The sequence below is a fragment of the Oncorhynchus keta genome, chromosome 19 (genome assembly GCF_023373465.1).
Source record: "Oncorhynchus keta strain PuntledgeMale-10-30-2019 chromosome 19, Oket_V2, whole genome shotgun sequence".
Classification (NCBI taxonomy): domain Eukaryota; kingdom Metazoa; phylum Chordata; class Actinopteri; order Salmoniformes; family Salmonidae; genus Oncorhynchus; species Oncorhynchus keta.
In genome coordinates, this window is record NC_068439.1 from 72140814 (window position 1) to 72212114 (window position 71301).

The 71301-nt window shown below is 42.1% G+C and overlaps 3 protein-coding genes across 18 annotated transcripts; 1 reads left to right on the plus strand and 2 right to left on the minus strand.

Moving 5' to 3' along the window:
• Positions 1 to 134: 134 nt before the first annotated feature.
• Positions 135 to 10849, minus strand: LOC118372427 (NACHT, LRR and PYD domains-containing protein 3-like). 7 transcript variants are annotated; one of them, XM_035758304.2, is made up of 16 exons: positions 10704 to 10849; positions 10171 to 10275; positions 9455 to 9511; positions 9090 to 9255; positions 8923 to 8952; positions 6867 to 8616; positions 6428 to 6601; positions 6102 to 6275; positions 4836 to 5009; positions 4579 to 4752; positions 4217 to 4396; positions 3857 to 4030; positions 2216 to 2389; positions 1948 to 2121; positions 1121 to 1294; positions 135 to 521 (listed from the first exon to the last, which is right to left on the minus strand). In XM_035758304.2, exons 2-16 carry the CDS (start codon positions 10201 to 10203, stop codon positions 488 to 490), a joined length of 3642 nt encoding a protein of 1213 aa, XP_035614197.2. In that variant the 5' UTR covers positions 10204 to 10275; positions 10704 to 10849; the 3' UTR covers positions 135 to 487. The 7 variants fall into 7 exon arrangements, with proteins under 7 accessions (XP_035614197.2, XP_035614198.2, XP_052327201.1 ...); XM_035758305.2 differs by having other exon boundaries at positions 10171 to 10218; positions 10704 to 10817; XM_052471241.1 differs by having other exon boundaries at positions 9090 to 9272; positions 10171 to 10218; positions 10704 to 10802.
• A 6748-nt stretch (positions 10850 to 17597) lies between these two features.
• Positions 17598 to 41305, minus strand: mia3 (MIA SH3 domain ER export factor 3). 3 transcript variants are annotated; one of them, XM_035758312.2, is made up of 27 exons: positions 40962 to 41305; positions 39862 to 39995; positions 39674 to 39760; positions 36887 to 39557; positions 36090 to 36380; positions 35864 to 35997; positions 32525 to 32656; positions 31676 to 31697; positions 31461 to 31549; positions 31279 to 31356; positions 31036 to 31146; positions 30667 to 30738; positions 30454 to 30558; positions 30212 to 30334; positions 29957 to 30038; positions 29588 to 29640; positions 29373 to 29463; positions 29146 to 29284; positions 28738 to 28936; positions 28468 to 28535; positions 28296 to 28384; positions 25883 to 25996; positions 25018 to 25089; positions 23926 to 23972; positions 23685 to 23741; positions 22421 to 22772; positions 17598 to 22248 (listed from the first exon to the last, which is right to left on the minus strand). In XM_035758312.2, the coding sequence occupies exons 1-27, from the start codon at positions 41080 to 41082 to the stop codon at positions 21962 to 21964; spliced, it is 5820 nt and encodes a 1939-aa protein (XP_035614205.1). In that variant the 5' UTR covers positions 41083 to 41305; the 3' UTR covers positions 17598 to 21961. The 3 variants fall into 3 exon arrangements, with proteins under 3 accessions (XP_035614205.1, XP_035614204.1, XP_035614206.1); XM_035758311.2 differs by having other exon boundaries at positions 23685 to 23744; XM_035758313.2 differs by lacking the exon at positions 23685 to 23741 and having other exon boundaries at positions 40962 to 41304.
• On the plus strand, positions 39990 to 57267 carry LOC118372429 (TATA box-binding protein-associated factor RNA polymerase I subunit A-like). Of its 8 annotated transcripts, XM_052471246.1 has the most exons (8): positions 44419 to 45458; positions 45537 to 47576; positions 48053 to 48171; positions 48407 to 48558; positions 48985 to 49057; positions 52598 to 52717; positions 52893 to 53050; positions 53307 to 57267. In XM_052471246.1, exons 4-8 carry the CDS (start codon positions 48453 to 48455, stop codon positions 53702 to 53704), a joined length of 855 nt encoding a protein of 284 aa, XP_052327206.1. In that variant the 5' UTR covers positions 44419 to 45458; positions 45537 to 47576; positions 48053 to 48171; positions 48407 to 48452; the 3' UTR covers positions 53705 to 57267. The 8 variants fall into 8 exon arrangements, with proteins under 8 accessions (XP_052327208.1, XP_052327207.1, XP_052327206.1 ...); XM_052471248.1 differs by adding an exon at positions 39990 to 40135 and having other exon boundaries at positions 45334 to 45458; positions 45537 to 48558; XM_052471247.1 differs by adding an exon at positions 44244 to 44412 and having other exon boundaries at positions 45334 to 45458; positions 45537 to 48558.
• Positions 57268 to 71301: the final 14034 nt, after the last annotated feature.

Consider the following 71301-nt stretch of genomic DNA (forward strand, 5'->3'; position numbering starts at 1 on the left):
AAGGTGTCTGGTTCAAATATTATGGGTGTCTGTCCTGTTATAGCACCAATAATTACCAGCTAATAGTGTAAAACATTTTATATCCTGTGTTTGATGACAGCTGTAAAATAATAATTCCACAACTGACAAAGGCAAATTATAATCTGTTAATGCTTCTTTATTGAAATATTGATTGAACATGCATAACTGGAAAACAAATAATAACAACGTACCATAGTGGTGTGCCTGAATCCAATTCCCAGCCTCGAGACTCATAGCATACATTGAAAAATGAACAGCTGTAGAAAAATCACCCACATAATAAAATATCTACATGGAAAAATGCATCCGCTCAGTACACTGCATCTTTGGATACAGGCAGTCATTCATTATGTCATAAAACATCTACAGATATGTACAAACATCTACAAATATTTATCAGTACAAATATATATCTGCTCTGTACATTGTGTTTTTGGACACAGAATTCATCCATTATGTCCTTCGATCATTTCTCTCTCCCCACAGGATAAGGCCATGCACTGTTGATAGATTGATAAACATAGACAATCATTCAGGTCAAAGATACCCATATTTGATTAATGTCCCAAAAGAATGCAACTATTGATCAACATTAATATCAAAATACCTGGGTTAAAATAACTATTTGAAATCTTTCAAATACTTTGTGTTTGATGTTGCCTGCCAATAGTGCCAGGTGGGAAGGGTTTGCACTCGACTATTCTATTGGTTCTATTGATAAATGAAAGTACAAATCAAGCCCAGCTAATGTATTTAAAATTACTTCAAAATAGTATTTGAACTCAGATCTGATATAGATTTTCTGGACCCAGTTTTTCCAAAAACATTTAATCCAGATCAAAATAATCCTGTGTTGTATTAAATTCTGATCCCCCTCCAGATGTGGTCCCTTTTTTATTTTGGAATGTCGTACTAAGACTAAATGAAAAATCCCATTATATGCTACAAAAATATGTTATATGACATTAAGTCTAAATATTGTCTTCCTGTGTGTTTCCAAAATCGAATGGGGAAACCGGATTGAGACAGCACAGGATCATTGTGATCTGGATTAAATGTTTTTGAAAAACTGGGCCCTGAACATTTCAAAAGCACTAACCTCAGTGTCTCCAGTTTAAAGGTTGGGTCCTCCATTACAGCAGAGAGCAGTCTCAATCCAGAGTACCCAGGGTTATTGTTGTCCAGATTAATTTCTCTCAGGTGTGACGGGTTGGACAACAGAGCTGAAGCCAGAGAAGAACATCCCCCATCTGTGACTCTACAGCGTGACATTCTGCAGAGAAAGTGAGAGAGGGAGGAGAAAGACCGAGAGAGCAAGGAGGGAGAAAACATGAAAAAACTGTCTGTAAACCCTAGTTACATTGGTCAGATAAGCAGACTCAAAACAGCAATTCTATAATCAAGTATTATTACGTAAAGGAATGTTAATTGACTTGACAGCAAGAGATGAATATTACATGTACAATAGAATAGAATGTACTGTATGTGTGTTCTCGCCACCAGAGGGAGAAAAGGCTTAGATAAAACACCCAGGTTTCCTCACACACACACATTGTGTGTTAGTGTTAGGTGCACACGCTTGTGTATCTTACAGATGTTGCCATCACCAGGGTTGCGGTAAATTCCAGGCAACTCAGAAAGTAAACCAAATCCCAAATGTTCCTAATTGAAAAACATTGTAAGAAAAGTATGATAGACATTCCTATGTACTTCCTGAATTGACCCCAACCCTGGCCTACACCGAACCCAGCTCAGAAATCAGTGTGATTGAATGTCTCAGCCTAACATTATCTTCCAAAGTGTAGTCATTCTGATGTACTGTTTTTGTTGTGGTGCTAATTTATGTGATTCAAGTCAATGATATCATAGAATTGGAATTAGACATAGTCTGAGGGTATATGTTAATTATATTTCTATGGAGCTTACCGGAGTGTCTTCACTTTACAGTGAGGACTCCCCAATCCAACACAGAGCAGTTCCACTCCTGAATTCTTCAGCTCGTTGCCACTCAGATCCAGCTCTCTCAGACTACAGCCTTTTGAGCTGAGAGCTGAGGCCAGGGCACCACAACATCTCGCAGTGAGATTGCAGTCCTTCAAGCTGAAGGAAATACAATTTTTGATTGGAATGTGTTAAAAATCGCTTTATAGTTAAAATAACATATACCTTCTAATATAATGGTCACAATACGTACTGCAATGTCTCCAGATTACAATGTAGATTCTCCAGTACAGCAGAGAGCAGGTTTACTCCTGAATCTCCTAGACTATTCCGACTCATGTCCAGCTCTCTCAGGAATGAGGGATTTGTCTTGAGTGCTGAAGACAAGAAGAAAATCCCGTTCGCTGTGACACCACAATCTGACAGCCTACAGAGAGAAGCATAAGACATATTTATCAATGCATCATAATCATCCAATAAGTAGTAGTGTATCATTTGTAGATTCAATACGATCATCCAATATACTGTACATTGCAATATAACATTTATTGATTAATATACATTGTTAAATAATATGAATCATCTGTCACCTTCAAGATTGTCTAACTTCTCCATTATCTAACTCAAGTTTAATCAATCAAAATGATTAAATTTGTGATACTTAATTTTAGGACACGTACACTACATGACCAAAAGTATATGGAAACCTGCTCGTTGAACATCTAATTTCAAATTCATGGGCATTAATATGGAGTTGGTCCTGCTACAACAGTCTCCACTCTTCTGGGAAGGCTTTCCATTAGATGTTGGAACATAGCTGCGGGGACTACTTGCTTCCATTCAGTCACAAGAGCATTAGTGAGGTCGGGCATTGATGTTGGTCGATTAGGCCTGGCTTGCATTCAGCGTTCCAATTCATCTTAAAGGTGTTCGATACGGTTGAGGTCAAGGCTCTGCGCAAGCCAGTCAAGTTCTTTCACACCAACCTCAACAAACCATTTCTGTATGGACCTCACTTTGTGCACGGGGTCACTGTCATGCTGAAACAGGAAAGGGCCTTCCCCAAACTGTTGCCACAAAGTTGGAAGCACATAATCATCTAGAATGTCATTGTAAGCTGTAGCATTATGAGGGCCCTTGCCCAACCATGAAAAACAGCCCCAGACCATTATTCCTCCTCCACCAAACTTTACAGTTGACACTATGCTTTGGAGCAGGTAGCGTTTCTCCTGGCATCTGCCAAACCCTGATTTGTCCATCTGACTTCCAGATGGTGAAGCGTGATTCATCACTCCAGAGAATGCATTTCCATTAGGCCAGAGTCCAATGTCGGTGAGCTTTACACCACTCCAGCAGAGGCTTGGCATTGCGCATGGTGATCTTAAGCTTGTGTGCGCCTGCTCGGCCATGTAAACCCATTTCATGAAGCTTATAACTAACAGTTATTGTGCTGCAGTTGCTTCCAGACGCCGTTTGGGACTTGGTAGTGAGTGTTGCAACCGAGGAAAAACTATTTTTACATGCTAAGTACTTCAGCGGACTCGTTCTGTGAGCTTGTGTGGCCTACCAATTCGTGGCTGATCCGTTGTTGCTCCTAGACGTTGTCACTTCACAATAACAGCACTTACAGTTGACTGGGGCAGCTCAAGCAGGGCAGAAATTTGATGAATTGACTTGTCAGAAAGTTGGCATCCTATGACGGTGCAAGTCATTGAGCGCTTCAGTAAGGCCATTCTACCGCCAATGTTTGTCTACGGAGATTGCATGGCTGTATGCTCGATTTTACACACCTGTCAGCAACAGGTGTGGCTGAAATAGCCTAATCCACTTATTTAAATGGGTGTCCACATACACTATATATACAAAAGTATCATGTATAATTTAGCTCTCTTACCTCAGTGTTGCAAGATTACAGTAGGTATTCCCCAGTCCAACAGAGAACAGCTTCACCCCCACATCGTGGAGTTTGTTGTTCCCCAGGTCTAGCTCTCTCAAACTTGAAGTGCTGGAGCTGAGAGCTGAAGCCAGCGCTTCACAGCATTTCTCAGTGAGGTTGCAATCATTCAACCTAGGGAGATATAGAGCAGATCATTTATTGTTTATTTGACCAAACCTCACAACACACACACCCAGAAGGGTGGAAACAGAACAGCGTCAGCCGCAGAGCAGTGCTGCCGAACCAAATACAGTCTGCCGGTTCAGTCCCGACTTATTGCCCTGCTTAAACCAACCACCATGAGGACACAGTATTTACCTCAGTGTTTCCAGTGTACAGCGTTTATCCTCCAGTACAGAAGAGAGTAGTTTTACTCCTAAGTTACCAGGTTGGTTCTCACTTAGGTCCAGCTCTCTCAGGGGTGATGGTCTTGGCCTCAGGGCTAAAGCCATAGCCAGAGCAGCACAGCCTTCCACTGTGAATGTGCATTTTTTAAGCCTTTGGAGAGAAGTGAACATTTTTTAAGATTGGTAACATGAGGTGCACATTATTTCATATGCATTGTTATATAGTCTAGTTAATGTAAAATATGACCATTGTGTTGAATTGAAAATGTCAATAACATAAAATATTATCTATGAAAACATTTCTAAAAGTGCTCAAAATAATGAGTTGTTTACAGCAGTTTCTCAAGTTTGCACTGTGGATTCTTCAAAACAACTGTCAGCCGTTCTAATTCTGAGTCTCCTAAGTTATTCCCGCTCAGGTCCAGCTCTCTCAGGTGAGAGGGGTTTGACGTCACAGCTGAAGCCAGAGAAGCACAGCCTTCTTCTGTGATACTACAGTTTGACAGCCTACAGAAAGAAGGAATAACGCCATCACTCTTCACTCAGAAATATGGGATAGTGTGTAAAGAAAAGACTATTCAATTATTCACCTCAGCGTCTCAAGTTTACAGTGTGTATCCACCAGTACTGCAGAGAGCTTTTCCACTCCTGAGCCTCCAGGGCCATTCCTGCTTAGATCCAGCTCTCTCAGGTGTGAGGGGTTCAACGTCAGGGCTGAAGCCAGAGATGAACAGCCGTCTTCTGAGACTCCACAGCCTGACATCCTGTGATGTTAGTTAATGTAAAAACATTCAACTCTTTGCCTCAAAAGATGATTCACATTTAGAAAATATTCAGTGTCATTGTGAATAGAAGTAAAGCATTGTAGTTTTACAAAAATCATTCATGTTAATTATGGAACATTTGGCTCGAAATGGGTCACCTAAATGGCCAGAAATATTACCCAGAAATTCTATTTTTGGGGAGGAAGGGGCACACATAGCCACAACCATATGTTAGCTAGGGCTGTGATGATACCAGTATCGCAATATTTCTTCTATGGCAAAAAATCAAACATGAAGCAGACCAAACTGTCTGGTCCTTAAAAAACCTGCTGAATAGCTTGGAAAATAAATACATGTGACTCTGGATGACAACATAATGTGGTTTGTTTCCAACAATTAGAGCTGTTTTCCTAAATAAGTTACATCTGCTTTGTATTTTGTTTCCTTGCCAAGATACTGTCGTAATACTGGTATCACCCCGGCCCTAATGCTAGCCTATAACTGGTTTCATGAGTTTAAAGAAATCAATGATTGTTATATATGTTTATATGAACCACACAGGCAACACTCATGCCATAATTTGAGGAAAACAATTAGCAAGTAAACTTCAGATTTGATGAGGTAAAAATTCCCGGTTTACTTTAAGTGAATGCTGCTGCTTGTGTTTAGACAGGTGCATGCTGAACATGTCTTAATCCTGTATTAAGGTGTACTGTGGAAGGTGTACTGTCCTTAATGTTGCACATCAAATGGTCTTCTGTTTGTTTTCTCCACATGACAGAGAAGCATGTCTGTTCTACATGTCATATATCTATTTGGACTTTCTGAATACATTTTTATCAAATTAGTCAAATCTACTACAAAACACACAATGTTGAATGTGTGACAGTCTAAAAAGCATATTGACTTTCAAATGTCTGTTGATAAGGTCTCCATAAGGAAGGGAAAGTAATGGTAACGTGGTAAAAAGGTGAAACTAAGCTAGGATTCTTACTCAGGTGTGCCTTCGCCGGGTCAATGGGAATCTACCTCCACAGTAACCTTTTTCTAATGCAATTGTTTTTGCTTAATTCCACTGATCAGAATACTCACCTCAGTTTCTGCAGTTTACATTGTGGATCTTTGAGTACAGTAGAGAGCATTTTTACACCGGAGTCTCCTAGATTATTTCCACTCAGGTCCAGTTCTCTTGGGTGTGATGGGTTTAACCTCAGTGCTAAAGCCAGAGAATCACAGCCTTCCTCTGTGATATTACACTGAGACAGTCTGAAGAGAGACATTCTACAATTAAATGGCATACACTTACTATAGGGATGTGCACTAAATGGTAGTACAAATCAAATCACAACTCATTGTTGGCCGTAAATACAGTTATCTAGCATTTAAAATCTAATTTCACGCTCAGAAGATTGTCTTACTTCAGTGTATCTAGTTTATTGAGTGGATTCCCCAGTCCAGCACAGAGTGTTTTCACTCCTGAGTCCTGCAGGTCATTGTTTCCTAGGTCCAGCTGTCTCAGACTAGAGAACTTTGAGCTGAGAGCTGAGGCCAGTGCTTCACAGCATCTCCAGGTAAGTTTACATCCATTGAGTCTGGGAAAATATATTGTCAAATGTAATGAGTTATCAGACGACATCTTCTGTCTCCAAAACTTCCTTCACAGAGCGAAAAATACTGCACAAATGAACCATGGCATTTTAGAACGGGTAACATGGTGGTTACTTATAGAAATTAATTATCTTCTCTTGAATAGATCAGTAGTATGATTTTGTCCAGGGACTACGAAATTCAATTACCATCAAGTAATAGAATATTGATTTGCTAACTTTCAGTACATCGATTTGACCAAATACTCACAGAGCGGTTCTAGAAGCTTTGACCACTGGCAGCAGCCTCAGAAGACACTCATCCGATCTGATGTAATTCTTCAGGTCAAACACTTCCAGCTCGTCCGTGGAAGTCAGCAACACAAAGACCAGAGCGGACCACTGTGCAGATGAGAGTCTGGCAAACAAGGAACTTCCAGACCTTATGTAGCTTTGGATTTCCTCCTGTAAGGAATGGTCATTCAGCTCATTCAGACAGTGGAACAGATTGATGCAACACTCTGGAGAGGGCTTTTCCTTGATCTTCATCTTAATATACATGGCTGTTTTCTCATTGGTCTGTGAGCTGCCTGTTTTTTCTATCAGTAAACCTTGTAAGATGTCTTGATTGCTCTTCAGCGAGAGGCCGAGAAGGAAGCGGAGGAAAAGGTCTAGGTGCCCATTCTCACTTTGAACGGCCTTATCTACTGCACTTAAGTAGATGTCTTTGCCTTTGGAGCAGTGTTGTTCTTCTAGCATTGGATTTTCATTGCTGGTTTTGAATGAGATGAAAACATACACAGCAGCAAGAAACTCCTGGATGCTCAGATGCACAAATTGGTACGTCTTGCTCTCGTACAGTCCAAACTCTGTGTTGAACATCTCTGAACAAACCCTTGAAAAAATGGACCCCTCTCTGACATCAATGCCACACTCTGTCAGATCCTCTTCAAAGAAGGTCCTATGGTCTTTTTCCAGTTGCTGATAGGCCAGTTTTCCCAGTGACATGATGCTCGCTTTATACCAGAGTGGATCTTGCTCATTTTCTCCAGGGTACTTACGTTTCCTTAGCATTCTCTGGATGTTCAGGAAGTGCGTGTACATTTGGGTCAGGGTTTTGGGGATCTCTCCACTTTCCATTTTGTTCATTCTCTCCAGGACAGTGGCTAAAATCCAGCAGAACAAAGGTATGTGACACATGATGTAGAGGCTCCGTATTGACTTAATGTGTTTGATGATTCTGTTGGCCAGTTTCTGATCACTGAATCTCCTTCTGAAAAACTCTTCCTTCTGTTGGTCATTGAACCCTCGTACCTCTGTCACTCTGTCAACAAACTCAGGGGGGATGCGATTGGCTGCGGCTGATTGGGAGGTTATCCAGATGCGAGCAGATGGGAGCAGATTCCCCTTGATGAGGTTAGTCAGCAGCACATGCAATGAAGTTGACTCTGTGATGTCACTCAAGATCTTGTTGTTCTGGAAGTCTAGAGGAAGTCGACACTCATCTAGACCATCGAAGATAAATAACACTTTGTGTTCATTGTTGTTGAGGATTCCTGCTTCTTTTGTCTGAAGAAAAGGATGAAGAATGTCCATCAAACTTTTATTCTCCCTCATCAAATTTAGATCCCGAAAAAGAAGTGGAAAGATGAATTTTATATCCTGATTTGCTTTTCCTTCAACCCAGTCCAAAACAAACTTTTGCAAAGAGACCGACTTTCCAATGCCAGCGATTCCTTTTGTCAGCACAGTTCTGATCGGTTTGTCTTTCCCAACTATGGATCTGAAGATGTCGTTGGATAGGATTGGAGTTTCTTGTAAAGGTGTTTTTTCAAATGGTCTTACCTCATGCTCATTATTGACCTCTCCACTTTCCCCCTCTGTTATATAAACCGCTGTGTAGATGTCATTAAGCAGTTTGGAGTTTCCATGCTGAGCTAAACCCTCCTGAATAGTACTGATCTTACTGTTAATCTTCAGATAGTCTTTTAGTTTTTGATGGCAGTCTTCAACATGTATATCTGAAAGAAACAAAATGACAGAAAAATACATCAAAACATGAAGACAATAGATTTGATTGTTTTTTTAATTTTACCTTTATTTAACCAGGCAAGTCAGTTAAGAACAAATTCTTATTTTCAACAGAAACAGAAATCTATGCTCAGTAGCTTGTGTGTGCCCTTTTATTCAAAGGGCTGTGACATCCACCAAAAATATAGAAAGATTCACACTTAGTGTCAGATTTGCAAGTAAAGTCAAAAGTAATTACTGTATTTAAAAAATAAATAAAAAACATTACTTAGATGGTCTGTAGAGGGTGTTATTACCTTCAGAATTAGGAAAAGTATCTTCATCATCTGGAACGAGAGAGAGAGAGAGGCGAAGGGAGAGAGCGACAAAAAGATCTGGGATGTGTGTAAAATGTCCCAACACCAGGTAGTAAGCTGTACTTTATGTATTCAATTTAATGAGTCAGAAGTTTGAGGTAACTTACCACCACCCTTCGAGCCCACACTGATGTAATAATTAACGTCTCTTATTTGGCTGCCAGAGATTGTGGGTGATATGACATTGCTGCCATCCTGAGCGGTGTTGGTGGACTGGAAAGAAGTTCCTTGTGTAGGTATGGAGAGATCTGGCCTCTTCGCAGGGCCAGCCTCCTTAAAAAAAAAACGTTCTGAGAGAGAGGAGTCAGACAGGGAAAATAGAGAGATGCATCTATATATAGGAGCAAAACAAATTCCAGACTTGTTTCCATTTTAACCAGTCCTGTCCTCTGTATAACACAACGTTTATTTAACTAGTAGCTTATTCTACAGTTATGGCCTGTATAAGGGTTGAACAATTCTGGTTAATTACCTTTGGAATCCATAGATACAATCTCAGCTGGGCTGGAATGGACAGACAAGGACTAACCTGGAAAACAGAGAAAAAGCAAGAAAGAGATGTAAATATTTTGGCTATTAGCTTAGGTGAATATTCATTTAATGTTCCAAATGCAGGTTGACGTTTATGCTTAGCCAACACTTCAAGATGGCGGACTGAACACAACTATGTAGACCCCCTCATGATAAAAACGAAATATTCAATATCGGTAAATTAGACTAAATATTAGCGCTACACAATCTGGTGGGTAATAACCTTCAATCTGGATAACAACACAAAACAAATCATGAGACTAGAGAAATCCATCGATAAAATATTACGAAAAAAAGCAACGCCCAAACATAACGGAGAGTAAAAGGGGAACATATTTCAAAACGAAAACGTGACTCTTCTACAGACACAGACGATTTAATCTTTTCACCACCGTGAAGTTCGAACCCGATCTGTAAAAATCAATAAATGACAAACTGCGCATACTTGAACTAGTCAGTAAGGATATAGAAGAGTTGAAGGCAAGTCTCAAGATGAGTGACGAAACAGCTGCGACATTGGAGAAAGACAAACAAGCTAACAGGGACAGTCAATAAGATTAAAACTTAAATTAATGAACTTAAAATGGAGAACATCGTTCTGAAAGAAGCCTTACTTGACATACAGACTAGATCCATGAGAGAAAAACTGGTACTTACAGACCGAGGTAATGAAAGTTTCAGGTTGGACATTCGTCTGTAGTTTTCCTTACGTCCACCAACAGCAGTTAGGGATGCCAACAAAGTGACAAATCAACATTACTCCTAAAACGTTCAAAACTGGTTGTAGCTAACCCGATGGCAAAGACACACATTGCACACACTTGTTTTGTCTATTTACATCTTGCACTTTTTAAAATGATATATTTACATTTTTGAATATCAATAGCTCACTGGTCATGTGACCTACTGACTTGAAAACAAGGTTCAGAATTATTCTGTGGGCCTACACATTGCACACCAATGTTTGTCCATTTTCATCTCTCGATTTTACATGACTTTTTCAAACTTTAAAATTTCAATAGCTCCTTGGTCATGTTACCTACTGACTTCAAACAAGGTTCAGAATGTCCACTCATTGGGCCTACACATAAGACATTTTTCCAACATCATGACACTTATTTGGAGTCTGTGGCTCAAGTGGTTTGAAAGCGCGAATATCCTTTGAATATAAAATGTTAAACTGTCTTTACCACAGTTACAGCTATCCAAGAGAAAGAAGAAGTTCCTGAATGTGTAGTTTGACAGTTCCTCCTTACAGCGCTTCAGATCCCACGCGAAGCTATCGCCAAAATCGAACTCGAACGTGGTACACTGCTTCGGACAGATAAACAACCTTGTATATGATGAATCACTATAATTGTTTGATAAAATAATAATTGCTTGCCATAATGTAATTTTGATAATGGTGAGAGGTAAAAATCCTTTTTATGGAAAATAAGATAAACATGATTTTTTTTAAAAATATATATATATATTTATATAATAAAAATCGAGGTGAGGGCGATTGTTAGTTGAGAATTATCTGTTAATTGAATGATTAGAATATTCCGTCCTGAATCAAATAATTGTATGGAATTGATTAGAATGTATAAAATCATAATCAATACATGTGTAGTCCTAGTCAGAATTAGGGTAAAACAATGTCTTCATGGTATTTTAAACACAGACTGTCTGAGCTTGGTGCCGACCTGACTAGCGATTTGGGAGAGAACGGTGAGTACGTCTCAAGGACAAGGTCACTCGTCTCTGTGGGCTGGGTAGTGAGACAGTGTGTGCGTAGCAGGACATTGTGTGCGTCTGTTTGTGTGTACAGTGGGACAAAAAAGTATTTAGTCAGCCACCAATTGTGCAAGTTCTCCCACTTAAAAAGATGAGAGGCCTGTAATTTTCATTATCGGTACACTTCAACTATGACAGACAAAATTATAAAAGAAATCCAGAAAATCACATTGTAGGATTTTTAATGAATTTATTTGCAAATTATGGTGGAAAATAAGTCACTTTTTTTCATTTAATCAATTTTGACTATTTTGTGTATGTCCATTGCATGACATTCAAATAAAAATCAAATTACAGGTTGTAAAGCTACAAAATAGGAAAAACGCCAAGGGGGATGAATACATTTGCAAGGCACTGTAGGATCAGCCATGTATCATATGCAGAGGCCATAAGACACGTTGGTAGAACTACAGTGAGGACTGATGGAGTTTACATGGATGTACCTGTAGTAAGTGGATCTACTGTCTGGGCTGGTGCTTCTGATGGTCCTGGCATGGTTTAGAGGCCTGTTCAGAAATCTTGTGTACTCATGAATGTGTGGTGTCAAAGGACACTTGGTAAGATTATCAATACGACTCGGGTTGTGGAAAGCAGAAATACCAGGTTGAAGGTTATTGTGAAGACGGCAAGAGAGATATTGGGGGTAACAGATGTTACTGTTGAAATGGTTGTTAACATGCTGAGCAATTCTAAGGGTGGAGTGTTTCAGCATGATATAGATAAGGTTTAATGGGGTTAGGGAGGGTTTTTTGGGAGTGGGGAGGGTGTGGTAGAAGTTAAGGATTTATTTAGTTTAGAATTTTATTTTCATGGTCGTACAAAATTGGGCAGATCACGATTGAACCTACATTCCAGCACAGTAGTTGGCGGCATGCACTTTAAACGTTTGTTTGAAGACCATCGTGATATCATAGAAGAAACACAACAGATAGGACAATGAGACATATTTCACCGGAGTGGACAAGGTTTTGTAGACTTTACCATATCCCAAAGTTTAAAAAAAATTGCATTGTTTAGAAAGAGTGCAAAGGCAAATTGAGATATTGTACATGCGCTATTTACAAAGTAGGCATCCCCTATGGAAATATGTGCTAAAATGCACCAATAGGATCTCGCTAGCTCGTGCTTGGCTCTGCCCACCTCCTGGATTGTTCTGCCCAGCATGGTTAATTTGTTCCCATTTGAAAATGACAGGCTGTGGTCTATCTTGGTTTAGTTATACAAATCTTCACTTCTTTAACTTGGCAAGTCAGTTAAGAACAAGTTCTTATTTACAATGGCGGCCTACACCTGCTGGGCCAATTGTGCGCCGCCCTATGGGATCCCAATCACGGCCGGTTGTGATACAGCCTGGATTTGAACCAGGGTGTCTGTAGTGACGCTTCTAGCACTGAGATGCAGTGCCTTAAATTTCTCTCCATCCCGCATGGAGCAGCGGTCTAAGTGAGAACGCAGAAGGGCTTGGCTAGTGTATATAAAAGCTTCAGTACAGCAACTACCTGGATAAATTCTATTATTATCAAATTATTCAGCCAGGTCTCTGAGATAACCAGGTCTGGGCTAGTGTCATGCACCCAGACATCCATAATGTCCAGTTTAGACGTCAGCCTTCGCACATTTATATGCAAGTTTTACCTACCTTACCTTTGTCTGTACACTATGCCTTGAATCGATGCTATCGTGCACAGAAACCTGCTGATTTTACTCTCTGTTCCGAACGTGCTTGACGGCCAGTTCGTATAGACTTTAGCTGTACCCTTATCCTACTTCTCCTCTGGTGATGTAGAGGTTAATCCAGGTCCTGCAGTGCCTAGCTCCACTCCCACACCCCAGGTGCTCTCATTTGTTGACTTCTGTAACCGTAAAAGCCTTGGTTTCATGTTAACATTAGAAGTCTACTTCCTAAGTTTGTTTTACTCACTGCTTTAGCACACTCTTCCAACCCGGATGTCTTAGCTGTGTCTGAATCCTGGCTTAGGAAAACCACCAAAAACCCTGAAATCTCCATCCCTAACTAACTATAACACTTTCCGCCAAGATAGAACTGCCAAAGGGGGCAGTGTTACAATCTACTGCAAAGATAGCCTGCAGAGTTCTGTATTACTATCCAAGTCTGTACCCAAAGAATTCGAGCTTCTACTGCTAAAAATTCACCTTTCCAGAAACAAGTCTCTCACGGTTGTCGCATGCTATAGACCACCCTCTGCCCCCGACACCATATGTGAGTTGATTGCCCCCCCATCTATCTTCAGAGCTCGTGCTGCTAGGTGACCTAAAATGGGACATGCTTAACACCCCGGCCATCCTACAATCTAAGATCGATGCCCTCAATCTCACACAAATTATCAATGAATTTACCAGGTACAAGCCCAAATCCGTAAACACAGGCACCCTCATAGATATCATCCTAACTAACTCGCCTTCCAAATACACCTCTGCTGTTTTCAATCAAGATCTCAGCGATCACTGCCTCATTGCCTGCATCCTTAATGGGTCTGCGACCAAACAACCACCCCTCATCACTGTCAAACGCTCCCTAAAAAACCTTCTGCGAGCAGGCCTTTCTAATGGACCTGGCCGGGGTATCCTGGAATTACATTGACCTCATCCCGTCAGTAGAGGATGCCTGGTTATTCTTTAAAAGTGCCTTCCTCACCGTCTTAAATAAGCATGCCCCATTCAAAATATGTAGAACTAGGAATAAATATAGTCCTTGGTCCAGTCTAGACCTGTCTGCCCTTGACCAGCACAAAAACATCCTGTGGCGTTCTGCATTAGCATCGATCAGCCCCCGTAATATGCAACTTTTCAGGGAAGTTAGGAACAAATATACACAGGCAGTTAGCTTTCCTACGGCTAGCTTTTTCAAACAGAAATTTGCATCCTGTAGTACAAACTCAAAATATTCTGGGGCACTGTAAAGTTAATGGAGAATAAGAGCACCTCCCAGCAGCCCACTGCTCTGAGGCTAGGAAACACTGTTACCACCAATAAATCCACCATAATTGAGAATTTCTTTTTTTGTTGTTGAATTTTTACCCCTTTTTCGTGGTATCCAATTATTAGTAGCTACTATCTTGTCTCATCGCTACAACTCCGTACGGGCTCGGGAGAGACGAAGGTTGAAAGTCATGCGCCCTCCGATACACAACCCAACCAAGCCGCACTGCTTCTTAACACAGCGTGCATCCAACCCGGGAGCCAGCCACACCAATGTGTCGGAGGAAACACAGTGCACCTGGCAACCTTGGTTAGCGCGCACTGCGCCCGGTCCACCACAGGAGTCGCTGGTGCGCGATGAGACAAGGATATTCCTACCGGTCAAGCCCTCCCTAACCCGGACGATGCTAGGCCAATTGTGCATCGCCCCACGGACCTCGCAGTCGTGGCCGGTTACGACAGAGCCTGGGCGCGAACCCATGGTTGAGAATTTCAATAAGCATTTCTCTACGGCTGGCCATGCTTTCCACCTGGCTACCCCTACCCCGGTCAACTGCCTGGAACCCTCCACAGAAAACCGCCAAAGCCCCCACTATTTCTCCTTCACCCAAATCCAGATAGCTGATGTTCTGAAAGAGCTGTAAAATCTGGACCCCTACAAATGAGCCGGGCTAGACAATCTGGACCCTCTCTTTCTAAAATTATCTGCCAAAATTGTTGCAACCCCTATTACTAGCCTGTTCAACCTCTCTTTTGTATTGTCTGAGATTCCCAAAGATTGGAAAGCTGCCGCTGTCATCCCCCTCTTCAAAGGGGGCAACACTCTAGACCCAAACTGCTACAGACATATCTATCCTACCCTGCCTTTCTAAAGGTCTTCGAAAGCCAAGTTAACAGATTACCAACCATTTCGAATCCCACCGTACCTTCTCCGCTATGCAATCTGGTTTCAGAGCTGGTCATGGGTGCACCTCAGCCACGCTCAAGGTCCTAAACGACATAACCGCCATCGATAAGAGACATTGCTGTGCAGCCGTATTCATCGACCTGGCCAAGGCTTTCGACTCTGTCAATCACCACATTCTTATTGGCAGACTCGACAGCCTTGGTTTCTCAAATGATTGCCTCGCCTGGATTACCAACTACTTCTCTGATAGAGTTCAGTATGTCAAATCGGAGGGCATGTTGTTCGGACCTCTGGCAGTCTCTATGGGGATGCCACAGGGTTCTCGGGCTGACTCTTCTCTGTATACATCAATGATGTCGCTCTTGCTGCTGGAGAGTTTGTTTTGATATTTTAACCTGCGTGTCGTGATCGCGTTTGGTGTGGGGGGGACAAAATAAATGTATGCACGATAGCACACGCGCGCAGCCGGTTTGGGTTACGTGTTACATCGTACGTGCATATCGTAAGCTAGCTAGCTAACTCAGTTAACGTTAAGTGGTAGTCACTTCGCCTCTGTCGTCCTCTGCGAGCAAAACAGTTGATACATTGAATGTCCAGACAGTCCTCATTGTTCCAGAATAGAGCAAAATAAACACAGCTGCAGACAATTGTGTTGTTGAAAATCCAGTGTCTGCGTTAAAACTAACAGATTTATATTTTTTATGTTACCTTTATTTAACCAGGCAAGTCAGTTAAGAACAAATTCTTATTTTCAATGACGGCCTAGGAACAGTGGGTTAACTGCCTGTTCAGGGGCAGAACGACAGATTTGTACCATGTCAGCTCGGGGGTTTGAACTTGCAACCTTGCGGTTACTAGTCCAACGCTCTAACCACTAGGCTACCCTGCCACCCCACATGCCAAATACTCATTCAGTTTTTTTGATGATTTCTAATTCTAAACTAGCTATAATACTAATTTAACTGTAACACAACATTGAGTGAATCACAGGCAGATTTGATCAAGTCTGCTGCAAATTCTCTCTAAAGACGTTGAATATTTCAGTATTTTCCATCTTCCTTTGCTCTTCTAGTGCACAGAGTCCCAGGAAAATTGGAAGGTCTGAAGAAACTGGAACCCAGTACATATACTAAGAAGAATGTGTCAATCACCTGCTTTACTCATTCATTGTGCTTTTCTCTGAACAGTTGAAGAATATATTGACTATAACAAAGAATTTCATTTTGCTGTGCAGCCAGTGCCCTTGAGGTAAATTCTGATCTGTGAACCATCACAATGCAGGCTACTTATTGATGTACCCAATGTAGAGATGCACACAAAACCAGTTTTTGGTTTGAGTACATAATCAGAACAAATCCAGTTTGGGAACCACTGGACTAGAGCATAGACTCAAAACGTTCCTATGCTCGTACTTCTCCCTGTCATTCACTCAGAACCACTGTCAGTGTATACAGTAGGTTGTTTACAGGAAGAGCAGTCTCATACTAATATATATATATGACAGCCTTGACAACATACCTCATAACATTCTAGATATGCAATTAAATCAGTCAAGTGTTTTGATTACAGTAAATCTTGGCTGTGGGTACAAAGAACAATGCTCTTTAACCTTCAGAATGAAACTTTTCACCCCAGCATACAAGATAGTATTTGCAGTCTTTAATCATGTACATAAAAAATGTGGTTGTTTTTAATTTAAAAGAAATGTAAAGTATCCCTGAAATGTAACAAATTACAAACGTGAAAGTTAATGAAGGTGTTAGATCTACATGGCTTTACACATGATATAGCTATTCATACAAAACATACATTGAAGGGAAATGTTTTACAGTGCTCAAACTATAATGGGTTTCATTCAAGAGTCTTCTCATGTTTCATAACTGCAGTCGATTTGACCAGCTTTATTCATAAAATATCCTAAGAACATAAGTTATACATCTGACCTTCAATTGACCCTTCACTAACCCCCCTTGGTTACTGTTGCAACCTCAGACATTTTCCAGGGATGCTGAATTCCAACATTCATTGAGGTAATAACTTATTAAATGGTCATCACTAATTACCACTGCCAAGGTCATAATTATGGCTAAACCTCATTATTTCTTAAAATCCCAACACTAACCTAACAATTGCTGGTCAATGAGACAGCGCTAGCTAACCAGCTGAGCAAGCAAACAAGGTAAAAATGTATAATTACAGAGAATTTCAGGAATCACAGTAGCAAGTACTCCTGGTGCCCTGTGCAAATATTTAGCTTAAGAAAACTCAGTTTTTGCAATAGCCCACACTGGCTTTTATGCGATTTAAAACGTGCCGCGAGCATGTCCGAGGTGGAGCTCGGTGGTTAGTTGCCCAAAATGGGGCGGGTTTAGCGAAAGGTCAATTTTATAAGCGACAGCTTTTAGGGAGAGTGGTAAGATAATACTTTACTTCTGAAATGATCGATCAAGCAACAAAGAATTGTTAAGCCCGCCCCTTTATTTTAAATAATTTCCACAGGAAACCATAACATTGTGAAATTAATACAAAATCAATGTAATACCCTTTTGTTTTACCTTACAAAATAAAAACGTAATTTAATTTTCAGGCATACAATAGAAATGTTATTGCACAATAAGCCTTCTTGCATGGTGGCAGACAGTAATTTACATTTCAGACACGGAACATAAGACAAATTTTCTGATGCTTTAGTAGGAAAACTAGGTTTTTAGATGCTTCCGTTTGGAAATATATACACTATATATATATATATTACACACACAAAAGTATGTGGACACCCCTTTAAAATTAGTGGATTCGGCCATTTCAGGAGCACACAGCCATGCAATCTCCATAGCCTAACATTGGCAGTAGAATTACTTACTTACTGAAGAGCTGTGACTCAATGTGGCACCGTCATAGGATATAAACTCAGCAATAAAAAGAAAGGTCCCTTTTTCATGACCCCGTCTTTCAAAAATAATTTGTAAAAATCCAAATAACTTCACAGATCTTCAATGTAAACACTGTTTCCCATGCTTGTTCAATGAACCATAAACAATTAATGAACATGCACCTGTGAAACGGTCGTTAAGACACTAACAAGCTTACAGAGGGTAGGCAATTAAGGTCACAGTTATGAAAACTGAGGACACTGAAGAGGCCTTTCTGCTGACTCTGAAAAACACCAAAATAAAGATGCCCAGGGTCCCTGCTCATCTGTGTGGACGTGCCTTAGGCATGCTGCAAGGAGGCATGAGGACTGCAGATGTGGCCAGGGCAATGAATTACAATGTCCGTACTGTGAGACGCCTAAGACAGCGCTATAGGGAGACAGGACGGACAGCTGATCGTCCTCACAGTGGCAGACCACGTGTAACAACACCTGCACAGGATCGGTACATCACAGATGCGGGACAGGTACAGGATGGCAACAACTGCCGAGGTACACCAGGAACGCACAATCCCTCCATCAATGATCAGACTGTCCACAATAGGCTGGACTGAGGGCTTGTAGGCCTGTTGTAAAGGCAGGTCCTCACCGGCAACGCCTATGGGCACAAACCCACCGTCGCTGGACCAGACAGGACTGGCAAAAAGTGCTCTTCAGATTCGCATTTATCGTCGAAGGAATGAGAGTTACACCGAGGCCTGTATTCTGGAGCAGGATCGTTTTGGAGGTGGAGGGTCAGTCATGGTCTGTGGTGGTGTGCCACAGCAACATCGGACTGAGCTTGTTGTCATTGCAGGCGTTCTCAACGACGTGCGTTACAGGGAAGACATCCTCCTCCCTCATGTGGTACCCTTCCTGCAGGCTCATCCTGACATGACCCTATAGCATTATAATGCCACCAGCCATACTGCTCATCCTGTGTGTGATTTCCTGCAAGACAGGAATGTCAGTGTTCTGCCATGGCCAGCGAAGAGCCCGGATCTCAATCCCATTGAGCACATCTGAGACCTGTTGGATCAGAGGGTGAGGGCCATTCCCCCCAGAAATGTCCAGGAACTTGCAGGTGCCTTGGTGCCTTGAGTTGGGTAACATCTCACAGCAAGAACTGGCAAATCTGGTGCAGTCCATGAGGAGGAGATGCACTGCACTACCTAATGCAGCTGGTGGCCACACCAGATACGGACTTTCTTTTGATTTTGACCCCCCTTTGTTCAGGGACACATTATTCAATTTGTTAGTCACATGTCTGCGGAACTTGTTCAGTTTATATGTCTCAGTTGTTGAATCTTATATTCATACGTTACGTTTGCTGAAAATAAATACAGTTGACAGTGAGAGGACATTTCTTTTTCTGCTGAGTTTGATGCCACCTTTCCAACAAATCAAATGCCTGCCTTGGTCAACTGTAGGTGTGGTTATTGTGAAGTGGAAACATCTAGGAGCAACTAAGGCTCAGCCGCAAAGTGGTAGGCAACACAAGCTCACAGAACGATACCACCGAGTGCTGAAGCGCGTAAAAATTCTGCCCGTTGGTTGCAACACTCACTACAGTTCCAAACTGCCACTGGAAGCAACGTCAGCACAATAACTATTCGTCAGGAGCTTCATGAAAATGGGTTTCCATGGCCGAGCGGCCACACCCAAGCCTAAGATCACCACGTGCAATGCCAAGCGTCGGCTGGAGTGGTGTAAAGCTTGCCTACATTGGACTCTGGAGGAGTGGAAATGCGTTCTCTGGAGTGATGAAGGCCGCTTCACCATCTGGCAGTCCGACAAACAAATCTGGGTTTGGAGGATGCCAGGAGAATGCTACCTGCCCGAATGCAGTCTCAACTGTAAAGTTTGGTGGAGGCAGAATAATGGTTGGGGCTAGTGCCAACATTCTAGACAATTTTGTGGCAAAAGTTTGGGAAAGGCCCTTTTCCGTTTCAGCATGACAATGCCCCCATGCACAAAGCAAAGTCCATACAGAAATGGTTTGTCAAGATCAGTGTGGAAGAACTTGACTGGCCGGCACAGAGCCCTGACCTCAGCCCCTTCGAACACCTTTGGGATGAATTGGACTGCCGACTGCAAGCCAGGCCTAATCGCCCAACATCAGTGCCAACCTCACTAATGCTCGTGGCTGAATGGAAGCAAGTCCCCAAAGCAATGTTCCAACATCTAGTGGAAAGCCTTCCCAGAAGAGTGGAGGCTGTTATAGCAGCAAAGGGGGAGACCAACTTCATACGAATGCCAATGATTTAGAAATTAAATGTTTGTTTGATGAGCAGGTGTCCCCACATACTTTTGGTCATGTAGTAATGGGATATATGAAATAACTTGGTACACTAATAGTCAAGTGTGGACACACCTACTCATTCCAGTGAATTATATTTTTACTTTGTAGAACAGTGAAGACATCAAAACTGTGAAATAACGTATGGAATCATGTATATTTTATATTTGAGATTCTTCAAAGTAGCCACCCGTTGCCTTGACAGATTTGCACATTCTTGGCATTCTCTCAACCAGCTTCATGTGGTAGTTACCTGGAATGCCTTTCAATAAACAGGTGCGCCTCGTTAAGTTAATTTGTGGCATTTCCTTCTTAATGCGTTTGAGCCAATCAGTTGTGTTGTGACAAGGTAGAGGTGATACAGAAGATAACCCTATTTGGTAAAACACCAAGTCCATATTATGGCAAAAACAGCTCAAATAAGCAAAGAGAAATGACAGTCCATCATTACTTTAAAACATGAAGGTCAGTCAATGCGGAACATTTCAAGAACTTTTAAAGTTTCTTCAAGTGCAGTCGCAAAAACCCTCAAGCGCTGTGATGAAACTGGCTCTCATGAAGACCCAGAGTTACCTCTGCTGCAGAGGATAAGTTCATTGCAGCCCAAATAAATGCTTCAGAGTTCAAGTAACAGACACAACAACAACTGTTCAGTGGAGACAGCGTGAATTAGGCCTTCATGGTTGAATTGCTGCAAAGAAACCACTACTAAAGGACACCAATAAGAGACTTGTTTGGGCCAAGGAATACATGCAATGGACATTAGACCGGAGGAACCAAATGTTTGATTTTTGATTCCAACCACTGTCTTCAAGAAACAGTAAGTGAATGGATGATCACTGCATGCATGGTTTCAACTGTGAAGCATGGAGGTGGTGGTGTGGGGTTGCTTTGCTGGTTACACTGTCTGATTTATTTAGAATTCAAGGCACACTTAACCAGCATGGCTACCACAGCATTCTGCAGCGATATGCCATCCCATCTGGTTTGGGCTTAGTGGGACTACCATTTGTTTTTCAACAGGACAATGACCCAAAACACACCTCCAGGCTGTGTAAGGGCTATTAAACCAAAAAGGAGAGTGATGGAGTGCTGCAGATGACCTGGCGTCCACAATCACCTGACCTCAACCCAATTGGGATGGTTTTGGATGAGTTGGACCGCAGAGTGAAGGAAAAGCAGCCAACAAGTGCTCAGCATATATGGGAACTCCTTCAAGACTGTTGGAAAAGCATTCCAGGTGAAGTTGGTTGGGAGAATGCCAAGTGTGCAAAGCTGTCATCAAGGCAAAGGGTGTCTACTTTGAATAATCTAAAATATATTTTGATTTGTTTAACACTTTATTGGTTACTACTTGATTCCCTATGTGATATTTCATTGTTTTGGTGTATTTACTATTCTTCTACAATGTAGAAAACAGTAACAAAAAAAACAAAAAATTGAAATGAGTAAGTGTTCAAACTTTTGACTGGCACTAATATATATATAGATATATCCAAATTAAATCTAAATGAAAGGGGAAAAATAAAGAGAAATCGTGGTCGATTAGACATAGCCGGGTTGTTAATGGTAGCAGGTGGTATCCAAGCCCTCTGACATAGTTGGTGGGTGTCTAAGGCTCTCCCATGGAGGAGCTGACTGAGTCCTGGGGCTGGGGGGTAGCTGCTGCCTGCTGGGAGCTGTAGTCTTGCCCCTGGGGACCCACAGAAGAGTCATGCCCATGGGGGGCCTGCTGCATGGGAGGCTGCCCGGGGAAGTCTCTGGGGCCACTGTGAGGAGGGTATGGGGCCGCTCCTGGGGGCAGGTGCTGGGGTGGGATGGAGTGATCACGTGGTCCGTAGTGCATGTAGGGACGTGGTGGTCCCATGGGTCGGGCCATAGGGGGGCCACCGCGAACACCTGGGGAGAGCGAGACCAAACATGAGAAAGTGAAAAGCAATAATATAATATCCTAGTACAAAAATAACAATATCACTACTACGTTACTCTCCACAACTGAAATAACAATAGCAAAGAAAGTCAACTTGAGGTTAAAAAATAAAACAAATGGGTCGCCGAATGTACCACCTACCGAATGGGGGAGGCACTGGTCCATAGTGAGGTGGAGGAGGGCCCCGGTGGTGTGGGGGGCCGTAGGCACCAGGAGGTGGAGGCCGCTGTCCAGGTGGCATCATGGGGCCAGGTGGGTGTCCATTAGGTGGTGGGGGTCCGGGAGGCATCATGCCTGGGTGTCCGTTGGCTGGTCGGTACATGGGAGGCATGAAGGGTGAGGGAGGAGGGATGTGGTGGGGCCCAGGGCCAGGAGGACGGTAGCAGAGTCCAGAGGGATGGCTGATAACTGGTCTGAGGGGGCCGGGGCCTGAGTCGGGGGGGGAGCTGATAGGAGAGGCCAGGAGGGAGCCAGGGCCCCGAGGTCCTGAGTTCTGGAGGAACCACCAATAAACACCATTACAAACCTAGAAGTCTTAAAGAGGAGATGTAGGTTGGTGGTGCCTGTAGCCCTGTTGCTGGCACCACCTGTGAGCTCCTTTCAAAACAGTTTCATTAGAACAAAACACAATCATGCACATGTCAGAAACAACTTCAATATCCCACAATAGTAAGGTACGTTATGCAGTTCCCAAAAAATAAATAAATAAAATCACACGACAAAGTTCCAATCACCGTGATTTTGGGGAATCAGGACCTTTCCACAAAGCATTAACCTCAAAACACACAGCTTTTAACGATAACACAATTCACATCATGCAGTTGTGCTTTAGTTATTGCTTTGTAGAACAGTGTCACCACATTTCATTCAGTGGGGGTGGTGTTGTAATGTAAAGAACTGATAAGGCAAGTAACCACGCATGTGAAAATCCAGCCAGCAATATTCAAGTAACTGTTCAGTGTCTCCAGATTTCAATGAAATGACCGATAATTACAATGGGTGAAATAGTTTTCCCTTCCAAAAAAAAAAATGTCATTAAGCATGTTAAATATACGCTTTTCTGTGTGGAATGGTGTGGGCGTATACCAGTAATAAAAAATATTGCGAGTAGACCACTGATGGCCAACTCATCCTCCTCTGAGGAAATAGCACGCATTTTTTAAATGGTCGGTTTGACAAATACAAATATGTTTTTTTCCCCCCAAATTATACTTTGGCCACAAACATGAGTATAGGATGAGTCAACATCATTTGGGTATGAGTTAACAGACTGATTTTCACTGGACAGTTACTGTTAAGTCTGACAAACCTTGTGAGGCCACTGCCACTGATCCATGGCTGAGGTAAGCATGCTCACACATCCACATCCCTTCCACCGTGCCTCAGCCTCCTACATAATACTCACTGCCTCTGGGTTCTCTGTGGAAGCCTGGGCCTCAGCCTGTGACTGTGGTGGAGCGGTCTGCTTTAGAGCAAACACACCCACATGTTGGAGTAACAGGGGGGAGATGCACATAAGACTAAGGACTCGAGGTGCCTCAATGAAACTTTTCTTTGCTAGTTCCATGTCCCTTTTCCATTCCTGACTTTGTAACGTAATAAGGAAAGAAGTTGTGGACATTGTCACAAATTGACTGAAAACTTACCGAGCTGTCCAGACTGCTTGGAGAGGATGTCCGTGGTGCAATGGTGTCTAAAGGTGATGGAAAGAGCAGAATGATTAAAGGAAATACAGCTAGGATAGAGACATTCACACATGCCAACCCTGTCCAACTTTTTGAGTACCAGACACTCACGGCAAAGTGGAGATTCAACTTGCGCGCCGAATTGAGGTTCTTTCCTCCCGCAAGCTCATGCCGTTTGTGAGTCTGATCACAATTATAGAATTGTACCAAATCAAGTCTATAAAAGGTTGGAATACTTTCTTTCTTGACAGCAATCTATTTATACATATGGTAAAAGTCACTAACAAGATCTAATGAAAAAGAACAAAGGCCTTTATTCTTGGAGTTTTTTAAGTTATTAGTTTCGGTACAAAATCTACAAATGCGAACTGCTGGCACTTTAAAGCCCACTGAATATCCATCTTATGTTGGTTAACGTTAGCTTGAAACAATTAGTGTTCACCTTTCCATACGGAGTCGAAAAGGGATTTGTCCATGTGTTTAGGTACAGCTGACAGCCGGCAAACTCAGCATCACAACAAACAGGAGGGGCAGACACGGGTTAGCTACGTCCAATAATGATGTATTAATCTCCATGTCTGTTGACACAAACTCCGCACATGTCTGTGTGTTGCAGCCCGAGAACCAGGATGTTAAATTTACGGGGCAGCAGGGTAGCCTAGTGGTTAGAGCGTTGGACTAGTAACCGGAAGGTTACAAATTCAAACCCCCGAGCTGACAAGGTACAAATCTGTCGCTCTGCCCCTGAACAGGCAGTTAACCCACTGTTCCTAGGCAGTCATTGAAAATAAGAATGTTCTTAACTGACTTGCCTAGTTAAATAAAGGTTTAAAAAAAACCTCAGTGGATTTTTTATTTATTTAATTAAATAATATATTTTTTAACCTGTCCCTAATCATTTCTGCCTACTTTTAACTCAGATCTCAAACCTGCATACATGGATAGAGACTTGCATAGTTGGTATGCAAAATGCATGCATGTTGGCAGGTCTGGATATTGGATCATAGGGAATAATACTGAATCAACCTTCATTGACAAATAAATCATCCCTACCAGGTCTGGCAGCCACTGGGTGTTTGTGGTCAGGGGGGTAACGACCGTGAGGGTCAGATGGAGGTCGTGGTCCTGTTGAACACAAAATACACGGTCATACATCATCCTACCAAGGCGAAATGTTAACACTGCCATATTCTCGGACCTCGGCTCTCCTGGGTGTCATTAGGCACCTGACTCTACACCACTGTGGTTCACGTTACTGCTTTATGCTACCAGCTATTTATAGCAGTGTCTGGTCTATTTGCAGTCTGAAGAAAATGTTTGGCCATATACTGGTAGGATTATTCCACAACTAGAACACTTGTGAATCAGTATTAATATCACATGGCTGAAGAACAACTGGATTGTACAAAGTTCCACAAGGGATCACAATGGCTAAGGCTTCTGCAACCTGACTATCCCAAAGACATGCCCCTCACATATGACCTCCCAGCAGCTGAGCACCACCAAGAAACCAACATAGTACAGAAAAAGCAGGAGGAATGCATGAGAAGGACAGTGAAAGATAGAGGCAAGTGGACATTCTGGACCGCCTGGACACGCAAAACCGGTTGAAAAAGATGGGTACGGCGGTAGGTATGGGGAGAAAAGATGGCAGTGAGAGAGAGGAAAGCATGTCACAAGAAAATCTAAATGTAAACAGGAAGTAATCAGAAGATAAGAGGAATAAGTGATCAGACGTGGAAACCAACTAGGTACAGGATGAGAGCAGTAGGAAGAAAAAGGGGACATGATTGAAACAGAACAGGGGATATAAAAGGAAGGTGAAAAGGTTAGAAGGGATTTCATTGGCTGAGGGACGGTACTGCTTGGCCAATCATCAGGGCCGAAGGCTGTCCGGGGAAGGGTTCTGGAGACTCACCGTAGGGCTCGTTCCGTCTCCCCACAGGGGCAGAGGGGGGTCGCCCAGGACCCTCCATCATGAGAGGGGGGGACGGGGCTCCTCCGCTCACAGGCGAGGGCCCGTACGAATCACCTGTTTAAACCAAACCAATTAACATCATTTAAAATGATGAACACCCAACCAACAGCACACAGCCAAATATGTCTCTCCACATTGGTCCAGCTTCAAGGAATAGGTGTCAAATCAACAACACAACTCCACATATTTCCGATGGTAAAGCTCCAACAGCAGATTGGTTATCCAATAGTCAAAAACAAAGTCCAAGAACTCATCTGAAACGCAATCACAGCTATTATCCAACCAACAATAGAATAGAGCCAAACCAACGAGGACTCAAAGAACACAGGGGTCTGTTCAGGAAGGTGCAACATGACAGAATATTCAGATATAAACATATGATGTAGAGCATGTATCCATCTCTGTCCTCAAGAATAGAGAGTCATTTCAGATCTATCTGCAAAACGCAATGAGCTCCAAAAGTATTGGGACAGTGACACATTTTAGGTTGTTTTGGCTCTGTACTCAACAACTTTGGATTTGAAATGATAATGATAGCTGTGTTTGAATACCCAACCGAACATGCTGTATACTACATACTATTAGTTCATCTTAGTATAGTGTAAACAAAAAGTATCCTTCCAGTTGAGTGTATTAACGCTGCACCTGTCTACCGGAAGTAGATGCTGTTGCTATGCAACTTCATGCTAGCATAACAAATTACTATTAACAATGTGCATTGAGAACACACAACAACTATACCACTTAGCTATGCTAAGAATGACGTGAACAATCAAGTCAATACACATTGGGTAGTTAGTTAGATAGCGTATAGTTTATATACTGGCAAGTTTGATGTATTAGTAGCCAACTAAAGTTAGGTAGCTAACATACCAGTACATACAAGCAACTGCTGTAATAGCACTGTGACAACTGCTGATGTAAAAAGGGCTTTATAAATAAATGTGATTTAATTACATGTTATGCGGTTCGCAAGGCTAGCGTAGCTAACAACTTGTCAGCCAACATAACATGTAGCGTCATTTATTTGAAAAGTCATTACATTGCTCAACATTTGAATGAATTTGTATCCGCTGTCAGACTATGGCTGCATATTTTCCGCTATTTTCTTCAAATCTTATGTTGTGAAGCCACGGCCATTTTCTGAAGAATTGCATTATGGGCCCTAAAAACACAGAAAGAGTGTCCACTCGCCAAAATACGAAGTATACAAGTAATGTAGTACGACATCAGGGAAGCTTTGGCATACGAACTACAGTATATCCATACTATGACCATACTACATACTCAATTTATGTCACAAATAGTACAGTTAGTATGAGTATTCAAACACTGCTAATGACTATTAGGTGAAGACTGTCAGCTTTACTTTGAGGGTATTTTTATCCGTAATTAGTTGAACAGTTTAGAAATTACAGCACTTGTTGTACATAATCCTCCCACTTTATGGGACCAAAAGTATTGAGACAAATACACTTGTGTATTAAAGCAGTAAAGTTAAGTATTTGGTCCCATATTCATTGCACGCAATGACTACAAATAGGTTGGATGCATTTTTTGTTTGTTTTAGTTGCGTTTGAGATTATTTTGTGCCCAATAGAAACGAATGGTAAATAATTTGTCATTTGATTAAATTTCATTGTAAATAAGAATAGAATATGTTTCTAAAAACACTTCTAAATTAATGTGGATGCTACTATGATTACGTAAAATGCTGAATCCCCTGTTATTGAAATGAGGAGAGGTTAGCATGTCTGTCTCTAACGTTCGCATTCATTATTCATTCAGGACTATCCGTAACCATGGTAGCTATCCGTAACCACATTAATGAATGTGTTTAGAAACATTCTATTAAATATTACAATAAAAATGACTCGAATTACACAATACATGATTTACCATTAATTTCAATTGGGCACAAAATAATTTGAAACATCCAAAATAAACAGCAAATGCATCCAACAACTTTGTAGAGTCAAAACCTTGATGTAGTCATTGTGTGCCAGAAATATGGGACCAAATAATAAAAACTTTTGACTACTTTAATAAACTTAAGTTAATTTATCCCAATACCTTTGGTCTCCTAAAATGGTGCTGTAATTTCTAAACGGTTCACCCAATATGGATGAAAATAACCTCAAATGAACACTGACAGCCTGGACTTTAACATCGTAGTCAAGTATAATTTCAAATCCAAAGTGCTGGAGTACAGAGCCAAAACAACAAAATTGCTACTGTCCCAACACTTTTGGAGCGCACTGCACGTTCAACATTTTCCCTTACTGAATGCACCCCAGATGTGCCAGTCGCCAGCACCTAATAACTTGGGAACTCTGTGGGGATTTGTTCTTACCTCGTCGGAGAGGCATGGGAGCCATCCCAGGGGTGGGTTTGAATAGAGGCCTACGGAGCTCATTCAGCTTGCTGGACATCTCCGTCAGTCTAAGGTGAAAGAGAGAAAGAAATCTAGACTGGTGTCGCTAACCCCATTGGTATTGCCCAACTGAGTTTGTTGTAGCACTCACTTGATACGGAGGTTGGTTGATTCCTTTTTCTCGTCCAACAGAGCTCGCTCTGCGGCACGTGCAATAACCTGGAGAGAAGGAAGAGGTATTTAAAATGTCATGTTTGGGACTAAATTTACCTAATATTGGTCAAACAGCAGACTTTTATTTTATTTCGTTTTTTAAAATAAATGTTTTTAATGTCCTTGTCGTTCTACATGTGTGCAATCAGTGGGGGTTGAGAAATGAGTAGGAGACACATTAACGTTGTAACAAGTAAGTTGTACATACCCAGTTCTCATGGGATTTCTGTTCCTGCTCAATGATTTGGGCTTTGTAGGACTTTTCAGTCTGTTTCAGCTCATCCTGGATCTCCTTGATACGCTGCCTGCACACCTTGACCTCCTCCTCGGCCTCCAGGGCCTTGCCGTCCACCTCAGTCAGCCTATCCTCGTTGTTGCGACGCTCAAACTCCTCCTTGGTTAGCTTCCTGTGAGGCGATGAACACAAATCAAATGAAGTTTTACTTAAAGTGCATTCAATAATCTCAATATACTTCACAGAAAAACAATAAAATATGTTTTGAAGAAGGCACATTGAGGAAAAAGTCATTGTTCTTTTTACATGCTGTGGTACCGCTGAGAACAAACCCTACAATGGTAATAATGCATGAACTGAACAGCGTCTAATTCTACTTACTGCTGCAAGGCGTTCTCCTTCTGCTGGTACATCTCTGTGATGATCTCGTTCTTCTGCTGCAGGGTCTTGTACTGGTTCTCCAGGTGGTTCTTATCACTTTTCACCAACAAGATGGCATGCTCCAGCTTCTGGTATTGTTCTGTGGTGATAAGTAGATTGTGTTGAGAGAGAGAAAGGGGAGTGATGCATATCAAATTCTAGCTGCTGGGATATAGTGCTTGATATACCTTCCAGCTCTTTCCTGGCTTTCTCTTCATTCAGCAGCTTGGTCATGAAGCGATCGCGCTCTTCCTCCACAACAGACAGAGTGGTCTGGACCTGTAGAAAGTATTGTATGCCAAGAGTTAGTAAGAGTTGACTCACTTCTTAGTTCTGAATATCATTATTTTGGCTTTCAGATACACAAAAATGTGGGTTTGTTCAAGAATGGACTCAGTCTTACCCGAGTGACATCCATCATTTGCTTAATGCGGTTTCGGATGACGGTCTGCTTGTCTGAAACAGACCAAACATGACTCTAAATCCAGTTTACCCAGATACACACTGGGGGCTAGCAGATGCCGCCATATAGGCCTAATTTTGCGTTCAGTCTTAACTGCGTCAGGCAGACCAATTCTGATCTTTTTTCCACTAATTGGTCTTTTGACCAATCACAGATCTTTTCAAATCAGCTCTTTTTCAGAGCTGATCTGATTGGTCAAAAGACTGGGCTACCTGTCTAAACAAAGCCTTAGTGGGACAACACTTACATATTTGGCATGTTAATTAGCAAGTTATCAAGTCATTTTTGAAAAGGTGTCAGGTGAATTACCATTAGCGGCTTCCCCGTTAGCCATGACGCCTCCTTTCAGGTCGTCGCAGGCCTCGAGGTCTCCCAGGAGGTCAGACAAAACCTGCCAGAGAGGGAGAGAACCACCAATTAATTATACACTACACTTCTCCCCTTGGATCAGTCAACAAAAAATACTTCTGGACAACAATTTTAGAACAAATACAAAATCGTAACGTTACATTTTTGTTTTTATAATAATAATAATAATATATATATATATATTTTTAAACTCACCTCAACATTGTGGTCCTTCTGAGCAAGGGAGTCCTCCAGGTCTTTCTGGGACTTCTGGTAGACTTTGATCTGCTCACTCAACTCCCTGTGCTTCTCCTCCCACAAATTGGCAGCGTGGTGCAGCTGGAAGGAGGATATTAGGTCATAAGGACGTTGCTATGCAGGCCATGCATGGCCAAAGACTGCTGCACCATATGTCACGAGACTTAAAGTGTGAATATTTGTTCCGTGTTGGTACTCACCGAGATGTTCTCCTCTCTCAGGGTGGCGATATCCTTCTCCAGAACCTGGTGCTGGACGTTCCGTGCATCTTCGCGGAGCTTGGCTTCTTCCATCAGAATGGTGGCCTGCAGAATCAAAAATGTGGGCTGTATACTGTGCTATATATTAAAAACGGCCATATGCCATTTATATTTGAGTGGTGCAATGTTGATGTTTACATCTTTGATATGTACCTTTGAGAGAGCCTCCTGAGTCTTCTTTCTGCTCCGCTTCAACTTCTCAATAGTTTTGTCCATTTCTGACATCTACAGGTAAAGATAATGAGCTTAATGACTATTATGTTTCTCTGTGCTCCCCAACAAGTTGTTCTATTTAGGCGATTAGCTGGCTAGTAGTAGCAGACTATGTGGTCTGACAAAATCACAATATTACTAGTTCTTCAAACTAGATAAAGGCATAATTTTAAGACTGTTGAATACCATCTATTATATGTATTGTCAGGTAGAGATACTTTGAAGGAACAACGTTGATCAATTCGTTGTAAAAAAAAAACAAAAGAAAACCCCGTCCGACATTTCGGCCTATCGCTCAGCATGACTCACCATATCCTGATGTTTCGCCGCCTTTGTCCGCTCTTCATCAAAGGATCTGGCGAGCAAGTTCTTTTCCTCGTCCAGGCGCTCATTTTGTCTCTCCATCTCTTGCACCAGATTCTGGATAGATATTGAAAGAAAAGGGTGAGACAAACACATTTAAAAAACTATGTAAAACAAAAAAACAAACAAGTAAACAATAGTTTGCCTGACAATGACGTGTGATCATGAGAATATTTTCCAGAGGCTCACTTTTAATTCTTGGATCTTTTCCAGAGATGAGGTGGCAGATTTCTCAGACAGATTTTTCTTTTCTTTGAGTTCTTCACCCTGAGGGGAACCCAGTAGAAATATATGATCAAAACATTATGTCTCTTAATTCACATTGAACCCAAAGTCTGGATCTTGGTCAGTGAAAAGTCTCAGCAACATACCTGTTGTTGCAGTTCAGCAACCTTTAGGAGTATCTCCTCCTTCTCTTGTTCAAATGTTTTCATCCTGTCTGCCATCTCTTTTTCAGTAGCTAATCAAAAATATGTTAAGAGTTCGAAATGAGACGTGTAAGACATGTGACAACACATGCCAGTAGGCATATATGAATGAGGATTTACTATGCACCATAAATTGCAAAAAAATAAGATGAACCTACTTAGATAGGACTTCCTTTTGACCTGTGAGATGGAAAAGGAAATAGGTCAACACATTGAGGCAAAGTCTCTTCAATAGCAGCATGCCCACCTCGATTGCATAGAATTACATAAAACAATAAAAACAAAAATGATGAAATGTAGGGTGTCCAATTAAAAATGCTTATTTTGTCCAATGGTCCAAACCTATATCATAATCCATTCACATGTTATTGGAGTTTTTACCCTTGTTGGATGTCAAGATTAAGGTGACTAAATCAATGGAGGCCAGAGAAAAAAAAGTGGTCAAAAAATCTGGGAAAAAAGGCACTGTAGGCTGGATGCTGTGTGAGAATTAAGACTAACTGACAGGCTCTTCGCTGAACTCGTCATTTTTCTTCTCTAATCCGGAGGACATAAAACAATATAAAGTTAAGATGGATAGATGTTGATACATTACATGTAGTATTTTTATTTATTTTACTGTACGCTTTTCATATTACTGGCTACTCCTGTTATTTTTCAAAGATATCTCTGAAAAACAAGCGTTTCTCTGAAATGTCAATGGAGCACTGAGCGTACTCCAAGCTTTTTACATGTCATTCAGCTTGTGCCAAGTTAATTTTGCGACCTGTGGAAACTACGTTGCAGAAGATGTAAAAATCCATGTAAAATCCTCAAGTCAATGGGAGAGGCGGCACTGCTCTGTCAACAGAGCTTGGTACTTATTATCAGATGTATTAGTTCACAAAATCCAAGACAATGTTATGTTAGAGAAAAACCCCACTGAATGATTCAGAACATGAAGAATCACTTGTGTCTCGGACACCATATGAAATTCTGAAAGCAGTGACCGAGCTAAAATGACTTACAGATAGAACACTTCTCCAAAAGAGGAAGAGGAAGCCGATGAACCCGGCGCCTGCAGTGGCCAGCACAGGTTCCCAGGACACGCCATAAAAGTCTGGACCTGGCTTCCATTCCTCTGGCAGGCAGGTGACCATCTGGGGAGAGACACAGGCCCAATCACACAGCGTTCCTTGCTACAGCTCATATTTCAGGTCTAGCAAATAAGTTGGGCAATAGTTGGGCTGAGATGAAGGACAGAGGAAAATAATTTTACTAAACCATCAGGCATTACTGTGTTGTTCAAACTGAGCACCCTCTCAGTCAATGCAGACAGACACTTCTTCAGATCAAATCAAGGTGGGTTCTGAAATAGACCTAGCCTGTAACCCAGTTGTTGATCAAAATCAATAGAGGGTAAACGTGCCTTAAGCTTATCTAATCAAAAGGGGATTGACTTGGGGCCCTGCCACTGTCCAACCAGAGACCTTTGCACTATGAACGTGGCATACAGGCCCAACACAGACCATACATCTCAGTCGCTCAGTGAAAATCTTGGATTAGATTAAACAAGCTAAATTAAAACACTACATTGTGGAGTGGATCTAACAAACTAAGGCCAATTTGGATTTAGAGTGCATTATGTGCCCTTTCACCCTGTTAAATGCGGGCAATAAACAAACAACTACTTAACACAAGGTCTAGCATATAATTAATTATAAACTGGGTGGTTAGAGCCCTGAATGTTGATTGGCTGAAAGCCTTGGTATATCAGACCATATACCATGGGTATGACAAAACCTTTATTTTTACTGCTCTAATTATGTTTGTAACCAGTTTATAATAGCAATAAGGTACCTCTCGTTTTTTTGTGGTATACTGACAAAATACCACGGCTAAGGGCTGTATCCAGGCACTCCACTATGCATTGTACATAAGAACAGCCCTTAGTCATGGTATGGCCATATACCACACCCCCCTCAGGCCTTATTGCTTCATTGTAAAAGGGAATAGGTCAAAGAAAAATAAACAGCTCTGAGAAACCCCTTGATCCGAGCCATACATTTACATGAATAATGGTTACTGCTAAAGTCTGGTAAGTGGCCAATTTTTTTTATGAGGAAGAGGACAGTCAACTTTCACTTTGATAACATTGAAACAAACGAGCAATCAAGGGATCTGAAACTATTGGAGAAATGTTATACGTATTGGACGACAACTAAACCATTCCACAAGACTGAAGCTGCCAACAAAATTGAGTTGCAATTTAGTTATAGCAAGCCATCCATTTGGTAGACTAAGACTTGGCTAGCCAACTAGCTGAAATAGTTATAGCCTCCATAAATGCGCAGTGTCAACACTAACATTAGCCAACTACTTACATATTGAAGTTCCGTTAGAAATGAGGCGTAGAAGACGGAGAGTTGATCAGATTCTGGCATCATGGGCAAAGGGGTTGTTACTTCCGAATTCATTGCTACTGAAAGTAATACTGTTTGATAGCTGAGCTACCTAGCTAGGCTAATATGCAATGCAACTGGCTTGCGGAAATCCGAAATTCCTCGTTTCACAAACCTATCAACGTAGAATACTTGAGGCTCCTTCATCGTGGTTGTCTTTGACGACACCGAAGATGACAAGCTGTGCCCATCTAGCTTGGTGAACTAATAGGCTTACTAGCTAACGTTAGCCTGCTGACTGATTCGCCAACAACCTGTCTACTAGGGACGCGTAGATAGCTAGTTATGCATTTAGCTTCCTTTTAGAGATTACTTTCCACGACAAATGCACAAGTAGAAAAAAAGGCTTGTACTGCGAGCGGCGGTGTAATGTATGCCCTACACCATACCAATAAACCGACAGTGGTGGTCACTGAACTTCAGCCTACACTTCCCTAGAACACGTCAACAAAAAAAGAAGGAAGATCAATAAACCTGGGATATATTCATTCGGTCGATTCTGTTGCAAAATCCCAGTTTCATTACCTACTGTACTGTCGTTGGCAAAACGTTTCTTAAAGGAAACCGTAAAACGAGGCGGGACCTAACTGAATTTGTCCAATAGAAACTCGTTTTAGTTGCTTCCTGCTGTAATCTTTATTTCAAACAATTGTGCAACGTTTTTCTTACGTTCAGATAGAAAAACGCTCTGTAAAACAAACATACCTCAGACATGTTGAATAAGATTTTTTTCCTGCTCATTAATGGATTTCTATATGCAACGTTCGAGAACGTTTTGCAACTGAACGTGGCCCTGCAGAACCTTTGACCTAATGACATCACATCGAGCGTCAAACATTCAAGTGGGAAAAATATTGCTCTGTACAAAACCAATGTTTAAAAAAATAATAAAATAAAGCTAAAAAACAAAACATTTGAAAACTATGCATTGTCGCAGCAATAATTAGGCGAGATAAAATGCATATGCATACCCGGGTTACCAGGCTTACCAGCAATGAAATAAATAGAAAAGTTGAGAAATAAAATTGGCGCCTGGCCAATTATCCGGGGAAAGAAAATAAACAATCCCATTATGAAATAATGCTTTTTAGCTATTGATGGAAACCAGTCGATGGAAATACATTTGACTGGTCATGCTTATCGGTCTATAGGTTAATTTGCATAATGTGTCTTTATGCATCTCATCACACACATACAGAGTCCTTGAGCGGAAAACCTGCCAGACAGTGCGAGAGTACCAGCATCTCAAACAGCAACTGAAGACAGGCTTCATCAGTGCATCACATACCACTTTGCAATGAGCTGGAGGAAGTAGGCTATGCATTTTGAAAACATATACTTAAATGGTTTGAAACCTGAACATTTTAAGACTTGAAATGTCTTACCTTGCTTCAAAAGTAGCCTATTAGATCTCTATAAATTTCTAACTGATATTTTAATCTCTGTTGCATGAAACCGCTTGCATGTGCGGTGCCCTTTTGACAATGGTGTTTTCCCTCTAACTGCATTATGGAACGAACACTTGCCCTTATGTTTAGAAATAATCGTTTATCAACATTTTTAGCGAAATGTTCTTATCTATAGCATCACGCATTGCTTTTGAATTTTTACACCTAGGCCTACTGGTTGACTGAATTTTGGATCCACCTTCCCAGAAGTGTCCGAGAGTCCATTTGGAATAGACTATTTCTTTCTCGAATAGCTGACCAATTGTAGAAATGTTAATCTATTCTATCAGTATAGTATTGTTTTAGGCTAGTGATTTTGTTGTTCGTTACTCGTAAATTTATGGAAACCCTGATGCATACCACACTTGTGGCCTAAGCATTCAATTCTGACAGTCTGAAAAGTTAGTCAATTAATAGGAAGACAAACTCATTTATATAAGTACATGAAGTAACTCACCATAAGAGCATATATTCCAAGGTACTCATAAACCACGGTGACTAGACTACCAGAGACAATTAACACCGATACGATTGATGAACTACTCTGCTCCTCTTCCTGGAAATCAGAAACAGGGGGCGACTCCAAAGAGCCTGGCAATAAAGGACAAGCAAATTAGGTTCATGTCTGCAGTTTATCCCTCACAGCAATCTCAAAAAGTAGAAGAAGTTGAAAGAGCGCATACCTGAGGAAGGGTGCTCCATGTCAACAAGTCCCATGTCCAAGGTATTTTCCAAAATAGCTTGAGGGCCCCTCTGGATTTCTTCTGGTTGATTGTCTTGGTTTCTGTTAAAATGCCCCACATCTTCCTCAAGACCCATATCCAGATCTGGTCTGTTGTGGCCTTCATGGTCAGGCTTCTCCTCAGGTGCCTTAGTCTCTTCACCTGTCACTGTCAGAGTGAGGTTGTCCTCGTTTATGTCCCCCACAGAGTGCAGGAACGTCTTTTCTTCCTCTGCATCAGACACGTCCCCATCTTCTCAAATATTTATAGCGGTTCAAACAGTTAGATTGCAATGCATGAAAATGTACTAACTGGCATTGTCAGGGTGTGGTTTTGTGCTATGTCAACAGACTATTTACTTTGTGGTACTTCATAGGCATTTCTTAAAAATGGAATCCGCAATAGGGGGAAACAGCGCCACTGGTCACCCCACAACCGTTATTATTGTTGCCGAGCTGAGGACTATCGTACAGCATGGTAAAACAAAAATGCAGTACATATTTTGCTCTATCGGGCATACAATGAAGTCAGAGAGAAAAATAAAGTGTTTGTTGTTTGCATTAACTTTGCTGTTGTAATATCGCAAATGGACATGGCCGTTTCACCATTATGGATTCCAGCTTTAAATACAGCTTCTCATGCAAACCTAATCGCCAGGCATTATTATCATCATGTCATTTGCAACATGACATTTTCCAAATAAATTAATTTAAAAGGTTTTAATCCTCCCATAATCTGAAGTAAATAAGCAATCTTACCGGTGTCAGGGTGTAGTTGACTGCCCTCTGCCAAGGGAGCACTGTCGCTGGTCATTGAGTACTTCTGATGCAGGGTGAACGCCAACTCTTGGAAGTTGTCCAAGATGGTGGCTTCCACATCAAGCTCACCAGTTTCCTGCTGTACGTCAGCATTCTCCCGGGCATCCAGCATCCTCTCAATCTCATCCAGGATTGGGGTCTCAGAGGCCTCCAAAATGGCCTCCAGCTCCTTTTCAATGTCCTCACTGGTGTTTGTCTGTGACATCAGGGCAGCATTCAGCTCCTGCTCCAGGTCAGAGAACAAGAACTCCACCCTGAAGAGGTTCTGCAGACCCAGAATCTTCTGGAAGAGCTTCATATCCTGTTCCTTGAAGTGGTAGCGCAGTAGCGTCAGCCTCAACACATTATCACTGTATTCTGACTCTTGGCCTGAAAGGGGATCCGGAACTTTGTCTTCAAGTGAGGGTGTATGTGTTTGATCCAAGCCTGCGCTTTCTGAATCTTCTATGTCATGCTCCTCAGGTTCTATGTCAATAGCCTCCTCAATTTGGACAATATCCAACTCCTCACTAGATACCTCGGTTTCTGTAGCATTATTGGATTGCTCTGACTCAAATTCCGATCTACTTTCTTTGTCCTTATCAGTATGCTCGGTTTTGGATGAAGACAATGCTGCATTTTCATCCTCTAGCAATTCTTCTTCAATCTCCAAGTTCTCTGAGTCTATCAAATCCTCCTCATCTACAGGGAGTTCTTCATGCCTCTCTTTAACCATTGTGTTTTTAGTTGGATCTGGGACGTTAGGTCCTCTAAATCGTCTGAAAAGCTCTGTACCACCCGGTTTCAATTTATTCTCTACTTGTGAGAAATCTCTCGACTCTTTTTGTATAGGGAGTTCAATAGCTTGTTTCTGCTCTGATACGTTAGTTTTACTATCAAAGTCTGAGAGCAGTTCTGTCTGTGAGACGTGTTTAGGGACTGGGCTTTCATTTACTGTAAGATTCTCTGCTAAAGCCTCCTCAGTATGTTCAAAAGGAATCACCTCATCAGCAGGCGGTATTGAAGGTTCAATGTCACCTTCTTCAGGTTCATCCTCCAACTGCAAAGTCTGGGCATCCACATTAGGCATTTTGACAGCCTCAAGGAAATCAGAATCTATAGGTTCCTCAAATATGTCCTCGTGTGGCTGTTCTGTTACCTCTGGCTCCTGCTTTGGGTCGTTGGCGAGCAGCTGTATATTCTCCTTGGGTTCTTTTTGTATGGGGAGTTCTTCAACAGCTTGCGTCTGTTCTGAGTCGATAGTATTACTATCAAAGTCTGAGAGCATTTCTGTCTGTGAGACATGTTTAGGGACTGGGCTTTCATTTACTGTAAGATTCTCTGCTATAGCCTCCTCAGTATGTTCAAAAGGAATCACCTCATCAGCAAGCGGTATTGAAGGTTCAATGTCACCTTCTTCAGGTTCATCCTCCAACTGCAAAGTCTGGGAATCCACATCAGGCATTTTGACAGCCACCTCAAGGAAATGAGAAACTACAGGTTCCTCAAAGATGACCTCATGTGGCTGTTCTGTTCGCTCTGGCTCCTGCTTTGGGTCGTTGGCTAGCAGCTGTATATTCTCCTTGGGTTCTTCAATTTTGGGAGGCTCCTCTGGTGCAATCTCACCTTCGTCGTCATCGTCGTCGTCCTCTTCCTCTGAACCTATAACATGAGCTGTTCTTTCCCCACCACTGACAATGTTAAAAACTGTATCACCTAATGAAGACCACAGGTTCTTGTCCTTGGAGTCCTGTTTTTCAGCTGTCTCTGGTGGACTCTCTTCCTCATCTGTCTGATCAGATTCAAAATGGCCTGGATCTTTATCCTCTGGAAACTTCTCTGAAACCTCTTCTAAAACCTTATCAATGTCTTCGTGTTCTAAATTAGAATGTTCTTCAGAAAAAGCCAGCAATGGAGTTTCCCTAAGATGATAATCACTTTTCTCATCCTGCTGATATTCAAACTCTTCACTTCCCGTGTCCTCCTCGTCATATGGAGTCACCTTCCTAGTTTCCTCGTCATCGGAGGTGACAGCATCAAAAGTTGTTCCAAGTGTAGTTTTCAACTGAGGGATAGGTCTGCCTTCTGAAAAACCAGCTGGCGCATTCTCCAACTCAGGATCATCTTTGGATAGAGGTTCTGAAAGGCTTTCTTTAGTCTCACCTTGCTCTGGTTCAACAACACTGTCCGGCACAGAGTCCTCAGTCCTCAGCTGATATTTCTGAAGGTCATCTTTGATCCTCTCAGCTGTGGGCTCAACTACTGTGTTAGATTCAACTCCTTTTGCGTCAAGAGTTTCAATTTCAGGCTGAGGTAGAGAGGACTCTAAAGGATCAAAATGGCCTGGATCTTTATCCTCTGGAAACTCCTCTAAAACCTCTTCTAAAACCTTATCAATGTCCTCAGGAACATCACTATCAATCTCATTGTTTTCTAACAGAGTCACTTCAGGTGGAGGCTCATCCACTTCCACTGTGGTGCTCTCTGCACTTTTGTTTCGGTCTAAAATCTCTGTGGTTCCTTGTACAGACTTGTCTTGGTCCGTTAACAATAAGGAGGAGACTAACAGTGACTCAATGTCATAACTGTCAAACTGATCGTGTCCGGTGTCAAAACAAACAAAGTCGGTTTCCTGAAAAGAAAAAAGAACCTTGTTTGAGTCATACTAACATTTCAGAAAGTTCAGGCATTTCAGATCATTTCTTAATAATGCATTGGAAATAAAAGAAATACAAGTTATTTTCATACCTGAGCAGGAATCTCCAATTCTTTTTCAGTGTATATGTGATTGATTGAGAGTTGGTCCTTATGGAAGTAACCAAAGCGGCTACCAACCTAATTGTAAGAAATGGAAACAAAACAAAGAATGAAACAATGTTAACATTGCAGTCTAGAATGTTTTTTTATCACATGATTAAATATTAACTCATACTTACAGTCCCCGCCCATATATCTGTCCTTCTGCCTGAGAGTTTATAGTAGACATATACCGTCTCTCCTTTTTTAAAAGACAGGAACCGACAGTCTGGTCCAGTGAAATCACTTGATGCTTTCCCCCGGCACAGGAGCACTGTGGAGAGGAAGGATTCACAGATCAGTTGTTGTGGGAATGTCACCCACACCAAACATCTCATCCAATGATCCAGCCATGGACCGTCCGTCTTTGGGCGTCCACCTTTAGTGCCCCATGTGTAAATACACATCCCTAAGGTAAACCTTGCTTAATCTAATCTGTTTACACTTTACAGTGAGTATCAAGGGTTCACTGAAACAGCTATTGTTTTTGATAAGGCAGATGCAAAAAGTCAAGAACTTGCAGGCAGAGAGGGGGTTAATGACGTTTTTTTTTATGTCAACAATAGCTAAACCTATACACCATCTTGCAATTGAGCTAGTCACAGTGAAATTGGCTATTTGCTTCCTAAAAGCCAGCATAATTAAATGGTCCCTAAAGATGATCATACTAAAGTAAAAATGGCTTTATAAGTACATTTGATTGACTTAGGGAGCTAGTTGATTACAATAACTTAGCCTACCATACACACAACATAGATGTGTTCGCTAACCAAGGACACTGCCAGCTATGTTGTGTAGTCCACACTGGTGAACATTGCCCATGAAGCACTGGGGCCTTCGGTGGCTTTGATTTCAATAAAATATGTAGGCCGAAAGCTTGTTTACATGGTACAAGCTACTACAGAAAACAGAGTTGAGGTAACGTTAACTAGCTCCAGAATTAGGCAACTAGCCAGCAGTAGCCAACCCAGGATTCGGCTACAACCAAACAAGCCAGGTTTCTAGCTATATTTAGTAATAATACGTTACTCGTCTCGTGCTGATAAGAATACTAATGACAGTACTTTTATCTAGGTTAGCCGAGTTCATCCCTTTGAAATGGCAACAGGTCAAAGATAACGCCGGTTTATTAGCAAGCTAGCTGCTACGTTACACTGGAATGAGGTGGGGAGAGTGCATTTAACGATCGATGGAAGCATCATTCCTGAAAGTTCGCGTGAGCAAAACGCCAAGTACTTACTACTGCATTCTTCGTCAGCACATCGTTTGAAGTCGGAGAATCTCCTTTCGGTGGCGGCATTGGATATGAAATTAATAATAAATAAAAGTAAAATGTATACATGAGATACATTTACAGCCATGTCGTCAGTTGGGCTATCTGGTTCTGCTCGAGCATGAGCAGATGAAGCCGACACGTCAGCAAATCCAAGGCTGGTGCAACTTGCAGGATGTTGATCGTGGAATCAAATATCAAAATATGGGCGGACAATGACAAATATTAAAGAGCAAGGCCATAGAAACAGAATATAATCTTCCTTTGAATCGCATACGTTCTGATTCGGGTTTAGTACGTCTTTGTTGGATACACCTCAAACATTCAAAGCCCAGCACATTAAAGCCTGCTTGTGGTCGCAATTTCCTTTTCCCCCATTCAATTTGCCAATCTGACTACAGCAGACGTATTATGACACCCCAAAAGATGTGTGTGGTGTACACGTGCATTGTTTTTCCAGGGGTACCCTAACAAACAAAACAAATAAAGAGAGAATATGATACTGAATCTCTCTCAGCCTCATGGTGGTTAGGCTATACTTTCTGCATGGCTACCTTTCTGTATGAGAGCGTGGTGCATTCCGGTTCTCAAAATAGTAGGTCCAGGGTAGCCCGGCAGGGCTCCCATTTGGTGGTGGTGTGTGTGTGTGGGGGTGTATTACAGGCCTATACCAAAGACATAAACCTCTTTCTGCCTATTCTTACAGCCCATAAAAGTGACGTTGGCTAACTGGGCTGCTCCATTCCACATTCAGAGTGAATATCTCCCCTAGGTATTGACATTATTTTTTTAAATGGATCTCTATTTCACTCCCATAAATAATATCTTTCCCAGCACTATTTGAGGCCTACTTGCCTTCACGATTCCAGTGACGTGAGGCACTGAACCTACCAATGATTTGCTAGTATATTCTCACTTGGTTATATTACCCACTCACTTCGACCAATAGGTGCGTTAAAGTGCATAACTTTTGACTTTTTATTTGATTAAACAACAGTAACATACAAAACAATAGAACAGCCAGAGTGATTACAATTCAACAAAAAGTAACAAATACATCTGAGACATTTTGCTTTGCATACGTTTCAATACAAAACGAATGTTTATGTGTATAAAAATGTTTCCTAATAAGAGATTGACATACTGACATTCAACTATAGAATCTGTGTAGTAAAATGTCAAACTTGGATATTTCAATGGTTGTATGCATTTTGTTACCAAGATATAGTGTCACATCGGTCCAGAAAACCTCATCATGCAAAAAAAAACACAAAATAAGTGTTAAATAGATTCAGTTTCTAGTTCAAAAACTGCATTCCCTGGTAACATCAGGTGTGTATATATTTAGAAACCAAGTTATTACAGGGGTTTGAATCCATGGAAAATCTTAAAGGAGATCTCCTTTACTTTGTTGGTCACCATAAATTTGTGAGGAGTGAGCCAAGCACGGTGCCAGTTCATATTAAACGATGAAGCCCAACAAAATATGGCAAAAGGAATAGATTTCCTGTAGAAAATATCCCTTAATAATCGATTGTTGAATTTCTAATCTGGTAAACCTATGCCATTCACCTGGATATCACTTACAATCGGAAATATCCCACAATATGCATTATTCTGTAGTAAAGACTTTATCGCCACTAGGTATAGCTTTTATAACGATATCATATTCCTTGCTTGAAACCTCAGTTGTATCTTTCCATAAACTCTCTCAGTGTATACAGATTCCCACTGATACTAATTGGCTGACTAGAACAATGTTGTTTGAGAACCAATTACGGTAAAATAACATCTTGTTTCCATGTAATATATAATTATTATTCCATATAAAACATTTGAAGTGAAAAGTTGTTTATACAGCAAAGCCCAGCACATTAAAGCCTGCTTGTGAAAAGATGCCAATTTCACAGTAAGTTTACCCACAATATAAGGACATTGTAGTAAAAAAAAGTCGCAATCCGAGTTTCTGAAAAACCAAAATGCGGTACAATATTCTATTTTATTTTTTTTAGTAAGTACCTTTTTAACCCAGTTGACTTTCGTTATTTAGTTAAAGAGAATGAAGTCTAAGACATATTAGACCACCGTCAAACCCTGTTGGTGATAACATCTCTTTTTATTTTGCCTGAGGTACAGCAAGTGGATTTTTTAATGTCAATAGATAGTCCCCCAGTCTTGGATAATAACCTTGCTTTAGAGGCAGGTAGTTCTCCCTTTATTTATAGCCACCTTTAAAGGTTTCACGTAAAAATTGTGCTGTTTCTTCATAGGTTTTGGAAAATTCAGAGGGTAATCCAACAGATACTTTTTTTTTTAATGGGGCAATCTCATATTGGATGTCCATAATGGACAAATCTTTACAGCAAGTCCGATTGAATTCTTAATTAACAGTTGACCTTCTCTTTAGAACCAAAGAGTTTAATCACTGAAATGTATCTAAGGAGTAAAGAATCTCATAAAACATAGTGGTAAAGTCTGATATCAACTCTCTATCCTCAGAGGTTACCCCATTAATCTTATCTTTCCGAAGTGTTCCGAGTTCCCTTCTCTTTTCCAAATAAAAAAGCATCTGTTAATTTCGCATTTTTCAAGCCATTGTTTTCTTAACCTTATGAAGGCTCTTAGCCTTTTCCTTATATCATCTGTGTAAATTGGCTCTGCAAATCATTAAATTTAGCCTTAAAATCAAGATGCTCAATCTCCGTGATATTAGCAATTTTCGTAGAGCTCAGTTACCTCACATCTTAAAGCAAGCTGCTTCCCTTGAGTAATACAGGTTGAGCAGATTTTACATTTCAGCTGTTCCCAATATTTCCCATATAGCGAGCAATAGTAATTGCGTCTTTTTGTTGGCACTAACACCACCATGGTTCGTTGAACAAATCCTATGCGGGGGAAATAATGGTGTTTTGGGATAAAAAGCAGAAAATAAGGTCTGTGGTAAACACAGGTTTATGAGATCGTTTTATTCTATGAGATCATCTCCAACTAACGTCACTTTTTGTGAATTCTGAATAATTTATGACATTAAAAAAAATCACATAAAGGCTACCTAGTTCATAAAGGTATTGGTAACTGACTGATATAATTATCCCTACATCAGCGGTAGAGACTTTGTTTACTTACTAACGAGCGGAATACGTTTTTCCACCAATGATAGAATGCCAGAAAGCTCTTCAATAAGTTTTTCCACCAATGATAGAATGCCAGGAAGCTCTTCGGGAAGTATACCGGAAGTGAGGCATGTTATGACCCAGAGAGGAAGAGGCGAAAGCGAGAGTGATAACTGAGCGCAAAATCTGTCTTCTCTTGCAGGGGGCGATTTTCCGTATCTTTCCGCTCATCAAGCGAGCAGTTTGTATGGAGGTCAATGAGAGCGTGTCGCATTTGGTTAACAAAACATTGAATGGCTTATTTAGTACGTGTGGCTTATTTGATTGAATAGAAGTTTCGTAATTATTAGGCTGTTACGAGTGTACTGATATAAGTAGAACAAGTGACATCCCGGGAAATTCGAGGAAAAACACTATATCGCCGTTGTGCCTGGTCGTTACTAGTTACCCCAGTCAGAAAGTCATAAACCCCGCCTATTTCTACAATGTATCTTCTTAAAATGTTATTTAAAAATAACTTGGACCACACTGCTAACCTTATGCTTAAACTTAAATGTAATCTCATTTTTGTTTTCATACATTTTTTACGACACAGCCAATTCTGACTTGGTGGTTGTGGTAACCGTTGTGCTTTTTGTTCACACGCGTATCTGCCCTGTCATTGGCTAGAATGGTCCCACCTGATCTTGCCTCGTCCCGTTTGCCTTCATTTTTGAAGATTTAATGTCATTGTTAGAGCGTCCACTATGTTAACTGTGTTTTAATGAAAATCATGCATGGGGTTTGAAGCAAATTCACATTTTACTAAACTAACTACATTATATTTAGCCAGAATATGACATATTGTGGGCTTTCACATGATTGTCTACGAAATGGGTCAAACTTCAAACGGTGTCATGGATGATCTTGAGTCAGAACTGAGGGAGCTAGGAGAACTGGGCGAAAATGACTCTTCAGATGATGAATCAACCAACAGAAAACGAATCAAGCAGCCAAACCTCCACCGGAGTCAACTATATTTAAAGGCACATTATAAAATACACTTTGTTGACGAATATGTGATCCGCTAATTTATTATCTTGACAATGTGCTGCTACCGGTGGCTGTTTGCTTGCTCTGGACCTATCGCGCCACGAGAACGCACGACTATATGCCTGATTATCGTGTTCATCATTGTGTAAGATCTCTTAGACCTAGTAACCAGTCTGTCTCCTGTATGATCACAGAGACACACCGTGAGACTGGTTTTCACAAGACCACAATGAACTGCCTCCAGCACATCAAGGAGACTGCTGAGTACATGTCCAGTTACTCACGAACACTGGAGGACATGCCACAACTCTACGCTGAGGTAGGGATATCTTTGCTCTGACTAAACACTCACAAAATTAACTCAAAATACTGTAGAAATGCTAAATTTGATTTTCAGATCATTTGAAGGACAAGCACAGATACACTACCGTCCCATCTTGAAGCTGGAAGACCACAACAGTTTCTATGCGCTACTAGAGATCTATGCGGGAGTGAAACATTACCTGAAGGTATGTTTCTTCCTTCCTTCACCTCTGCAGTCAGTTAAAAAAAAACATCACCTTTCCCCAAAGGATCCTAAGTCAATACATATATTTTTTTTTAAGTCGGCAGGGTAGCCTAGTGCGTTGGACAAGTAACCGAAAGGTTGCAAGTTCGAATCCCCGAGCTGACAAGGTACAAATCTGAACAGGCAGTTAAACCCACTGTTCCTAGGCCGTCATTGAAAATAAGAATTTGTTCTTAACGGACTTGCCTAGTAAAATAAAGGTTAAAAAATATATATATATAGGCCAATAGGTTAAAAAAGTCAATACTTTTATTATGTTTTGAGCCAGTATGACACCTTCAAAAACAAACAAATGGATGGAATATGTAACAATGTGTTTAACATGGAAATGTACAGTACCAGTCAAAAGTGTGGACTCATCTACTCAAGTGTTTTTCTTTATTTGTTTTACTATTTTCTATATTGTAGAATAATAGTAAAGGCATCAAAACTATGAAATAACACATTGACGCATGTAGAGACCAAAAAAGTAGTAAACGCATCAAAATATATTTTATATTTGAGATTCTTCAATGTAGCCAACCCTTTCCTTTGATAGTTTTGAACACTCTTGACATTCTCTCAACCAGCTTCACCTGGAATGCTTTTCCAACCGTCTTGAAGGAGTTCCCACATATGCTGAGCACTTGTTGGCTACTTTTCCTTCACTCTGCAGTCCAACTCATCCCAAACCATCCCAATTGGGTTGAGGTCGGGTGATTGTGGAGGTCGGGTCATCTGATGCAGCACTCCTTCACTCTCCTTCTTGGTCAAATAGCCCTTACACAGCCTGGAGGTGTGTTGGGTCATTTGTCCTGTTGAAAAACAAATGATAGTCCGACTAAGCGCAAACCAGATGGGATGGCGTATTGCTGGTTAACTGCCTTGAATTCTAAATAAATCAGTGTCACCAGCAAGCACTCTCACACCATCACACCTCCTCCATCATGCTTCACGGTGGAAACCACACATGCAGAGATCATCCGTTAACCTACTCTGCGTCTCACAAAGACATGGCGGTTGGAACCAAAAATGTCTCATTTGGACTCATCAGGCCAACGAATAGATTTCCACCGGTCTAATGTCGTGTTTCTTGGCCCAATCAAGTCTCCTTCTTATTGGTGTCCTTTTAGTAGTGGTTTCTTTGCAGCAATTCGACAATGATGGCCTGATTCACGCAGTCTCCTCTGAACAGTTGATGTTGAGATGTCTGTTACTTGAGGTAGCTCTGGGTCTTCTTTTCCTGTGGCGTTCCTCATGAGAGCCAGTTTCATCATAGCACTGTCGAAGATCTTAATTTTCTGAATTGACTGACCTTCCTGTCTTAAAGTAATGATGGACTGTCATTTCTCTTGGCTTATTTGAGCTGTTCTTGCCATAATAATGGACTTAGCCTATTTGGTGAAAGACCATCTTCTGTATACCACCTCTACCATGTCACAATACAACTGATTGGCTCAAACGCATTAAGAAGGAAATTCCACAAATTAATTTAAAAATATAAAATATTTTGATTTAACACTTTTTGGGGTGTTACTACATGAATCCATATGTGTTATTTCATAATTTTGACATCTTCACTATTATTCTACAATGTAGAAAATAGTACAAATAAAAACAATTGAATGAGTAGGTGTGTCCAAACCTTTGACTGGTACTGTATGTGAATGTACATTGAGGAAGTGTTTTGTCTAGTAAATCTGTCTGGAGCACTCGTTTCACCTCCTGGTGAACGGGCAGTTTGAGGACGTCCATCGCTGAGAGCTGGAGGTACGGCAAGCAGTCAGCCGATCAGTACCAGCGGATTAAGCTGATCCAGTCCTACAGTGGCTTCCTGGATTACTTAATCTGGTGTGGGGGGAGAAAAAAAGTCCACCGTCTGCAGCACTGGTAAGACGACACCTGGCTACCCCCAAACATCCATTATTCATTGGTTTCAATTGCACTGATAGTAAAAAATCTTCATATTGTGTTAGACTGCTGCGCCACTCGGGAGACCTAAGGCACTGCATCTCAGTGCTAGAGGCATCACTACAGACCCTGTTTCGATCCCGGGCTGTATCACAACCGGCCGCGATCGAGAGTCCCGAGTCCCGTAGGGCGGTGCACAATTGGCCCAGCGTCGTCCGGGTTAGGGGAGGGTTTGGCCGGGGTAGGCCGTTATTGTGAAATAAGAATTTGTTATTACTGACTTGCCTAGTTTAAAAAAAGAAAAAAAAAGAGTAAACATTACCATCTACTGGACAGATAATGTAACTGCCTTTTGGGACATAATTCCAATGCATTTCAAACATCGTGGTAAAACAAAGAGTAACCAGAAACTGTGGTGCCTCAGCTTAACATGTACTTTGACATAATTATTTCAGATGAGTATGATGGTGTCAATCAAGAGATGCACACCTACTTCTGCCAATCCTCTGTGAACCGGAAGGATATCATTAAACTTCCTGGGGTCTGGGATCCTTTTGTTCTGAGTTACATTAATGTAAGTGCTAGTTTGTGTTTGGTAGGCATTGAACAGGAGGAAACATTTCAACAGAATGGGAAATGGTACTACTTGAACTTTACACTTATTTTCATTTTGTGTTTCAAAGTGGTTTACTACGATTTGCCCTACTGAACACGACCCCTGGCATTCCCTTTTCCCTTTATTGAACTACGTTCCCTTATCACACTATCTATGATGAGATAATGTTTTGAGTTGTATGTGTCAATGGTAGATGCTGGAATTTTACAACGATCACGAGGGAGCTGTGAAGGTTCTGAATGACTATGCCTATGACAACAGTTTGCCTCCCCAATGCCCATGTCTACCTCTACCGGTACATGAAGAAATGCAACCACCCATCAAATAAACTGCTCAGTGCTCAAGGTAGGACTGAGGCCATTGTTTGTGTTCTTGACAAAGTTATCTAGAAGAAATGTTGAGCACTGGCCTCTGCTTGTTTTAAACATTATTTTGTATTAAATGAAAATCGTTTATTTATTTTTTTCTGAAGTATGTCCTTTCCTTTTGTATTGTAGGAAAGGCACCAAAGAGGGTGTGATGGGAATAGGTGGGAAGTATACTCACAAAACATTGTTTATTTAGCTGTATGTTTACAGTTGACTTATTGAATGTTAAATTAAGCCACGGAAAATGTTTGCCTAAGGTTGACCTCCCTAAAAAAAGTACAGTACTTTTGTGAGATGTAATTGCTAAGCTCTAGGCTACAGTTAGTCCTGCGCTCCTCTGCCCTTTCAATAGCGTTCTAGTACAGTAATGTTTTTAATGAGTCCATGTTTTCTATTACATTAGCCTTAGATCCTGCATACATTGGTCCCAAGTCACGAGTTAATGCTGGAATACAGTTCTCTTCTGCTACAGTCCGGTAAGTAAGTGTGTTGTGTATAGATAGTACAGTACCAGTCATTCAAGGGTTTGTCTTTTATTCATACTATTTTCTACATTGTAGAATAATAGTGAAGACATCAAACCTATGAAATAACACAAATTGAATTATTTAGTAACCAAACAAGTGTTAAACAAATCAAAATATTTTAGATTTGAGATTCTTCAAAGTAGCCACCCTTTGCCTTGATGAAAGCTTTGCACACACTTGGCATTCTCTCAACCAGCTTCACGAGGAATGCTTTTCCAACTGTCTTGAAGGACTTCCCACATACTGAGCACTTGTTGGCTGCTTTTCCTTCACTCTGCCGTCCAATTCATCCCAAACCATCTCAATTGGGGTGAGGTCGAGGAGATTGTGGAGGCCAGGTCATTGGAAGCAGGCAGCCTAGTGGTTAGAGCATTTAGCCATGAACCGGAAGGTTGCTGGATCGAATCCCAGAGCTGACAAGGTACAAATCTGTTGTCCTGTCCCTGAGCAAGGCAGTTAACCCACTATCCCAGGCGCTGAAGACGTGGATGTCGACTTAAGGCAGCCCCCCGCACCACTCTCATTCAGAGGGGTTGGGTTAAATGCGGAAGACACATTTCAGTTGAATACATTCAGTTGGACAACTGACGAGGTACCTCCCTTTCCCTGATGCAGCACTCCTTCCCTTTCCTTCTTGGCCACAGAGCCTGGAGGTGTGTTGGGTCATTGTCCTGTTCAAAACAATGCAAGGCAATGCAAATAGTCTGGGTTGCCATTTGATTAGGTGTTCAGGAGTCTTATGGCTTTGGGGTAGAAGCTGTTTAGAAGCCTCTTGGACCTTTACTTGGTGCTCCGGTACCGCTTGCTGTGCGGAAGCAGAAAGAACAGTCTATGACTAGGGTGGCTGGAGTCTGACCACTTTTAAGCATTCCTCTGACACCGCCTGGTATAGAGGTCCTGGATGCCAATAAGCTTTGCCCCAGTGATGCACTGGGCCTTTCGCACTACCCTCTAGTGTCATGCGGTCGGAGGCCGAGCAGTTTCCATACCAGGCAGTGATGCTCTCGACGGTGCAGCTGTAGAACCTTTTGAGGATCTGAGTACCCATGCCAAATCTTTTCAGTCTCCTGAGGGGGAATAGGTTTTGTCGTACCCTCTTCACGACTATCTTGGTGTGCTTGGACCATGTTAGTTTGTTGGCGACGTAGACGCAAAGGAACTTGATGCTCTCAACCTGTTCCACTGTTGCCCCGTTGATGAGAATGGTGGAGTGCTCAGTCCTCTTTTTCCTGTAGTCCACAATCATCTCCTTTGTCTTGATCACGTTGAGGGAGAGGTTGTTGTCCTGGCACCACACGGCCAGGTCTCTAACCTCCTCCCTATAGGCTGTCTCGTTGTTGTCGGTGATCAGGCCTACCACTGTTGTCATCGGCAAAATTAATCATGGTGTTGGAGTTGTGCCTGGCCGTGCATGAGTGAACAGGGAGTGCAGGAGGGGACTGACCACACACCCTGACCACACACTCTTGAGGAGCCTCTGTGTTGAGGATCAGCGTGGCGGGTGTTGTTACCTACCCTTACCACCTGGGGGTGGCCTGTCATGAAGTCCAGGAACCAGTTGCAGAGGGAGGTGATTTAGTCCCAGGGTCCTTAGCTTATTGAGGAACTTTGAGGCCACTCGGGTGTTGAATGCTGAGCTGTAGTCAATGAATAGCATTCTCACACAGGTGTTCCTTTTGTCCAGGTGGGAAAGGGCAGTGTTGAGTGCTATAGAGATTGCATCATCTGTGGATCAGTTAGGGCAGTATGCAAATTGGATTGGGTCTAGGGTTTCTGGGATAATGGTGTTGATGTGAGACATGACCAGCCTTTCAAAGCACTTCATGGCTACAGACGAGTGCTACGGGTCGGTAGTCCTTTAGGCAGGTTACCTTTTGTCTTCTTGGGCACAGGGACTATGGTGGTCACTTAAAACATGTTGGTATTACAGACTCGTACAGGGAGAGGTTGACAATGTCAGGGAAGACACTTGCCTGTTGGTCAGCGCATGCTCGCAGTACACATCCTGGTAATCTGCCTGGTCTTGTGAATGTTTACCTGTTTTAAAGGTGTTACTCACATCTTCTGCGGAGAGCATGATCACACAGTCTTCTGGAACAGCTGGTGCTCTCATGCATGTTTCAGTGTTATTTTCCTTAAAGCTAGAATAGAAGTAGTTTAGCTCATCTGGTAGGCTCGTTTCACTGGGCAGCGCTCGACTGTTCTTCCCTTTTGTAGTCTGTAATGGTTTGCATTCCCTGCCACATCCGACGAGCTTCAGAGCCGGTGTAGTACGATTTCATATTAGTCCTGTATTGATTCTTTGCCTGTTTGATGGTTCGTCGGAGGGTATAGCGGGATTTCTTTAAGTTTCCTTGTTAGAGTCCCACTCTTTGAAAGTGGCAGCTATAGCTTTTAGCTCAGTGCAGATGTTGCCTGTAATTCATGGCTTCTGGTTGGGGTATGGACGTATGGTCACTGGGGACGACGTCATCGATGCACTTATTGATGAAGCCAATGACTGATGTGGTGTACTCCTCAATGCCATAGGAAGAATCCCAGGAACATATTCCAGTCTGTGCTAGCAAAACAGTTCTGTAGCTTAGCATCTGTTTCATCTGACCACATTTTTTAATTAATCGAGTCATTGGTGCTTCCTGATTTTAATTTTTGTTTGTAAGCAGGAATCTGGAGGATAGAAATATGGTCAGATTTTCCAAATGGAGGGAGAACTTTGCACGTGTGTCTGTGTAGAGTAAAGGTGGTCGAGAGTTGCACATTTAACATGCTCTGGGTGAGGCTTTTCCTCTTTTCTTATGGCGGAGTAGTTCATTCACTGTGGTCTTCATGCCAGCATCGGTCTTAGTGCCAGCATCGGTCTGTGGTGGTATTTAGACAGCTCTGAAAAATACAGCTGAAATCTCTCTAGGTAGATGGTGTCGTCTACAGCTTATCATTAGATACTCTACCTCAGGCGAGCAAAACCTCGAGACTTCCTTAGATATCGTGCACCAGCTGTTATTTACAAAAATATGTTTTCCGCAGCCCCTTGTCTTACCAGACGCAGCTGTTCTATCCTGCAGATACAGCGTATAGCCGGCCAGCTATATGTTAATAAGGTCGTCGTTCAGCCACGATTCCGTGAAGTATAAAATATTACAGTTTTGAATGTTCCGTTGGTAGTTTAATATTCTGCGTAGGTCATCAATTTTATTTTCTAAAGATTGCACGTTTGCTAGCAGAATGGAAGGAAGTGGGGGTTTATTCGAACACCTATGAATTCTCAGAAGGCAGCCTGCCCTCTGGCCCCTTTTTCTTCACGCAAATTACGTGGATCTGGGCCTGTTCCCGGGAAAGCAGTATATCATTCATGTCGGACTCGTTAAAGGAAAGAAAGGATTCTGCCAGTCGGGGGTGATGTACAAAATAAGTTACAAACAACGCAAAGACACGAACAAACACAATTGGCTTGAAGGTGTTCATAGTAAAGGAAGAATTGATTTGTTTCAGAGAGAGTGATCTTCAGAAGGCTCTAGGTGTTGTTCTGGATCTCCTGGACTTATCCAGTTGGAGGAGAAACTTGGATGTCTGGAACCATTTGATGACCATCGTGAAGAGGCTGAGGCCCAGGTAAGGATGACAGCATGAATCCATACTATTCTCTCTCAAAAGGATGCTTTTGAAGTTCCTCTCCATTCATGTAATTAGTCACCTTACATTGCTTGTATCTCTTCTCATTGCTAATTAACTAAATGTAATATTATGCATAATACTTGTAATTCCACTGGTTGATATTTTCCTTTAGAAAACAATGGCTGAAGATTGTTGCAGAGGAGTTGGTGAACAGAATGGACTGGTGGCTAGCAATGCACTTCACAACATTCCAGGCCAGGAGAGACTTGGCAGTGAATGGGGTGCTACTGGAAGTGAAGTGCTTTGTGCTTGGAGCCTTTTGTCCTCGCTGTAAGTAAAGCTACACAGTAACACTTTTGTTGTTGTGGAGTATTACTTTCTTCCAGTTGTGTGAGATTGAGACTTCCTCACTTATTGGCAGCCTTGTCACTATGTGGCCAAATATACAATTAGTTTAAGAATACATGTTTACTTCCTTGAATCACCATTATTGGCTGTCCTTAGGTCTTGTTCCTCCGGTTCTGATAGTGGAAAATTAGCCGTATGACATCAAATGTAGTTTAATCCTTTTTTTGTCTCTTGCCAGATGCCTTCATGTACTGTGTTGTAGGTAAGGACACCCAAAAAGAAGTTACTTCCGAGGCTCAGAAGACTAAAAGGTCAGAGAAGGATAAGGAATCCAAGACGGCTAAGGCTCAGAAGAGAATGCGGAAAGCAAAGCTGACTTTGAGAAAGCATCTCGGAATGCTGCTGGGCGCATCGGCGAGAACCGAAACGTTTCAAAAATACGTGAAAACCTTCTACCATTACCTGATCATGGCAAACAACCTCCTCATGCGGTCATTGGGTCATACTCTCTCCCCTTCCATGACAGCTGCTCCAACTACACCCCCTCACTGCAGGCCTCACTCTCCTTGCATTGCTTCACTTCTCAAGTTCTACGATTGTCCACCAGGGAGGGCTCACACGATGGCTAAGTTTTGAGTCGTTCTGAATGCTGCTGAGCCTGTAACTGAGAGCTGTGTTCACTGTGGTAGTTCGTAGGGGGAAAAGGAGGCTGGGTATGCTGCAGTATTAAGTCTAGGACACGGTACACAGCTCTCCCAACGGGTAGATCGCAGCCAACATGTATGAGTAGCTCACCAAGCAATTCTGAATGTACATGCATGTTTTTCATGTGTTCCCATCGCAAACTTTCATAAACAAGCTCCTGGCTACTATTCAACCAAAACCACATTGACATTATCCTACCCCTGGTTAGCCACTATTGGCTTAAAAAGCCCAAATTAACACTAAATCTGCCAATTTATTTCTGGCAATATCCATTTGCCTCAGTCTGTCTGCTTGGTACGTGCAATTGTCTATCACTCAGTATGCTGCCAGTTAGCCGTGCGAGTAATGATAACCATCTTGTGGGTAGACAGACTTTCTGCAAAAACTCAATTAAATGGTAACTGCAAAGCAGGCTTGCCTGACAGAAAGATATGATTATTTTTATCAATTGGGTGGCCATCCTTTTGCAAACGCTGCCATAACGTGCTGCAGCCGTAGGCCTAACAAACATCTACACTGACACATTCCCCACTTTCTGAATGCGCAATTAAAGGGGAGTTGCACATGAAAATTGAAATTTATTTTTTATTTTTCAGACTTCAATTGCTCTTCTTTAAATTCTGAAATTTCCTTCCCCAATTACATTTTCTGTCAAGATAGCAACTCCACCCCCTTCAGCAGTTCTATCTACTGTAGAGAGAGCCTGCAAAGTTCTGTCATACTATCCAGGTCTGTGCCCAAACAGTTCGAGCTTCTACTTTTAAAAATCCATCTTGCCAGAAATGAGTCCCTCACTTCTGCTGCTTGTTATAGACCCCTCCTCAGCTCCTAGCTGTGCCCTGGACACCATATGTGAATTGATTGCCCCCATTTATCGTCAGAGTTCGTACTGTTAGGTGACCTAAACTGGGATATGCTTAACACCCCGGCCGTCCTACAATCTAAGTTAGATGCCCTCAATCTCACACACATGATCAAGGAACCTACCAGGTACAACCCAAAATCCGTAAACATTGGCACCCTCATAGATATCATTCTGACCAACTTGCCCTCTAAATACACCTTTGCTGTTTTCAACCAGGATCTCATTGTCTGCGTCCGTTCTGGGTCAAACGACCACCTCTCATCACTGTCAAACGCTCCCTAAAACACTTCTGCGAGCAGGCCTTTCTAATCGACCAGATCTGGGTATCCTGGAAGGATATTGACCTCATCCCGTCAGTAGAGGATGCCAGGTTGTTCTTTAAAAGTGCTTTCCTCACTATCTTAAATAATCATGCCCATTTCAGAAAGGCTAGCTTTTTCAAACAGAGATCTGTATCCTGCAGCACTAATTCCAAAAACTTTTGGGACACTGTAAAGTCCATGAAAAATAAGAGCACCTGCTCCTAGCTGCCCACTGCACTGAGGCTAGGAAACACTGTCACCACCGATAAATCCAAGATCATTGAGAATTTCAATAAGCATTTCTCTATGGCTGGCCATGCTTCCGCCTGGCTACTCCGGCCAACAGCTCTGCACTCCCTGCAGCAACTGGCCCAAGCCCCCCCTGCTTCTCCTTCACCCAAATCCAGACAGCTGATGTTCTGATAGAGCTGCGAAATCAGGATCCCTACAAATCAGCTGGGCTAGACAATCTGGACTCTCTCTTCCTAAAATGATCCGCCTCCATCGTTGCAACCCCTGTTATTAGTCTGTTCAACCTTTTATTTCGTATCATCTGAGAATCCTAAAGATTGGAAAGTGGCCGCGGTCATCCCCTTCTTCAAAGGGAGAGACACTCTAGACCCAAACTGTTACAGACCTATATCCATCCTGCCCTGCCTTTCTAAAGTCTTCGAAAGCTAAGTGTACTAACAGATCACCAACCATTTCGAATCCCACCGTACCTTCTCCACTATGCAATCCGGTTTCTGAGCTGGTCACGGGTCCATCTCAGCCACGCTCAAGGTCCTAAACGATATCATAACCGCCATCGATAAAATACAGTACTGTGCAGCCATCTTCATCGATCTGGCCGAGACTTTCGACTCTGTCAATCACCGCATTCTTATCGGCAGACTCAAGAGCCTTTGCTTATCAAATGACTGCCTCGCCTGGTTCACCCACCACTTCTCAGAGTTCAGTGTGTCAAATCGGAGGGCCTGTTGTCCGGACCTCTGGCAGTCTCTATGGGGGTGCCACAGGGTTCAATTCCCGGGCCGACTCTTTTCTCTATATATCAATGATGTCGCTCTTGCTGCGGATGCTAATTTGATCCACCTCTATGTAGACGACATCATTCTGTATACATCTGGCCCTTCTTTGGACACTGTCAAACTCCCAAACGTGCTTCAATGCCATACAACACTCCTTCGGTGGCCTCCAACTGCTCTTAAATGCAAGTAAAACTAAATGCATGCTCTTCGCCTGCCCGCCCGACTAGCATCCCTACTCTGGACAGTTCTGACTTAGAATATGTGGACAACTATGAATACCTAGGTGTCTGGTTAGACTGTAAACTCTCCTTCCAGACTCATATTAAGCATCTCCAATCCAAAATTAAATCTAGAAGTGGCTTCCTATTTCGCAACAAAGCCTCCTTCACTCATGCTGCCAAACACCCCCGTAAAACTGACTATCCTACCGATCCTTGACTTTGGCAATGTCATTTACAAAATAGCCTCCAACACTCTACTCAGCAAACTGGATGTAGTCTATCACAGTGCCATCCGTTTTGTCACCAAAGCCCCATATACTACCCACCACTGCGACCTGTAGGCTCTCGTTGGCTGGGCCTCGCTACATACTCGTCGCAAACCCGCTGGCTCCAGGTCATCTATAAGTCTTTTCTTGGTAAAGCCCCGCCTTCTCAGCTCACTGGTCACCATAGCAACACCCACCTGTAGCAAGTGCTCCAGCAGGTATATTTCACTGGTCATCCCCAAAGTGAACACCTCCTTTGGCCGCCTTTCCTTCCAGTTCTCTGCTGCCAATGACTGGAATGAATTGCAAAAATCACTGAAGTTGGAGACTTATCTCCCTCTCTAACTTTAAGCATCAGCTGTCAGAGCAACTTACCGATCACTGTACCTATACACAGCCAATTTGTAAATAGCCCACCCAACTACTTCGTCCCCATACTGTACACAGCCCATCTGTAAATGGCCAACCAACTACCTACCTCATCCCATGTTTTTGTTTTTCTGGTCTTTTGCACACCAGTATTTCTACTTGCACATCCTCATCTGCACATCTATAACTCCAGTGTTAATTGGTAAATTGTAATTACTTTTCCACTATGGCCTATTTATTGCCTTACCTCCTTACTTCATTTGCACACACTGTATACAGATTTTTTTTATTTTATTGACACTACGTTTGTTTATCCCACGTGTAACTCTGTTTTTGTTGCACTGTTTTTTATCTTGGCTAGGTCGCAGTTGTAAATGAGAACTTGTTCTCAACTGGCCTACCTGGTTAAATAAAGGTGAAATAAAAAAAATGTAAAAGCATTGACATGGATTCAGAACATAATTTTCTTGTTGGTCCTCTATCAATAATTGTAATATTATGAGTAAAAAAATAGAGAAACAGAACAAAATTCCCCAAAATACAAAATAATATAATGGGGGCCCTTAGAGGTGTTTTTTCACCATTATTTTTAACAGGTATATTGACAGAAAACACATCTCATGTACACCAAGGACTGGGAGCAGAGAAGCATGTGCCTATTTGAAAGCAACATTTTAGATATTTTTTTTAAAGGAGCTGGTGCTAGAAAAGGTTGGAGAGCCCTGGTCGAGGAGGTAATACGCTCTGAAGCTGGCTGTGGCCTCAACTGAACCTCTAATTCATGGAAAATTCAGCTGCATTCATGTGGAGGCAACATGTTGGAATTTACTCACCTTTTGGGACTCCAAAGAGCAGCATAATAACAGACGCAAAAGACAATGCAATGATACAGAGAGAGAAAAAAAGTACATTTCTGTGAACTGCTGTTGCGATTCTTCTGCCAAGTTCATGCTGACACCACAAACAACATTCTACATCACACACACACAGGCGGAACGCAAGTCTGATTACTGTACACCCCTCCAGCTGCTCGATGCAGGATAACAGCTCAGTTTCACAGGCCAAGCGTACGCATGCTGCCTGGGAACAGAGAACAGTGGGCCCAGCTTTATCATGATTAAGGATGACATCATCCACTCATGTTTGTTGTCACAACCTGCGATGGAGCCTTTTGTTCCTAAAAAAAACTACAGTTGAAGTCAGAAGTTTACATACACCAAAATATATTTAAAATCTGTTTTTCAGAATTCCTGACATTTAATCCTAGTAAACATTCCCTGTCTTAGTTCAGTTAGGATCACCACTTTATTTTAAGAATGTGAAATGTCAGTATAATAGTAGAGAGAATTATTATTTCAGCTTGTATTTCTTTCAACATGTTCCCAGTGGGTCAGAAGTTTACATACATTCAATTAGTACTTGGTAGCATTGCCTTTAATTGTTTAACTTGGGTCAAACGTTTCAGGTAGCCTTCCACAAGCTTCCCACAATAAGTTGGGTGAATTTTGGCCCACTCCTCCTGACAGAGCTGGTGTAACTGAGTCAGGTTTGTAGGTCTCCTTGCTCGCACACATTTTTCAGTTCTGCCCACAAATTTTCTATAGGATTGAGGTCAGGGCTTTGTGATGGCCAATTCAATATCTTGACTTAGTTGTCCTTAAGCCATTTTGCCACAACTTTGGTATGATTGGGTTCATTGTCCATTTGGAAGATACATTTGCGACCAAGCTTTAGCATCCTGTCTGATGTCTTGGGATGTTGCTTCAATATATCCACATAATTTTCTTTCCTCATGATTTCATCTATTTTCTGAAGTGCACCAGTAGCTCCTGCATCGACGCACCCCCACAACATGATGATGCCACCCCCGTGCTTCACGGTTGGGATGGTGTTCTTCAGCTTGCAAGCATCCCCCTTTTTCCTCCAAACATAACGATGTTCATTATGGCCAAACAGTTCTATATTTATTTCATCAGACCAGAGGATATTTCTCCATAAAATACCATCTTTGTCCCTATGTGCAGTTGCAAACTGTAAAGATACTTTTGTACCTGTTTCCTTCAGGATCTTCACAAGGTCTTTGCTGTTGTTCTGGGATTGATTTGAACTTTTCGCACCAAAGTACATTCATCTCTCGGAGACAGAACGCGTCTCCTTTCTGAGCGGTATGACGGCTGCGTGTTCCCATGGTGTTTTTACTTGCGTACTGTTGTTTGTACAGATGAACGTGGTACCTTCAGGCGTTTGGAAATTGCTCCCAAGGATGAACCAGACTTGTGGAGGTCTACAATTTTTTTCTGAGGCCTTGGCTGATTTATTTTGATTTTCCCATGATGTCATGCAAAGAAGAACTGAGTTTGAAGGTAGGCCTTGAAATACATCCACAGGTAACCCTCCAATTGACTCAAATTATGTCAATTAGCCTATCAGAAGCATCTAAAGCCATGACATCATTTTCTGGAATTTTCCAAGCTATTTAAAGGATAGTCAATTTAGTGTATCTGACCCACTGTAATTGTGATACAGGGAATTATAAGTGAAATAATCTGTCTGTAAACAATTGTTGGAAAAATGACTTGTCATGCACAAAGTAGTCCTAACCGACTTGCCAAAACTATAGTTTGTTAACAAGAAATTTGTGAAGTGGTTGAAAAACTCATTTTTATGACTCCAACCTAAGTGTATGTAAACTTCCGACTTCAACTGTAACTGTGCTTTATGCCCTGTCCTATTCAATTTCAGGGAGTTACAGGAAAAAAATACTCTGATACTTTACTGCAAGGGGAGAGTGACTTGATTGTTTAAATTTGAACGGTTGTACCTGATTCATTGCTGTAGTCTGTGTGCCTGTGGAATGGCAAATGTGACTTTTTGTTACTGAATAAACACTTTCGATTAGTTGGCTGAAAAAATATTGCCTAAATTAATATAGTTGTTTATAATTAATGACTCTGAAGCTTAAGTATTTTTGTTTCACCCATGTAACTTTATCAAATCAATTTGTATTAGTCACATGCGCTGAATTTAACAGGTGTAGACCTTACTGTGAAATGCTTACTTACAAGCCCCTAACCAACAATTCAGTAAAAAAAAATATGGTTAAGAATAAGAAATTAAATTCATAAGTAATTAAAGAGTAGCAGTAAATTAACAATAGCGAGACTATATACAGTGGGTTCCGGTACAGAGTCAATGTGCTGGGACACTGGTTGGTTGAGGTAATATGTAGATGAAGGTTGAGTTATTAAACTTACTATGCATAGATGATAACAACAGAGAATAGCAGTGGTGTAAAAGGGGGAGTGCAATGCAAATAGTCTGGATAGTAATTTGATTAGGAGTCTTATGGCTTGGGGGTAGAAGCTGTTTAGAAGCCTCTTGGACCTACCACTAGCCGTGTGGTAGCAGAGAGAACAGTCTATGACTGGGGTGGCTGGAGTCTGATAATTTTTAGTGCCTTCCTCTGACACTGCCTGGTATAGAGGTCTTGGATGGCAGGAAGCATGGCCTCAGTGATGTACTGGGCCATTTGCACTCCCCTCTGTAATGCCTTGCGGTTGGAGGTCGAGCAGTTGCCATACCAGGAAGTGGTGCAACCAGTCAGGATGCTCTCGATGGTGCAGCTGTAGAACCTTTTGAGGATCTGAGGACCCATGCCAAATCTTTTCAGTCTCCTGAGGCGGAATAGGTTTTGTTGTGCCCTCTTCACGAGTGTCTTGGTGTGCTTGGACCATGTTAGTTTGTTGGTGATGTGGACACCAAGAAACTTGAAGCTCTCAACCTGCTCCACTGTAGCCCCGCTGAATAGAATGGGGGCGTGCTCGGTCCTCTTATTCCTGTAGTCCACAATCATCTCCTTTGTCTTGATCACGTTGAGGGAAAGGTTGTTGTCCTGGCACCACACGGCCAGAACTCTGATCTCCCTATAGGCTGTCTCTTCGTTGTCGGTGATCAGGCCTAACGCTGTTGTGTCATCGGCAAACTTAATGATGGTGTTTGAGTTGTGCCTGGCCGTGCAGTCATGAGTGAACAGGGAGTACAGGAGGGGACTGACCACGCATCCCTGAGTGGCCCCTGTGTTGAGAATCAGTGTGGCGGATGTGTTGTTACCTACCCTTACCACCTGGGGGCGGCCTGTCAGGAATTCCAGGATCCAGTTGCAGAGGGAGGTGTTTAGTCCCAGGGTCCTTAGCTATCTGATGAACTTTGAGGGCGCTATGGTTTTGAACGCTGAGCTGTAGTCAATGAGTAGCATTCTCACATAGGTGTTCCTTCTATCCAGGTGGGAAAGGGCGTGTGGAGTGCAATAGAGATTTGGGGAGGTATGCAAATTGGAGTGGGTCTAGGGTTTCTGGGATAATGGTGTTGATGTGAGCTATGACCAGCCTTTCAAACTTTGGTCTGATAACTTTAGTCTGATAATATAAGTTTGTGTTCAATATAATGCGTTTGTGCTTCAATATTTGATATCTGGGTAGAACAATATTTATGTCCTGAATGAATTTACCGTAATTCGCCCATAGGGAAATGACATTAATTCATTTAATTGAGCTCAAATGGCTAGAGGACTGTGTTTGTGCGTGTGTGTGAAATGCAACTGTTGCCCATTTATATTTCTAGTCTTGTATATCAAAGAATGTCCATGAGTGTAGTCTTAAAACGTAGTGACATCGTATTTCAAGTGGACTATCTTCATCTTCCACTTGAAATTCGAACTCATGTTTCGGTTGCTACATGTTTTGTAAAAATGCTCCCTGGAACGTCCAAAGCCCCCCACCACACCTCACTCCTATGTCTGGTATTTTATTAAGGCTACTTGAATAATGTACTTTTATTCCATTGGAATTCATTTTTCTGTCACTGTCATTCTCTTTCGTGGGTGTTAAAGGACACTTCCCTACACATGCTCTACTCTGTCATTCTCATGGTCTAACGTCTCAGGGGCTTGCTCCAGGTTGGGCCCCGTGCCAATTTAATAAACATAAGTGCTTGTAATGATTCTGTTGTAGGAGCTCGCCTTAATGTTGGCCATGCATGCAGTCAGTTGTTGCATCTGAAATTGCACCCTATTCCCTATGTATTGCACTAGTTTTGGGAGTGCACCATAGGGAATAGGGTGCCATTTGGGATGCAGTCTACCTCAGTTGACCAGGGGATGTGGCTCTATGCGTCTATCTGCTCTGCAGTCATTACATAACCAGAGCCCAGAGCGCTTAGGCTAGGCTAGTTAGCCAAACCACAGTGCAGCTGGTCTGGGTAGAGAAGGCAGAGAGAGGGGAGTGCATCAGAGGAGGAACACATTGTCTGAGAATTCAACCTCACAGGGAGCAATTGGGAAAGGGACCAGTGATTTATACATACACTAGATGACTGAAAGGGGGTGCTGTTTTGACGCCACCGTGCCTCCATCTTGACACTCTCCCACCATTGTAAAATATATTTTAAAAGCTATAGAAATGTATTTCATTTCTACACTCGTTTTCGCCACATTTATTCTATTAGACACCTTAATTCATACTTTCAAATTCTATTATGTGAGCTAAACATTTAAAAAAATATATATATATTTTTTGTTCTGTGTATTGCACTGTTTAAGATGAATTATCTGTGTATATCATTCAAATGTATTTATAAAGCCCTTTATACATCAGCAGATGTCATAAAGTGCTATACAGAAACTCAGCCTAAACCCCCAACCAGCAAGCAATGCAGATGTAGAAGCACGGTGGAACTCTCTAGATAGGTAGGAACCTAGGAAGAAACCTAGAGAGGAACCAGGCTCTGAGGGGTGGCCAGTCCTCTTCGGCTGTGCCGGGTGGAGATGGCAAAGTACATGGTAATTAAGGCCAGATTGTTCTTCAAGATGTTTAAACTATCATAGATGACCAGCAGGGTCATTCGGAGGTTGAGACAGCAGGTGAGGTAGAGAGAAAGAGAGAGAGTCAAAACAGCAGGTCCGGGACAAGAAAGTACGTCCAGTGAACAGGTCAGGGTTCAATAGCTGCAGGCAGAACAGTTGAAACTGGTGCAGCAGCATCACCAGGTGGACTAGGGACAGCCAGGGGTCATCAGGTCAGGTATTTTCTGTGTATCGTAACAAATTTCTTGTGACAAATGTTTTTAGTGGTGCGACTGCATCTAGGGTATTAAGCCAGGTTAAATTTAGTTCCTCAGTTAGTTGGTTAACTGATTTTTGTACTCCGAAGTCCATGGGTAGGTGGAGAGAGTCTGGAAGGCTGGAAGGGCTTCAATTAATCTTTGTATTGTCAGAATTTATAGCACGGCTTTTGATGATCATTGGTTGGGGTCTGAGCAGAATATTGCAAACATAATAAGATGGAGGTCCTATAGTCCAAGATTAGGAGGAAAAACATTTAGATCCACAATATTTTATTCCACGGGACAAAACTATATTAAGGGTATGACTGTAGAAATGAGTAAGTCCGGAGTGTCACGCCCTGACCTTAGAGATCCTTTTTATGTCTCTATTTTGGTTTGGTCAGGGCGTGAGTTGGGGTGGGCATTCTATGTTTTTGTGTTCTATGTTTTCCATTTCTGTGTGTTTGGCAGGGTGCGGTTCTCAATCAAAGGCAGCTGTCTATCGTGGTCTCTGATTGAGAACCATACTTAGGTAGCCTTTTCCCACCTGTGTTTTGTGGGTAGTTATTTTCTGTTTTGTGTGTCTGCACCAGACAGAACTGTTTCGTTTGTTCCGCTTTGTTATTTTTTGTTCTCGTGTTCAGTTTTATTAAAAATCATAAACACGTACCACGCTACACCTTGGTCCTCTTCTTCAAACAGCCGTTACACGGAGACATGTTGGACAAAACCAACTGAGTCGATGATGGCTCCGAAAACCTTTTGGAGTGGGTCTGTAGACTTTTCCATGTGAATATTAAAGTCACAAAAAATGTGAATATTATCTGCCATGACTATAAGGTCCAATAGGAATTCAGAAAACTACATGAGGATCGCTGTATACGACCCAGGAGGCCTGTAAACGGTAGCTATAAAAAGTGATTGAGTAGGAGGCGTAGATTTCATGACTAGAAGCTGTACAGTTAAATGTTATGATGTAAATGTTAGCAACACCACCACCGTTAGGGGATGCACGGGGGATATGGTCACTAGTGTAACCAGGAGGAGAGGCCTCATTTAACACAGTCAATTCATCAGGCTTGAGCCATGTTTCAGTCAGGCCAATCACATCAAGATTATGATCAGTGATTAGTTAATTGACTATGACTGGCTTGGAAGTGAGGGAACTAATATTAAGTAGCCCTGTTTTGAGATATCACAATCTCTTTCAATAATGGCCGGAATGGAGGAGGTCTTTATTCCAGTGAGATTGCTAAGGCGAACACCGCCATGTTTAGTTTTGCTCAACCTAGATCGAGGCACAGACACAGTCTCAATGGGGATAGCTGAGCTGACTACACTGACTGTGCTAGTGGCAGACTCCACTAAGCTGGCAGGCTGGCTATCTCATTGTGGAGCTAGAGGAGTTCGAGCCATGTCAATAAGATATATCTTGTATTTTTATCCTAAAAAGTGACATCAGTTTGAATGTATATGAGCCTCTTCATGGCTCCTTATCCAGGGGTCAGGCAGCAACACTGAAGTCAAAGAATTGTGTTGCACATTGCATGGCTCACTATAGGTCATACTGATATGGCGTGGGAAGGTTGATTGATATGGTTGACAGCCATTAGAATTGTGCCACGTGTATCCATGTGTCAATGACTACACTGACCTCAGGCCTAGAGTGATAGACTATAGTGCCTGTAAAAATCCACCAGCAAGGAAATCAATGATTAAAACAAAAACAAATCAATGTATTGAGAATCAGATTGCCTGTAGACTGTTGACAATGCCACACATGTACTGCTACTGCTGGTTGATGCACACAGTACTCTTTTGAACAACTACCTCCCTTTGACTAACTACAAAGTCTAAGGGTAAACACTTCTCTTGAATCAAGACCTGCTCTGTATGGTTTCTGTTTTGTCCCTGGCTGTAGTCAAGTAATTAAACTGTATCTAAATGTTGCATTCTCATGTCTGACAACTGGCACAGTGGCCCTTCTTAGAGGTGATGATAATCTCTTATGACTGATCGTGGAAAACCACACGCAATAGCTCTTAAGGACTGTCCTAACTCAAGCCACCAGATGCTTGTTCTTCTCTCTATTTGGAAAACAGAGAGGGAGAGAGGAATTATATTCAGCCATTGCCTCATCAAACCATTGGCATAACAAACCTTTGCTCTGGTGACTGCTACTGCTGTGTGTGTGATACTTGTACAATACTGGCTTTGTCAGACACCGTCTTGTCTTTCCCAATCTCCCATGGCATTTGGTGAAATTAAGAAATACAATGTCATCACAAAACAAAGATTTTTTTTTTAAAGACATCTGTCGTTTTGAGAGCTTGTCGCTTAAATCCAAAGTAAAATATTTTTGTAGACAACCTCTCCATTATTATATAACTAGAGTAGCATACATAGTATAAACTATAATAACATAACATTATTATATAACTAGGTTACAGCAACAGGTCAACTAGGCACCATTTCTCTAGTTTAGCCCAATGGGTTAGTCCTATCTGGGATCCTTGGGAGGTCCTTACCATAACATTAACCCTTAACCTTAACCATAACCCTTACCTTGACCATTTTAAATGTCAACTTCAATGGGGTAGGGACGTCCCAAGGATCTAGCCCAATGGTCATAAGATATGGATGGTGACATCCTCAGTGCTTACACCACAACACTGTTTTGGCTTCTGATTGGTCCCTGGTGGTCGTGCTGGTTGTTGGGTATCTATATCTATCTTAGTCCCTCCTGACCTTTTCCACATGCTGACCTCTAACCTCATCAACAGCATCTGTGGTCGAGAGAGACCAAGAGCCGAGAAGACGAGAGAGAGAGAGCACTAACACCTGTCTGTGTGAGGAGAGGTAATTATGAGTGTCACATTGAGGGAGATGGGGCACCAAACCCACACTGTTTACATGTCCCTACAACTCTAATTATGCCCTGCCATCTCTCAGAGTTATTGAGGGACAAGCATGCAAGACTAACTTGATTTAAACCCTTTGGCTCCCTAGGGATCATCAGTCATCTACAGCTCATACATGCACCTTGAAAATTAATTTTCAGTAATCTACTACAAAAACTGTATCTGGGAAGGCACTGTAAAGCTGAGGGGACATTTGAACTCCACCTAAAATCTTCAGTTCCAGTCCTTGTTTGTGCTTGATGATTTTCTGCAGCTCAAATGCCAAAATGAGTGCCCGGTACACGTGACCAAATGCATTAAGGAAGTGGAGCAACCGGTCAACTGTGGGCAAAAGTCTCAGCCCCTCAGGGGATGATACTGTGTGTGTGTGTGTGTGTGTGTGTGTGTGTGTGTGTGTGTGTGTGTGTGTGTGAGACACATACACAGTGGGGCATTCATAAGGTCTGGCCTGGTTCATAAGAGTGAACACATCAGTGAGCACATCAACCTCTTTTAAACAGCTGACTGCTGGTCTCTGGGTGTAACTGGTGCAGAATTCATTACATTGGCCCTCTGTTCACTTTTTCTCTCTCTTTCCCTCTTTCTCTGTTTCACTCACTCGCTCACTCGCTCACTCACTCGCTCACTCGCTCACTCACTGTATCCCTCTCTCCATAACTATCTCTCTCCCTCACTGTAGTCATGGTCTCTAATGTTCCTTTTGCTGATCCCTCGATGATGAGTAACTCTGAGTTTGACGTCTAAGTATGAAATCTCAAATGTTTTCTCCCTGAGATCAAGTGTAGGTACCGGGTCTGAGAAACACAGACATTCTTCAACACAGACAGAAATACATTCATGGCTCTGATCTCAGTGTGAACATATCATGTATGTATATTTATATATGCTACAGCCATATGTTCATTCCTTTGAACATGTGGCCTAAAGAGGGAACTCATTGACCTTTCCATCAGCTGCTGGATTTGACCTGCTCGGATTTCGATGCTATCACATGAGACATATTGTACATATACTGCACAGGAGGTTGGTGGCACCTCAATTGGGGAGGATGGGGTCGCGGTAATGACTGGAGTGGAATACCATGTGGAAACCACATGTTTGATGTATTTGATACCATTCCAACTATTCCGCTCCAGCCATTACCACAAGTCTGTCCTCCCCAATTAAGGTACCACCAACCTCCCGTGTGAGACACGTCTTCAGGGGAACATCAGGTTCAACCATGCTGGGCTGTTGTAGTTAGAAGACTACATTTAATAGTTGATGCTTCGCCACATCTGTTCAGAACACATCAGTCAAACATTAGTTCTGTATGCCTCAGTTGGTAGAGCATGGCACTTGCACAGCCAGGGTCATGGTATCGATTCCTGGGACCATCCACCCATATATATTATACACTGCTCAAAAAAATAAAGGGAACACTTAAACAACACAATGTAACTCCAAGTCAGTCACACTTCTGTGAAATCAAACTGTCCACTTAGGAAGCAACACTGATTGACAATACAATTCACATGCTGTTGTGCAAATGGAATAGACAACAGGTGGAAATTATAGGCAATTAGCAAGACACCCCCAATAAAGGAGTGGTTCTGCAGGGGGTGACCACAGACCACTTCTCAGTTCCTATGCTTCCTGGCTGATGTTTTGGTCACTTTTGAATGCTGGCGGTGCTTTCACTCTAGTGGTTGCATGAGACAGAGTCTACAACCCACACAAGTGGCTCAGGTAGTGCAGCTCATCCAGGATGGTACATCAATGCGAGCTGTGGCAAGAAGGTTTGCTGTGTCTGTCAGTGTAGTGTCCAGAGCATGGAGGCGCTACCAGAAAACAGGCCAGTACATCAGGAGACGTGGAGGAGGCCGTAGGAGGGTAACAACCCAGCAGCAGGAGGAGCACTGCCAGAGCCCTGCAAAATGACCTCCAGCAGGCCACAAATGTGCATGTGTCTGCTCAAATGGTCAGAAACAGACTCCATAAGGGTGGTATGAGGGCCCGACGTCCACAGGTGGGGGTTGTGCTTACAGCTCAACACCGTGCAGGACATTTGGCATTTGCCAGAGAACACCAAGATTGGCAAATTCGCCACTGGTGCCCTGTGCTCTTCACAGATGAAAGCAGGTTCACACTGAGCACGTGACAGACGTGACAGAGTCTGGAGACACCGTGGAGAACGTTCTGCTGCCTGCAACATCCTCCAGCATGGCCGGTTTGGCGGTGGGTCAGTCATGGTGTAGGGTGGCATTTCTTTCAGCCCTCCATGTGCTCGCCAGAGGTAGCCTGACTGCCATTAGGTACCGAGATGAGATCCTCAGACCCCTTGTGAGACCATATGCTGGTGCGGTTGGCCCTGGGTTCCTCCTAATGCAAGACGATGCTAGACCTCATGTGGCTGGAGTGTGTCAGCAGTTCCTGCAAGAGGAAGGCATTGCTACTATGGACTGGCCCGCCCGTTCCCCAGACCTGAATCCATTTGAGCACATCTGGGACATCATGTCTCGCTCCATCCACCAACGCCACGTTGCACCACAGACTGTCCAGGAGTTGGCGGATGCTTTAGTCCAGGTCTGGAAGGAGATCCCTCAGGAGACCATCCACCACCTCATCAGGAGCATGCCCAGGCGTTGTAGGGAGGTCATACAGGCACGTGGAGGCCACACACACTACTGAGTCTCATTTTGACTTGTTTTAAGGACATTACATCAAAGTTGGATCAGCCTGTAGTGCGGTTTTCCACTTTAATTTTGAGTGTGACTCCAAATCCAGACCTCCACGGGTTGATACATTTGATTTCCATTGATAATTTTTGTGTGATTTTGTTGTCAGCACATTCAACTATGTAAAGAAATGTTTCATTCATTCAGATCTAGGATGTGTTATTTTAGTGTTTTTTGAGCAGTGTGTATATATATATATATATATGTACACACAGTACACACAGTACATTTGGAAAGTTTTCAAACCCAATGACTTACAGCCTTATTCTAAAATGTATTCAACTGTATTTTGCTCTCATCAATCTACACACAATACCCCATAATGACAAATTAAAAACATGTTTTTAGAATTTTAGCAAATGTAAAAAAAAATAAATAAATGAAACATCAAATTTACATAAGTATTCAGACTCTTGTGTGCCAAGCCTGACACTACAGGCTGTATTTGGGGAGTTTTTCCCATTCTTCTCTGCAGATCCTCTCAAGCTCTGTCAGGTTGGATGGGAAGTGTCGCTGCACAGCTGTTTCCAGGTCTCTCCAGAGATGTTCGATCAGGTTCATGTCCGGGCTCTGGCTGGGTCACTCAAGGACATTCACAGACTTGTCCCAAAGCCACTCCTGTGTTGTCTTTGCTGTGTCGTTGGCCTGTTGGAAGGTAAACCTTCACCCAAGTGAGCGCTCTGGAGCAGGTTTTCATCAAGGATCTCTCTGTACTTTGATCCGTTCATCTTTCCCTATATCCTGGCTAGTCTCCCAGTCCCTGCCGATGAAAAACATCCCCTCAGCATGATGTTACCACCACCGTGCTTCACCGCAGGGATGGTGCCAGGTTTGCTCCAGACGTGACGTTTGGCATTCAGGCCAAAGAGTTCAATCTTGGTTTCATCAGACCAGAGAATCTTGTTTCTCATGGTCTGAGAGTCTTTAGGTGCCTTTTGGCAAACTCCAAGAGGGCTGTCATGTGCCAAAGCTAGGAAGAGTCATGGTGGTCCCAAATGTCTTCTATTTAAGAATGATGGAGCCCACTGTGTTCTTGGGGACCTTCAATGCTGCAGACATTTTTTGGTACCATTCCCCAGATATGTGCATCGACACAATCCTGTCTCAGAGCTCTACGTACAATACCTTCGACCTCATGGCTTGGTTTTTTCTCTGACATGCACTGTCAACTGTGGGACCTTATATAGACCTGTGTGTGCCTTTCCAAATCATGTCCAATTAATTGAATTTTAAGTACATATTGGGTAAAATGGCACTTTATCTCTGTTCTTTTTTAATCTGATTAGTAAATCAATATTGATTATGGTCCCATTCTCACTTGTTTTAACAGTACCAAGAATTAGAACAGGTCATGGTAGAAATCGTTTTAGTTACTCAGCTCTGTGGTCCTGGAATTCTCTCCTTAGTCTCATAGCAAAGGGTCTGAATACTAAGTTATTTCAGTTTTTTGTTTTTAATACATTTGCAAACATTTAAAAAACTGTTTTCGTTTTGGTATTATGGGGTGTTGTGTGGAGATTGATGAGGATTTTATTTTGATTTAATCAATTTTAGAATAAGGCTGTAATGTAACAAAATGTGGAAAAAGTGAAGGGGTATGAATGCTTTCCAAATGCACTGTATATGTCAAATGTATGCACGCATGACTGTAAGCCGCTTTGGATAACAGTGTCTGCTAAATGGCTATTATTATTATTTTAGTCACCCTGGGACCCTTTCTGTATCATATGAAGATCCATGGTGAATCCATTTGTGTTTGATTGGCAAATTGTATTTTTCTCTATCATGTGGCTTCATTGATGTTCAATGATCTACAGATGCTTTTAAGAACAATGGTTGGGAATGAAGTGGGGAAGTTCAGTTTGTTGTCCCTTTGACTACGCCACCAGCTTAGTCCTCAGTCTCTCTCTCTCTGTATGATAATCAAAAAGGTGGAGAATCCTTTCACTCTGACCTTTCCATTTTGTATTTCTAATCAAAGATAGAAAACATTGACTTGTGCCAACATTTTTTTTTATCAGTTATTTCATTTCATCCTTTATAATGGTTGACATCTTGGCTGTTGGCTATTGTTATGTATGTACTGCATACCTTCTAACTAAGGCTTGTTCTACTACCATATCATATCACTATATAGTATTGCAATGGGCATCCTCAAAAATGCCACTGAATAAGAAATCAAGATGGGAATGGTAAACTTAAATGTTGTAGTAGTGATGCCTGGACATCTAATGGGTATTACCACCAACATATGTGAAATCTATCAAGTGAAAGCAATGGCCCTTAAAAAAGGCTTCCCCTTTTAGCAGGGTCTCCATGGGGCTATCGGTCCTGTGAAAGCCATTCTAGCTTCGACAGGGCCTGAAATTTACTGATGTCTTTGTCACAGTGCCTCTGAGAATAGCAAGCGAGACCACAGGTAGACGTGCGTCACAATTGTTTATCTAATTAATCATTGTTACGCGCAGCAGACTGAGTCTAGAGAGAGAGAGAAAATATGCTTTAATTTTATGCCTGACATGGCATGGCCCTGCAAAATTCTGTCTGTTTTGGTCGCTGCAGCACAGTCTGGGTTTAATTGAGTTTTTTCGTCGCTCACTATTTTTCTCTTGCTCCCTCTTTCATTTGTGCTCACACACATACACACAGGGCCGACCCCAGACATAAATGGCATAAGAGGTTGCTTAGGGCCCCAGGCCGCTAGTGAAACCCCAACCCCCTAGCGGGAACTCAATCG

Bases quoted from the DNA above. Each gene is read 5' to 3' on its own strand.
- LOC118372427 (XM_035758303.2), bottom strand. From the start codon at position 9,847: ATGTTCCCCTTTTACTCTCCGTTATGTTTGGGCGTTGCTTTTTTTCGT. The intron at 8,953-9,089 runs GTAAGTTACCTC...CTCTCGTTCCAG, and splicing joins TGTGGGCTCGAAGGGTGGTG to ATGATGAAGATACTTTTCCT. The intron at 2,122-2,215 runs GTACGTATTGTG...TATTTCCTTCAG, and splicing joins TGTAATCTGGAGACATTGCA to CTTGAAGGACTGCAATCTCA.
- mia3 (XM_035758311.2), bottom strand. From the start codon at position 41,082: ATGGCTGTAAATGTATCTCATGTATACATTTTACTTTTATTTATTATT. The intron at 36,381-36,886 runs GTAAGATTGCTT...ATATTTGAGAAG, and splicing joins TCAACTACACCCTGACACCG to ATGGGGACGTGTCTGATGCA. The intron at 31,357-31,460 runs GTATGTTGCTGA...GGTTCCCCTCAG, and splicing joins TTGCTGAACTGCAACAACAG to GGTGAAGAACTCAAAGAAAA.
- LOC118372429 (XM_052471248.1), top strand. From the start codon at position 48,453: ATGACTATGCCTATGACAACAGTTTGCCTCCCCAATGCCCATGTCTAC. The intron at 48,559-48,984 runs GTAGGACTGAGG...CTATTACATTAG, and splicing joins TAAACTGCTCAGTGCTCAAG to CCTTAGATCCTGCATACATT. The intron at 53,051-53,306 runs GTAAGTAAAGCT...GTCTCTTGCCAG, and splicing joins TGGAGCCTTTTGTCCTCGCT to ATGCCTTCATGTACTGTGTT.